The sequence below is a fragment of the Aristolochia californica genome, unplaced genomic scaffold (genome assembly GCF_029961685.1).
Source record: "Aristolochia californica isolate CCGP_79_NKW_82.1479 unplaced genomic scaffold, dmAriCali1.0.hap1 SCAF_6, whole genome shotgun sequence".
Classification (NCBI taxonomy): Eukaryota; Viridiplantae; Streptophyta; class Magnoliopsida; order Piperales; family Aristolochiaceae; genus Aristolochia; species Aristolochia californica.
Window position 1 is genome coordinate 30,714,072 of NW_027182257.1, and position 72,089 is coordinate 30,786,160.

A 72,089-nucleotide genomic window follows, 5' to 3' on the forward strand; every position below is an offset into this window, starting at 1 on the left:
ACATTTATGATAATCTATGTTTGTTAGGTCCGCTTTTTGTAAATGTGCAAAAAGAGGGTTGTTTGGCTCTAGTAAATATCCCATTGCATGTTAACTTGAGAATTTAATTTTTTTCTTTTCGTTGAAATTTTGGGATCATTACATCATTTGCATCTTGAATATGTTTCAGGCATGCATATCCATATTTAAAACATGTTAGGATCAATTAGAAATCTCTTTCTAATAAAATTCCACCAAGCTATTAGGGGTTGTAATAATAGAATTTACCAAATATAGAGAACAAAAATTTGTTGTTCATTTTTAGTGCGTGAAATAATTCTCTTCACTAACATTCATTATAGTTTTCAATTTTTTGCATACATAAATTATAAAATTTTCATTTTGTTGTGATCTATTTGGCTTACCTTTTTGTTTACTAGAAAAATGGGATTGTGAAAATACATGTTTGGATTTGAAAAAAAATTGAACATCCAAAATGGAAATGCACAAATGTTGATAGAGATAATTCCAAAAAGTATCTGTGATTTTTTAAGATTGTAAAGTCTTTTACTTTTTTATATATTAGGTTTTACTATCACCGAAAAAGGGGACAAGCGGTAGGGGGGGGGGAGTGTTGACACCCTAACCATAAGTCATTTCTAACAAAAATTATAGCCGTTACACATCACTAATCGATCAAAACATTTACGTTTATCTATGATTGTTAGGTCTGCTTTTCTACTCCATGAAATTTTTGGATCATTAGGTCTTTTGCATCTTCAACATGTTTCAGGCATGCATATCCATTTTAAAAACATGTTAGGATCAATTAGAAATCTCTTTCTTATAAAATTCATCCAAGCTATTATGGGTTTTAATAGTGGAATTTCCCAAACATGGATAACAAAACTTTGGTGTTCATTTATAGTGCATGAAATAATTTTCAGGGGGGGGGGGGGGGAGGTATTTTTGACTAAGTGTTGACACCCTAACCATAAGTCATTTCTAACAAAAATTATAGCCGTTATACATCACTAGTCGATCAAAATATTTATGTTTATCTATGATTGTTAGGTTTGCTTTTTGTAAATAGGAAAATAGTGGGTTGTTCGGCTCTGGTAAATATCCCACCGCTCGATAACTTGAGAATTTAATTTTTTCTACTCCTTGAAATTTTTGCATCTTCAAATTGTTTCAGGCATGCATATCCATATTAAAAACATGTTAGGATCAATTAGAAATCTCTTTCATATAAAATTCATCCAAGCTATTATGGGTTTTAATAGTGGAATTTCCCAAACATGGATAACAAAACTTTGGTGTTCATTTTTAGTGCGTGAAATAATTTTCCTCACTTAAATTTATTATAGTTTTTAATTTTTTTCACACATAAACTCTAAAATTTTCATTTTTTTGTGATCTATTTGCCTTATCTTTTAGTTTACGAGAAAAATTGGAGAGTAAAAACATAAAAAAAGGAAATGCACAAATGCTTAGAGAGATAATTCCGAAAAGTATCAGTGATTTTTAAGGATTTTAAACTCTTTTAGTTTTTTATATATTGGGTTTAGCAATCATTGGAAAAAGGGGGGGGGGGGGGGGGGGGGAAGCATTTTTAACTGATTGTCGACTCCCAAACCTTAAGTCATTTCAATCAAAAATCATATCCATTACACATCATTAATCGATCAAAACATTTACGATGATCTATGATTGTTGGGTCTGCTTTTTGTAAATGTGCAAAAAGAGGGTTGTTTGGCTCTAGTAAATAACCCACCGCACATTAACTTGAGAATTTAATTTTTTCTACTCCTTGAAATTTTGGGATCATTACGTCATTTGTATCTTCGACTTGTTTCATGCACGCATATCCATATTTAAAATATGTTACGATCAATTAGAAATATCTTTCTTATAAAATTCTACCAAGCTACGAGGGGTTGTAATAGTAGAATTTCCAAAACATGGATAACAAAACTTTGCAGTTCATTTTTAATGCGTGAAATAATTTTCTTCACTTACATTTATTTTAGTTTTCAATTTTTTTCATACATAAATTCTTAAATTTTCATTTTTTTGTGATCTATTTGCCTTATCTTTTTGTTTACTAGAAGAAAAGGGAGTGTGAAAACTAATGTTTGGATTTGAAAAAAAATTGAACATCCAAAATGGAAATGCACAAATGCTGAGAGAGATAATTTCATAAAGTATATGTGATTTTTAAGGATTGTAAACTCTTTTAGTTTTTTATATATTATGTTTTGCAATCATCTGAAATGCGGGGAGAGGCATTTTTAACTCATTGTTGACTCCCAAACCATAAGTCATTTCTATAAAAAATTATATCCATTACACATCATTAATCGATCAAAACATTTACGATGATCTATCATTGTTGGGTCCACTTTTTGTAAATGTGCAAAAAGAGGGTTGTTTGGCTCTAGTAAATAACCCACCGCAAGTTAACTTGAGAATTTAATTTTTTCTCTCCTTGAAATTTTAGGATCATTACGTCATTTGTATCTTCGACATGTTTCATTCATGCATATCCATATTTAAAATATGTTACGATCAATTAGAAATCTCTTTCTTATAAAATTCTACCAGGCTATGAGGGGTTGTAGTAATAGAATTTCCAAAACATGGATAACAAAACTTTGCAGCTCATTTTTAATGCGTGAAATAATTTTCTTCACTTCCATTTATTTTAGTTTTCAATTTTTTGCATACATGAATTCTAAAATTTTCTTTTTGTTGTGATCTATTTGCCTTATCTTTTTGTTTACTAGAAGAAAAGTGATTGTGAAAACTAATGTTTGGATTTGAAAAAAAATTGAACATCCAAAATGGAAATGCAAAAATGGTGAGAGAGATAATTCCAAAAACTATCTGTGATTTTCAAGGGTTTTAAACTCTTTTATTTTTTTATATATTTGGTTTTGCAATCATCGGAAAAGGGGGGGGGGGGGGGGGGGGGGGGGGGGGGTGCGAGGCATTTTTAACTAGGTGTTGTCTCCCAAACCATAAGTCATTTCTAACAAAAGTTATAGACCATACACAATTTAATCGATCAAAACATTTACGATGATCTATGAATGATAGGTCCACTTTTTGTGAATAGGTAAAAAGTGGGTTGTTTGGCTCTGGTAAATATCCTACATCACGTTAACTTGAGAATTTAATTTTTTTCTTCTCCTTGAAATTTTTGGATCTTTTGTTCATTTGCATCTTCAACATGTTCCAGACATGCATATCCATATTTAAAATATGTTAGGATCAATTAGAAATCTCTTTCTTAGAAATTTCCACCAAGCTATGAGGGGTTGCACTAGTGGCATTTCCCAAACATGTATAACAAAACTTTTGTGTTCATTTTTAGTACATGGAATAATTTTCTTCACTTACATTTATTATAGTTTTCAATTTTTTGGATACTTAAATACTAAAATTTTCATTTTGTTGTGATCTATTTGCTTTATCTTTTTGTTTATGAGAAAAATGGGAGTGTGAAAACTCAAGTTTGGATTTGAAAAAAAATTGAACTTCCTAAATGGACATGCACAAATGTAGAGAGATAATTCCAAAAAGTATCTGAGATTTGTAAGGATAGTAAAGTCTTTCATTTTTTAATATTTTAGGTTTTGCATTCATCGAAAAAGGGGGGTGAGGCATTTTTAACTGAGTGTTGACTCCCAAACCATAAGTCATTCCTAACGCTGTTACACATCATTAATCTATCAAGACATTTACGATGATCTATGATTATTAGGTCCGCATTTGTTAAAATATGCAAAAAGTGGGTTTTTTGGCTCTGGTAAATATCCCACCACACATTAACTTGAGAATTTAATTTTTTCTATTCAAAATATTTGGATCATTAGGCCTTTTGCATCTTCAACATATTCTAGGCATGCATATCCATATTTAAAACAAGTTAGGATCAATTAGAAATATCTTTCTTATAAAATTCCTCCAAGCTATTAAGGTTTGTTCTAGTGGAATTTCCAAAACATGGATAAGAAAACTTTGGTGCTCATTTTTAGTGCGTGAAATAATTTTCTTCATTTACATTTATTATAGTTTTGAATTTTTTGCATATATAAACTCTAAAATTTTCATTTTTTTGTGATCTATTTGCCTTATCTTTTTGTTTTCGAGAAAAATGGGTGAGAGAAAACTCATGTTTTGATTAAAAAAAAAAATTTGAACATCCAAAATGGAAATGCACAAATGCTGAGAGAGATAATTCCAAAAAGTATCAGTGTCTTTTCAGGATTGTAAACTCTTTTTGTTTTTTATATATTAGGTTATGCAATCATCGGAAAAGAAGGGGCGAGGCATTTTGAACTGCGTGTTGAATCTCAGACCATAAGTCATTTCTAATGCCGTTACACATTATTGATCGACCAAAACATTTACAATGATCTATGATTGTTAGGTCTGCTTTTTGTAAAATAGGCAAAATGTGGGTTGTTTGGCTCTAGTAAATATCCAACGAATGTTAACTTGAGAATTTAATTTTTTCTAGTCCTTAGAAAGTTTTGGATCATTAGGTCATTTGCTTCTTCAACATGTTTCAGGCAAGCATATCAATATTTAAAACATGTTAAGATCAATTACAAATCTCTTTCTTATAAAATTCCACAAAGCTATTAGGGGTTGTACTAATGGAATTTTGCAATCATGGATAACTTTGGTGTTCTCTTTTCATGCGTAAAATGATTTTCTTCACTTACATTTATTAAAGTTTTCTATTTTTTTCATACATAAACTCTAAAATTTTCATTTTATTGTGATCTATTTGCCTTGTCTTTTTATTTTTATGAGAAAAATGGGAGAGTGAAAACTCAAGTTTGGATTTGAAAATAAAATTGAACATCCAAAATGGAAATGCACAAATGCTGAGACAGATATTTCCAAAAAGTATATGTGATTTTTAAGGATTATAAAATCTTTTATTTTTTTATATATTATGTTTTGCAATCATCAAAAAAGAGAGGCAAGGCATTTTTAACTGACCATTGACTTCCAACCCATAAGCCATTTCTAACGCCATTACACATCATTAATCGACCAAAACATTTACAATGATCAATGATTGTTAGATCCATAAAATAGGCAAAATGTGGGTCGTTTGGCTCTGGTAAATATCCCACTGCACATTAACTTGAGAATTTACTTTTTTCTATTCCTAGAAATTTTTGGATCATAGGTCATTTGCATCTTCAACATGTTCCAGGCATGCATATCCACATTTAAAACATGTTAGGATCAATTAGAAATCTCTTTCTTATAAAATTCCTCCAAGCTACTAAGGGTTGTACTAGTGCAATTTCCAAAACATGGATAAAAAAACATTCTTGTTCATTTTTAGTGCATGAAATAATTTTCTTCACTTACATTTATTTTAGTTTTGAATTTTGTGCATACATAAACTCTAAAATTTTCTTTTTGTTGTGATCTATTTGCCTTATCTTTTTGTTTACAAGAAAAATAGGAGAGTGAAAACACAAGTTTGGATTTTATAAAAAATTGAAAATCCAAAATGGAAATGCCAAAATTCTAACAGATTTTTAAGGATTGTAAACTCTTTCAGATTTTTATATATTAGGTTTTGCTATAATCAGAAAAGGAGGGACGAGGCATTTTTAAATAAGTGTTGACTCCCAAACCATAAGTCATTTCTAATGCCGTTACACATCATTAATCGATCAAAACATTTACGATGATCTATGATTGTTAGGTTCGCTTTTTGACAAATAGGCAAAACGTGGGTTGTTTGGCTCTGATAAATATCCCACCGCACGTTGACTAGATAATTTAATTTTTTCAACACATTGAAATTTTTGGATCATTAGGTTATTTCCATCTTCAACATGCTCTAGGCATGCATATCCATATTTAAAACATGTTAGGATCAATTACAAATCTCTTTTTTATATAATTCCACCAAGCTATTAGGGGTTGTACTAGTGGAATTTATCAATAATGGATAACAAAACTTTGGTGTTCATTTTTAGTGTGTGAAATAATTTTCTTCATTTACATTTATTATAGTGTTCAATTTTTAGCGTACATAAACTCTAAAATTTTCATTTTGTTGTGGTCTATTTGCCTTATCTTTTTGTTTACGAGAAAATGGGAGAGTGAAAACTCTAGTTTGGAGTTTAAAAAAAATTAAACATCCAAAATAGAAATGCACAAATGCTGAGAGAGATAATTCCAAAAAGTATCTATGATTTTTAAGGTATGTAAACTCTTTTAGTTTTTTATATATTAGGATTTGCAATCATCGAAAAAAGGGGGGATGAGGCCTTTTTAATTGAGTGTTGATTCCCAAACCATAAGTCAATTCTAATAAAAATTATAGTCATTACACATTATTAATCGATCAAAACATTTACGAAGATCTATGATTGTTACGTCCGCTTTTTGTAAAATAGGCAAAAAGTGGGTTGTTAGGCTCCGGTAAATGCCCCACAACACCTTAACTTGTGAGTTTAATACTTTCAACTCGAAATTTTTGGACCATTAGGTCATTTCCATCGTCAATATGTTCCAGGCATGCATATCCATATTTAAAACATGTTAGGATCAATAAGAAATCTCTTTCTTATAAAATTCCACCAGGCTTTTAGGGGTTGTACTAGTCGAATTTCCCAAACATGGATAACAAAACTTTGGTGGTCATTTTTATTGCGTGAAATAATTTTCTTCACTTACATTTATTATAATTTTTGATTTTTTGCATACATAAACTCTAAAAGTTTCCTTTTTTTGTGATCTATTTGCCTTATCTTTATGTTTACGAGAAAAATGGAAGAGTGAAAACTCAAGTTTGGATTTGAAAAAAAATTGAACATCCAAAATGGAAATGCACAAAAGCTGAGAGGGATAATTCCAAAAACTTATTTGTGATTTTTATGGATTGTAAACTCTTTTAGATTTTTATATATTAGGTTTTCCAATCATCGAAAAAGGAGGGGTGAGGTATTTTTAATTGAATGTTGACTCCCAAACCATAACTTATTTCTGATGATGTTACACATCATTAATCAATCAAAACATTTATGATGATCTATGATTGTTAGGTCTGCTTGTTGTAAAATAGGCAAAAAGTGGGTTGTTTGGTTCTGGTAAATATCCCACCGCACGTTAACTTGAGAATTTAATTTTTTTTTCTCCTTCAATTTTTTTTTATCATTAGCTCATTTGCATCTTCAATATGTTTCAGGCATGCATATCCATATTTAGAACATGTTACAATAATTTGGAAATCTGTTTCTTATGAAATTTAACCAAGCTATTAGGGGTTGTACTAATGGAATTTCCCAAACATGGATAAAAAACTTTGGTGTTCATTTTTAGTGCGTGAAATAATTTTCTTCACTCACATTTATTATAGTTTTCAATTTTTTGCATACATAAACTCTAAAATTTTCATTTTGATATGATCTATTTGCCTTATCGTTTTCTTTAAAAAAAAATGGGAGAGTGAAAACTCAAGTTTGGAATTGAAAAAAAATTGAACATCCAAACTGGAAATGCACAAATGTTGAGAGAGATAACTCCAAGAAGTATCTGTGATTTTGAAGGATTGTAAACTCTTTTAGTTTTTTATATATATTATGTTTTGTAAACATCGGAAAAGGGGGGGTGTGGCATTTTTAATTGAGTGTTGACTCCCAAACCATAAGTCATTTCTAACGCCATTACAAAACATTAATTGAATAAAATATTTATGATGATCTATGATTGTTAGGTCAACTTTTTGTAAAATAGGCAAAAAGTGGGTAGTCTGGCTTTGGTAAATATCCCACCGCTAACTTGAGAATTTAATTTTTTCTACTCCTTGAAATTTTTGGATCATTAGATCATTTGCATCGTCAACATGTTTCAGGCATGCATATGCATATTTAAAACATGTTAGGATCAATTACAAATCTCTCTCTTATAAAATTCCACCAAGCTATTAGGGGTTGTACTAGTGGAATTTATCAATCATGGATAATAAAACTTTGGTGTGCATTTTTAGTGTGTGAAATAATTTTCTTCACTTACATTTATTATAGTTTTCAATTTTTTACGTACATAAACTGTAAAATTTTCATTTGATTGTGGTCTATTTGCCTTATCTTTTCGTTTACGAGAAAATGGGAGAGTCAAAACTCAAGTTTGGAGTTTAAAAAAAATTGAACATCCAAAATGGAAATGCACAAATGCTGAGAGAGATAATTCAAAAAAGTATCTTTTATTTTTTAGGTAAGTAAACTCTTTTAGTTTTTAAAATATTAGGTTTTGCAATCATCGAAAAATGGGGGGCGAGGCATTTTTAACTGAGTGTTGATTCCCAAACCAAAAGTCAATTCTAACAAAAATTAAAGCCATTACACATCATTAATTGATCAAAAAAATTAAGACGATTTGTGATTATTACGTCTCCTTTTTTTAAAATAGGCAAAAAGTGGGTTGTTAGGCTTTGGTAAATATCCCACCGCACGTTAACTTGAGAATTTAATAATTTCAACTCAAAAATTTTGGATCATTAGGTCATTTGCATCTTCAACATGTTCCAGTCATGCATATCCATAGTTAAAACATGTTAGGATCAATTACAAATCTCTTTCATATAAAATTTCACCAAGCTATTAGGGGTTGTACTAGTGGAATTTCCCAAACATGAATAACAAAACTTTGGTGTACATTTTTAGTGGGTGAAATAATTTTCTTCACTTACATTTATTATAGTTTTCAACTTTTTACATACATAAACTCTAAAATTTTCATTTTGATATGCTCTATTTGCCTTACCTTTTTCTTTACAAAAAAATCGGAGAGTGAAAAATCAAGTTTGGATTTGAAAAATAAATGAACATCCAAACTAGAATTGCACAAATACTGAGAGAGATAATTCCAAAAAGTATCTGTGATTTTTAAGGATTGGAAACTCTTTTAGTTGTTTATATATTAGGTTTTGCAATCATCGAAAAACGAGTAGTGAGGTATTCTTAACTGAGTGTTGACTCCCAAACCATAAGTCATTTCTAACGATGATACGCATCATTAATTGATCAAAACATTTACGATGATCTATGATTGTTAGGTCCGCTTTTTGTAAAATAGGCAAAAGGTGGGTTGTTTGGCTCTAATAGATATCCCACCGCAAATTAACTTGAGAATTTAATTTCTTCTACTCCTTGAAATTTTTTTATCAGTAGCTCATTTGCATCTTAAATATGTTTCGGGCATGAATATCCATATTTAAAACATGTTACGGTAATTTTGAAATCTCTTTCTTTTAAAATTCCAACAAGCTATTAGTCATTGTAATAATGGAATTTCCCAAACATGGATAACAAAGCTTTGGTGTTCATTTTTGGTTCGTGAAATAATTTTCTTCACTTACATTTATTAAAGTTTTCAATTTTTTGCATACTTAAACTCTAAAATTTTCATTTTGATATGAACTATTTGCCTTATCATTTTCTTTACAAAAAAAATGGGACAGAGAAAACTCAAGTTTGGATTTGAAAAAAAATTGAACATCCAACTTGGAAATGCACAAATGTGAGAGAGATAATTCCAAAAAGTATATGTGATTTTTAAGGATTGTAAACTCTTTTAGTTTTTTATATATAAGGTTTTGCAATCATCGAAAAAGGGGGGGCTAGGCATTTTTACCTAAGTGTTGTCTCCCAAACTATATGTCATTTCTAACAAAAATTATATCCGTTACACATCATTAATTGATCAAAATATTTACGATGATCAATTTTTGTTAGGTCCGCTTGTTGTAAATAGGCAAAAAGTGGGTTGTTTGGCTCTAGTAAAAATCCCATCGGACGTTAACTTGAGAATATAATGTTTTCTACTCCTTGCAATTTTTTTATCATTAGGTCATTTGCTTCATCAACAAGTTTGAGGCATGCCTATCTATATTTAAAACATGTTAGGATCAATTAGAAATCTCTTTCTTAACAAATTCCTCCAAGCTATTAGGGGTTGTACTAGTGTAATTTCCCAAACATGGATAACAAAACTTTAGTGTTCATTTTTAGTGCGTGAAATAATTTTCTTCACTTAAATTTATTATAGGCTTCAAATTTATTCATAAATAAACTCGAAAATTTTCATTTTGTAGTAATGTATTTGTCGTGTCTTTTTGTTTACGAGAAAAATGAAAAAGTGAAAACTCAAGTTTTGATTTGAAAAATAATTGAACATCCAAAATGGAAATGCACAAATGCTGAGAGAGATAATTCAAAAAAGTATCTATGATTTATAAGGATTGTAAACTCTTTTAGTTTTTAATATATTAGGTTTTGCAATCATCACAAAAGGGGGAGTGAGGCATTTTTAACTGAGTATTGACTCCCAAACCATAAGTCAATTCTAACCAAAATAATAGCCATTACATATCATTAATCGATCAAAACATTTACAATAATCTATGATAGTTAGGTCTAATTTTTTTAAAATGGTAAAAAGTGGGTTGTTTGGCTCTGGTAAATATCCCATCGCATGTTAACTTGAGAATTTAATATTTTCTACTCCTTGAAGTTTTTGGATCTTTAGGTCATTTGCATCGCCAACATGTTTCAGGCATGCATAACCATATTTAAAACATGTTAGGATCAATTAGAAATATCTTTCTTATAAAATTCTGACAAGCTATTAGAGGTTATACTAGTGGAAATTCCTATACTTGGACAACAAAACTTTGGTGTTCATTTTTAGTGCATGAAATAATTTTCCTCACTTACATTTATTATAATTTTCACCTACATTTATTATGATTTTAGATTTTTTGCACACATAAACTCTAAAATTTTAATGTTGTAGTGATCTACTTGCCTTATCTTTTTGTTTACGATAAAAATGGCAGAGTGAAAACTCAAGTTTGAATTTGAAAAAAATTTGAACATCCAAAATGGAAATGAAAAAATGTTGAGGGAGATAGTTTCAAAAAGTATCTGTGATTTTTAAGCATTGTAAACTCTTTTAGTATTTTATATATTGGGTTTTGCGATCATCAGAAAAGGAGGGGCGAGGCATTTTTAATAGAGCGTTGACTCCCAAACCATAAGTCATTTCTAATGCCGTTACACATCATTAATCGATCAAAACATTTATGATGATCTATGGTTGTTAGGACCGCTTTTCGTAAAATAGGCAAAAAGTGCGTTGTTTGGCTTTGGTAAATATCCCACCGCACGTTAACTTGAAATTAAAATTTTTCTACTCAAAATTTTTGGATCATTAGGCCATTTGCATCTTCAACATGTTCCAGGCATGCATATCCATATTTAAAACAAGTTTGGATGAATTAGAAATCTCTTTCTTATAAAATTCCACCAAGATATTAAGGGTTGTACTAGTGGAAATTCCAAAACTTCCACGACAAAACTTTGGTGTTCATTTTTAGTGCTTGAAATAATTTTCTTCACTTACTTTTCTTATAATTTTCACTTACATTTATTATAAGTTTCAATTTTTTGCACACATAAACTCTTAACTTTTAATTTTGTTGTGATCTACTTGCCTTATCTTTTTGTTTACAATAAAAATGGCAAAGTCAAAACTCAAGTTTGGATTTGAAAAAAAATTGAACATCCAAAATCGAAATGCACAAATGCTGAGAGAGATAATTCCAAAAAATATATGTAATTTTTAAGGATTGTAAACTCTTTTAGGTTTTTATATATTAGATTTTGCAATCATCGGAAAAGGAGGGGTGAGGCATTTTTAACTGAGCGTTGATATGCAAACCATAGGTCATTTCTAACACCATTACACATCATTAATCGATCAAAATATTTACGATGATCTATGATTGTTAGGTCCAATTTTTGCGAAATAGGCAAAAAGTGGGTTGTTTGGCTCTGGTAAATATCCCACCACACGTGAACTTGAGAATTTATTTTTTTCTACTCCTTGAAAATTTCTGATCATTAGGCCATTAGCATCTTCAACATGTTCCGGGCATGCATATCCATATTTAAAACAAGTTAGGATCAATTAGAAATCTCTTTCTTATAAAATTCCTCCAAGCTATTAAGGGATGTTCAAGTGGAATTTCCAAAAAAAGGATAAGAAAACTTTGGTGCACATTTTTAGTCCATGAAATAATTTTCATCACTTAAATTTATTTTAGTTTTCATTATTTTTCATAAATAAACTCTAAATTTTTTATTTTGTTGTGATCTATTTTCCTTATCTTTTTGTTTAACAGAAAAATGGGAGAGTGAAAGCTAAAGTTTGGATTTGAAAAAAAATTGAACATCCAAAATGGAAATGCACAAATGCTGAGAGAGATAATTTCAAAAAGTACCTGTGATTTTTAAGGATTGTAAACGCTTTTAGATTTTTATATATTAGGTTTTCCAATCATCGGAAAAGGGAGGGCAAGATATTTTTAACTGAGTGTTGACTCCCAAACCATAAGTCATTTCTAACTCTGTTACATATCATTAATCGATCGAAAAATTAACAATGATCTATGATTGTTAGGTCCGCTTTTTCTATAATAGGCAAAAAATGGGTTGTTTGCCTCTGGTAAATATCCCACCGCACTTTAACTAAAGAATTTAATTTTTTCTACTTCTTGAAATATTTGGATCATTTGGTCATTTATACCTTCAACATGTTTCGAGCACGCATATCCATTTTTAAAACCTGTTAGGATCAATTAGAAATCTCTTTCTTATAATATTCCACCAAGTTATTAGGGGTTGTACTAGTGCCATTTCCCAAACATGGATAAAAAAACTTTGGTGTTCATTTTTAGTGACTGAAATAATTTTCTTCACTTACGTTTATTATAGTCTTCAATTTTTTCCTTACATAAACTCCAAAATTTTCATTTCGTTGTGATCTATTTGCCTTTCTTTTTGTTTACAAGAAAAATGGGAGAGAGAAAACTGAAGTTTGGATTTGAAAATAAAATTGATCATCTAAAATGGAAATGTACAAATTCTGAGAGAGATAATTCCAAATAGTACCTCTTATTTTTAAGGATTGTAAACTCTTTTAGATTTTTATATATTAGGTTTTGCAATCATCGAAAAAGGGGGGGCTAGGCATTTTTAACTAAGTGTTGATTCCCAAACCATAAGTCAATTCTAACAAAAATTATAGCCATTGCACATCATTAATCGATCAAAACATTTACAACGATCTATGATTGTTACGTCTACTTTTTGTAAAATAGGCAAAAAGAGAGTTGTTAGGCTCTGGAAAATATCTCACTGCACGTTAACTTGAGAATTTAATATTTTCTACTCCTTCAAATTTCTGGATCATTAGGTCATTTGCATAGTCAACATGTTCGAGGCATGCATATCCATATTTAAAACATGTTAGGATCAATAAGAATCTCTTTCTTATAAAATTCTACCATGCTTTTAGGGGTTGTAATTGTGGAATTTCTCAAACATGGATAACAAAACTTTGGTGTTAATTTTTAGTGCGTGAAATATTTTTCTTTACTTACGTTTATTATAGTTTCAATTTTTTGCATACATAAACTCTAAATGTTTCATTTTGTTGTGATCTATTTGCCTTATCTTTTTGTTTATGAGAAAAAAGGGAGAGTGAAAACTCAAGTTTGGATTTGAAAAAAAATCGAACATTCAAATGGTAATGCACAAATGCTGAGAGAGATAATTCCAAAAGGTATCTGTGATTTTTAATGATTGTAAACTCTTTTATTTTTTTATATATTAGGTTTTGTAATCATCGAAAAAGGAGGGGTGAGGTATTTATTAACCGAGCGTTGACTCCCAACCATAAGTCATTTCTAACGATGTTACACATCATTAATCTATCAAAACATTTAGAATGATCTTTAATTGTTAGGTCCGCTTTCTGTAAAATAGGCAAAAAGTGGGTTGTTTGGCTGTGGTAAATGTCCCACCGCACGTTAACTTGAGAATTTAATTTTTTTTCTACTTCAATTTTTTTTATCATTAGCTCATTTGCATCTTCAATATGTTTAAGGCATGCATATCTATATTTAAACCATGTTACGATAATTTACAAATCTCTTTCTTATAAAATTCCACCAAGCTATTAGTGGTTGTACTAATGGAATTTCCCAAACAAGGATAACAAAACTTTGGTGTTCATTTTTAGTGCATGAAATAATTTTCTTCACTTACATTTATTATAGTTTTCAATTTTTTGCATATATAAACTCTAAAATTTTCATTTTGATATGATCTATTTGCCTTATCTTTTTCTTTACAAAAAAATGGGAGAGTGAAAACTCAAGTTTGGATTTGAAAAAAAATTGAACATCGAAACTAGAAATGCACAAATGCTAAGAGAGATAATTCCAAAAAGTATCTGTGATTTTATAGAATTTTAAACTCTTTTAATTTTTTGTATATTAGGTTTTGCAATCATCATAAAATGGGCGGCTAGGCATTTTTACTTGAGTGTTGTCTCCCAAACCATAATTTATTTCTAACAAAAATTATAGCTATTACGCATTATTAATCGATCAAAATATTTACGATGATCAATTAATGTTAGGTCCGCTTTTTGTAAATAGGCAAAAAGTGGGTTGTTTGGCTCTATTAAATATCTCATCGCACGTTAACTTGAGAATATAATTTTTTCTACTCCTTGAAAATTTTTGATCATTAGGTCATTTGCTTCATCAACATGTTTCACGCATGTATATCTATATTTAAAACATGATAGGATAAATAAGAAATCATTTTCTTATCAAATTCCACCATGCTATTAGGGGTTGTACTAGTGGAATTTCCCAAACATGGATAACAAAACTTTAGAGTTCATTTTTAGTGCGAGAAATAATTTTCTTCACTTTAATTTATTATTGTTTTCAAATTTTTTCATAAATAAACTCTAAAATATTCATTTTGTTGTAATGTATTTGTTGTATCTTTTTTTTTACGAGAAAAATAGAAATGAAAACTCAAGTTTTGATTTGAAAAAATATTGAACATCCAAAATGGAAATGCACAAATGCTGAGAGAGATAATTCGAAAAAGTATCTGTGATTTTTAAGGATTATAAACTCTTTCAGTTTTTAATATATTAGGTTTTGCAATCATTAAAAAAAAGGGGGTGCAGCATTTTTAACTGAATGTTGACTCCCAAACTATAAGTCAATTCTAACAAAAATAATAGCCATTGCACATCATTAATCGATCAAAACATTTATGATGATCTATGATTGTTATGTCCGCTTTTTGAAAAATAGGCAAAACTTGGGTTGTTTGGCTTTAGAAAATATCTTACCGCATGTTAACTTAAAAATTTAATATTTTCTACACGAAATTTTTTTATCTTTAGGTCATTTGCATCATCAACATATTTCAAGCATGCATAACCATATTTAAAACATGTTAGGATCAATTAGAAATATCTTTCTTATAAAATTCCAACAAGCTATTACGGGTTGTACTAGTGGAAATTCCTAAACTTGGATAACAAAACTTTGGTGTTCATTTTTTGGAGCGTGAAATAATTTTCATCACTTACATTTATTATAATTTTAACTTACATTTATTATAATTTTCAATTTTTTGCACACATAAACTCTAAAATTTTAATGTTGTTGTGATCTACTTGCCTTATCTTTTTGTTTACAATAAAAATTGCAAAGTGAAAACTCAAGTTTGGATTTGAAAAAAAATTGAACATCCAAAATGGAAATGCACAAATGTTGAGAGAGATAATTCCAAAAATTACCTATGATAAACTCTTTTAGTTTTTTATATATTAGGTTTTGCAATCATCGAAAAAGGAGGGGCGAGGCATTTTTAACTGAGTGTTGACTCCCACACCATAAGTCTTTTCTAAAATTGTGATACATCATTAATCGATTTAAACATTTATGATGATCTATGATATTTAGATCCACTTTTTGTAAAATAGGCAAAAAGTGGGTTGTTTGGCTCTGGTAAATATCCCACCGCACGTTAACTTGAGAATTTAATTTTTTCAACTCCTTGAAATTTTTGGATCATTAGGCCATTTGCATCTTCAACATGTTCCAGGCATGCATATCCATATTTAAAACAAGTTAGGATCAATTAAAAATTTCTTTCTTATAAAATTCCACCAAGCTATTAGGGGTTGTACTATTGGAATTTATCAATCATGGATAACAAAACTTTAGTGTTCATTTTTAGTGCGTGAAATAATTTTCTTCACTTACATTTATTATAGTTTACAATTTTTTGCATACATAAACTCTAAAAGTTTCATTTTGTTGTGATCTATTTGCCTTATCTTTTTGTTTACAAGAAAAATAGTAGAGTGAAAACTCAAGTTTGGATTTGAAAAAAAATCGAACATCCAAAATTGAAATATACAAATGCTGAGAAAGATAATTCCCAAAAGTATCTATGATTTTTAAGGATTGTAAACTCTTTTAGTATTTTATATATTAGGTTTTGCAATCATAGGAAAAGGAGGGGTGAGGTATTTTTAACTGTGTTGACTCCCAAACCATTAGTCATTTCTAACGATGTTAGACATCATTAATCGATCAAAACATTCACAATGATCTATAATTGTTAGGTCTGCTTTCTGTAAAATTGGCAATAAGTGGATTGTTTGGCTCTGGTAAATATCCCACCACCCGTTAACTTGAGAATATAATTTTTTCTACTCGAATTTTTTTTATCATTAGTTATCTGCTTCATCAACATTTTTCAAGCATGCATATCTATATTTAAAATAAGTGAGGATCAATTATAAATCTCTTTCTTATCAAATTCCACCAAACTATTTGGGGTTGTACTAGTAGAATTTTCCAAATATGGATAACAAACTTTAGTGTTCATTTTTAGTGCGTGAAATATTTTTCTCCACTTAAATTTATTAGAGTTTTCAAATTTTTTCATAAATAAACTCTAAAATTTTCATTTTTTTGTAATGTATTTACCGTACCTATTTGGTTACGAGCAAAAAAGAAGAGTGAAAACTCAAGTTTACATTTGAAAAAATATTGAACATCCAAAATTGAAATGCACAAATGCTGACAGAGATAATTCGAAAAAGTATCTGTGATTTTTAAGGATTGTAAACTCTTTTTTTTCTATAATATATTAGGTTTTGCAATCATCACAAAAGGACGGGGGGGGGGGGGGTGAAGCAATTTTAACTGAGTGTTGACTCCCATACCGTAAGTCAATTCTAACAAAAATAATAGCCATTACACGTCATTAATTGATCAAAAAATTTACAACGATCTATGATTGTTACGTCCTCTTTTTGTAAAATAGGCAAAAAGTGGGTTTTTTGGCTCTGATAAATATCCCACCACATGTTAACTTGAGAATTTAATATTTTCTACTCGAAATTTTTGGATCTTAAGGTCATTTGCATCATCAACATGTTTCAGGCATGCATAACCATATTTGAAACATGTTAGGATCAATTAGAAATATCTTTCTTATAAAATTCCAACCAGCTATTAGGGTTGTACTAGTGGAAATTCCTAAACTTGGATAACAAAACTTTGGTATTCATTTTTAGAGCATAAAATAATTTTCTTCACTTACATTTATTATAATTTTCAATTTTTTGCACACTTAAACTCTAAAATTTTAATGTTGTTGTAATCTTCTTGCCTTATCTTTTTGTTTACGATAAAAATGGCAGAGTGAAAACTCAAGTTTGGATTTGAAAAAAATTGAACATCCAAAATGGAAATGCACAAATGCTGAGAGAGATAATTCCAAAAAGTATCTGTGATTTTTAAGGATTGTAAATTCTTTTAGTTTTTTATATACTTGGTTTTGCAATCATCGAAAAAGGAGGGGCGAGGCATTTTTAACTGAGTGTTGACTCCCAAACCATAACTCATTTCTAATGCCGTTACACATCATTAATCGATCAAAACATTTATGATGATCTATGATTGTTAGGTCTGCTTTTTGTAAAATAGGCAAAAATTGGGTTGTTTGGCTCTGGTAAATATCACACCGCACATTAACTTGAGAATTTAATTTTTTCAACTCCTTGAAATTTTTGGATCATTAGGCCATTTGCATCTTCAAAATGTTCCAGACATGCATATCCATATTTAAAACAACTTAGGATCAATTCGAAATCTCTTTCTTATAAAACTGCACCAAGCTATTACGGGTTGTTCTAGTGGAATTTCCCAAACATTGATAAGAAAACTTAGGTCTACATTTTTAGTCCATCAAATATTTTTCTTCACTTACATTTATTTTATTTTTCAATTTTTTGCATACAGAAACTCTAAAATTTTCATTTAGTTGTGATCTATTTTCGTTATTTTTTTTTGACGAGAAAAATGGGAGAGTGAAATTCCCTAACATGCATAACAAAACTTTGGTGTTCATTTTTTGTGCATGAAATAATTTTCTTCACTTACATTTATTATAGTTTTCAATTTTTTCCTTGCATAAACTCTAAAATTTATTGTTGTTGTGGCCTACTTGCCTTATCTTAAAAAATGGGATACTTAAAAATCAAGTTTGGACTTGAAAAAAAATTGAACACCCAAAAAGAAAATGAAAAAATGGTGAGAGAGAAAATTCCAAAAAGTATCTGTGATTTTTAAGGATTGTAAACTCTTTTAGTTTTTGTATATTAGGTTTTACGATCATCGGAAAAGGAGGGGCGAGGATTTTTTAACTGAGTGTAGACTCCCAAACCATAAGTCATTTCTAACGCCATTACACATCATTAATCGATCAAAACATTTACGGATGATCTATGATTGTTTGGTCCGATTTTTGAAAATATGCAAAAAGTGTGTTGTTTGGCACTTGTATATCCCACCGCACGTTAGCTTGAGAATTTAATTTTTTCTTCACCTTGAAATTTTTGGATCATTTGGTCATTTGTATCTTCAACATGTTTTAGGCACGCATATCCATATTTAAAACATGTTAAGATCAATTAGAAATCTCTTTTTTATAAAATTCCACCAAGCTATTAGGGGTTGTTCTAGTGGAATTTCCCAAACATGGATAACAAAACTTTTGTGTTCATTTTTAGTTCATCAAATAATTTTCTTCACTTATATTTATTATAGTTTTCAATTTTTTGGATACATAAATTCTAAAATTTTCATTTTTTTGTGATATATTTGCTTTATCTTTTTATTTACGAGAAGATGAGAGTTTGCAAACTCAAGTTTGGATGTGAAAAAAAATTGAACTTGCAAAATGGAAAATGCACAAATGCTGAGAGAGATAATTCAAAAAACTTATCTGAGATTTGTAAGGATAGTGAAGTCTTTCAATTTTTTATATTTTAGGTTTTGCATTCATCGGAAAAGAGGGTGAGGCATTTTTAACTGAGTGTTGACTCCTAAACCATAAGTAATTTATAACACTGTTACACATCATTAACCGATCAAGACATTTACGATGATCTACGATTATTAGGTCCGCGTTTTTTAAAATACGCAAAAATTTGGTTGTTGGGCTCTGGTAAATATCCCACCGCACGTTAACTTGAGAATTTAATTTTTTCTACTTCTTGAAAATTTTTGATCATTAGGTCATTTGCATCTTCAACATGTTTGAAGCTTACATATCCACATGTAAAACATGTTACGACCAATTTGAAATCTCTTTCTTATAAAACTCCACCAAGCTATTAGGGGTTGTACCACTGGAATTTCCCCAACATGGATGACAAAACTTTGGTGCTCATTTTTAGTGCGTGAAATAATTTTTTTCACTTAAATTTGTTAAAGTTTTCAATTTTTTTGTTACATAAACTCTAAAATTTTCATTTTTTTGTGATCTATTTGCCTTATCGTTTTTTTACGAGAAAAATGGGAGAGTGAAAACTCAAGTTTTGATTTAAAAAAAAATTGCACATCCAAAATGGAAATGCACAAATGCTGATAGAGATAATTCCAAAAAGTATCAGTGACTTTTTCAGGATTGTAAACACTTTTTTTTTATATATATATTAGGTTTTGCAATCATCGAAAAACAAGGGGTGAGGCATTTTTAACTGCGTGTTGACTCCCAAACCATAAGTCATTTCTAACGCCGTTACACATTACTAATCGATCAAAACATTTATGATGATCGATGATTGTTAGGTCCGCTTTTTGTAAAATAGGCAAAAAGTGGGTTGTTTGGCTCTGGTAAATATTCAACGCATGTTAACTTGAGAATTTAATTTTTTCTTGTCCTTATAAATTTTTGGATCATTAGGTCATTTGCATCTTCAACTTGTTTCAGGCATGCATATCAATATTTAAAACACGTTAGGATCAATTACAAATCTCATTCTTATAAAATTCCTCCAAGCTATTAAGGGTTGTACTAGTGGAATTTCCCAAACATGGATAACAAAACTTTGGTGTTCTTTTTTAGTGCGTGAAATGATTTTCTTCACTTAAATTTATTATAGTTTTCTATTTTTTGCGAGTTTCATTTTGTTGTTATCTATTTGCCGTGTCTTTTTGTTTACGAGAAAAATGGGGAGTGAAAACTTAAGTTTGGATTTGAAAATAAAATTGAACATCCCAAATGGACATGCACAAATGCTGAGAGAGATATTTCAAAAAAGTATCTGTGATGTATAAGGATTGTAAACTCTTTTAGTTTTTTATATATTAGGTTTTGCAATTGATGGAAAAGGTGGGGGGGGGGGGGGGGGGGGGGGGGGGTGCTAGGAATTTTTAACTGAATGTTGACTCCCAAACATTAAGTCATTTCTAACGCTCTTACACATCATTAATCGGTCAAAACATTTATGATGATCTTAGATTTTTAGGTAACGCTTATAGTAAAATAGGCCAAAACCGGGTTGTTTAGCTCAGGTAAATATCCCACCACACGTTAACTTAAGAATTTAGTTTTTTATACTCCTTGAAATTTTTGGATCATTAGGTCATTTGCATCGTCAACATGTTTTTGGCATGCATGTCCATATTTAAAACATGTTAGGATCAATTAGAAATCCCTTTCATATAAAATTCCCCCAAGCCATTAGGGTTGTAATAGTGGAATTTCTTAATCATGATATAACAAAATTTTGATGTTCATTTTTAGTGCGTGAAATAATTTTCTTCACTTACATTTATTATAGTTTTCAATTTTTTGCATATTTAAAGTCTAAAATTTTCTTTTTGTTGTGATCTATTTGCCTTATCTTTTTGTGAACGAGAAAAATGGGAGAGTGAAAAATCAAGTTTGGATTTGTAAAAAAATTGAACATCCAAAATAGAAATGCAGAAATGCTGAGAAAGATAATTCCAAAAAGTATCTGTGATTTTAAGGATTGTAAACTCTTTTAGATTTTTATATATTAGGTTTCGCAATCATCGAAAAAGGAGGCACGAGGCATTTTTAACTGAGTGTTGACTCCCAAACCATAAGTTATTTCTAACATTGTTACACGTCATTAATCGATCAAAACATTTACGATGATCTATGATTGTTAGGTCCTTTTTTTGTCAAAAGGAAAAAAGTAGGTTGTTTGGCTCTGATAAATATCCCACTGCACATTAACCTTAGAATTTAATTTTTTCTACTCCTTGAAAATTTTGGTATATTTGGTCATTTGCATCTTCAACATGTTTCAGGCATGCATTTCCATATTTAAAACAAGTTAAGATCAATTAGAAATCTCTTTCTTGTAAAATTCCACCAAGTTATTAGGGGTTGTACTAGTTGAATTTCCAATAAATGGATAACAAAACTTTGGTGTTCATATTTAGTGTGTGAAATAATTTTCTTCGCTTACATTTATTATAGTTTTCAATTTTTTGCATACATAAACTCCTTATTTTTCATTTTATTGTGATGTACCGTATCTTTTTGTTTACGAGAAAAATGGGAGAATGAAAACTCAAGTTTGGTTTTTAAAAAAAATTGAACATCCAAAATGGAAATGCACAAATGCTCAGAGAGATAATTCCAAAAAGTATCTGTCATTTTTAAGGAATGTAAACTCTTTTAGTTTTTTATATAATAAGTTTTGCAATTATCGAAAAAGGGGGGGCGAGGCATTTTAACTGAGTGATGACTCGCATACCATAAGTCAATTCTAACAAAAATTATAGCCATTACACATCATTAACCGATCAAAACTTTTACAATGATCTACGATTGTTACGTTGGCAATTTGTAAAATAGGCAAAAAGTTGGTTGTTTGGCTCTGGTAAATATCCCACTGCACGTTAATTTGAGAATTTAATATTTTCTACTCAAAATTTTTTGACCATTAGGTCATTTGCATCGTCAACAAGTTTTAGGCATGCAAAACATATTTAAAACATCTTACGATCAATTTTAAATCTCTTTCTTATAAAATTCCACCAAGCTAATAGGGTTTGTACTAGTGGAATTTCCCAAACATGAATAACAAAACGTGAAATAATTTTCTTTCTTTACATTTGTTATAGTTTTAAATTTTAATGTTGTTGTAGTCTACTTGCCTTACCTTTTTTTTACGATAAAAATGGGAGAGTGAAAACTCAAGTTTACATTTGTAAAAAAAATTGAACATTCAAAATGGAAATGCACAAATTTTGAGAGAGATATTTCCAAAAAGTATCTGTGATTTTTAAGGATTGTAAACTCTTTTAGTTGTTTATATATTAGGTTTTGCGATCATCGAAAAGGAGGGGTGAGGCTTTTTTAACTGAGTGTTGACTCCCAAACCTTAAGTTATTTCTAACGCCGTTACACATCATTAATCGATCAAAAAAATTACGATGATCTATGATTGTTAGGTCCGCTGTTTGTAAAATATGCAAAAAGTGGGTTGTTTGGCTCTGGAAGATATCCCACCGCACGTTAACTTGAGAATTTAATTTTTTTCTACTCCTTGAAATTTTTGTATCATTATGTCATTTGCATCTTCGACATGTTCCTTGCATGCATATCCATATTTAAAACATGTTAGGATCAATTAGAAATCTGTTTCTTATAAAATTCCACCAAGCTATTAGGGGTTGTACTAGTGGAATTTCCCAAACATGGACAACAAAACTTTTGTGTTCATTTTTAATGCGTGAAATAATTTTCTTCACTTACATTTATTATTGTTTTCAATTTTTTGTAGACATAAACTCTTAAATTTTCATTTTTTGTGATCTATTTCCATTATCTTTTTGTTTACGAGAAAAATGGGAGTGTGAAAACTCAAGTTTGGATTTGAAAAAAAATTGAACATCCAAAATGGAAATGTACAAATGCTGAGAGAGATAATTCCAAAAGGTATCTGTGATTTTTAAGGACTGTGAACTCTTTTAGCTTTTTATATATTAGGTTTTGAAATCATCGAAAAAGGGGGGTCGAGGCATTTTTAACTGATTATTGAATCCCAAACCATAAGCCATTTCTAACGCTGTCACCCATCATTAATCAATCAAAACATTTATGATGATCTATGATTGTTTGGTCTCCTTTTTGTAAAATAGGAAAAAAGTGGGTTGTTTGGCTATGGTAAACATCCCACCGCACGGTACCTTTAGAATTTAATTTTTTCTACTCCTTGAAATTTTTGGATCATTTGGTCATTTGCATCTTCAACACGTTCCAGGCATGGATATCCATATTTAAATCATGTTAGGATCAATTAGAAATCTCTTTCTTATAAAATTCCACCATGCTATTAGGGTTGTACTAGTGGAATTTCCCAAACATGGATAACAAAACATTGGTGTTCATTTTTAGTGAGTGAAATAATTTTCTTCACTAACACTGATTATAGTTTTCAATTTTTTTGCATACATAAACTCTAAAATTTTCATTTTATTCTGATCTATTTGCCTTATCTTTTTGTTTACGAGAAAAATGGGAGTCTGAAAACTCAAGTTTGGATTTGAAATAAATTGAACATGCATAATGGAAATGGACAAATGCTGAAAGAGATAATTCCAAATATTATCTATGATTTTAAAGGATTGTAAACTCTTTTAGTTTTTTATATATTAGGTTTTGCAATCATCGGAAAAGGGGTGGGCGAGGCAGTTTTAACTGAATGTTCACTCCCAAACCATAAGTCATTTCTAATGCCGTTACACATCATCAATCAATCAAAACATTTACGATGATCTATGATTGCTATTCCCACTTTTAGTAAAATAAGCAAAAATTTGGCTATGGTAAATATCCCACCACACGTTAACTTGGGAATTTAATTTTTTCTTTTCATTGAAATTTTTGGATCATTAGGTCATTTGCATTGTCAACATATGTCAGGCATTCATATCCATATTTAAAACATGTTATGATCAATTAAAAATCTCTTTCTTATTAAATTCCACCAAGCTATTAGGGGTTGTATTAGTGGAATTTCCAAAACATGTATAACAAAACTCTGGTGTTCATTTTTTGTGCGTGAAATAATTTTCTTCACTTACATTTATTATAAGTTTTCAATTTTTTTGCATACTTAAACTCTAAAATTTTCATTTAGTTGTGATCTATTTGCCTTATCTTTTTTTTATCCAAATCAAGTTTGGATTTGAAACAAAAATTGAACATCCAAAATGGAATTGCACAAATGCTGAGAGAGATAATTCCAAAAAGAATATGTGATTTTTAAAGATTCTAAACTCTTTTAGTTTTTTATATATCAGGTTTTGCAATCATCGGAAAAGGGGGGGCGTGGCATTTTTAACTGTGTGTTGACTCCCAAACCATAAGTCATTTCTAACAATGTTACACATCATTAATTGACCAAAACATTTGTGATGATCTATGATTGTTATTTCCGCTTTTTGTAAAATAGGCAAAATGTGGTTGTTTGGCTCTAGTCAATATCCCCCGCACATTAACTTGATAATTTAATTTTTTCCACTCGTTGAAATTTTTGAATCATTAGCTCATTTGCATATTCAATATGTTTCAGGCATGCATATCCATATTTAAAACATGTTAGGATCAATTAGAAATCTTTATTATAAATTTCCACCAAGCTATTAGGTGTACTAGTGGAATTTCCCAAACAAATATTACCAAACTTTGGTGTTCATTTTTAGTACGTGAAGTAATTTTCTTCACTTTCATTTATTATAGTTTTGAATTTTTTTGCATAGGTTTAAAATTTTTTAAAAACTCAAACTCATTAAAACATGTTTTATCTGGTTTATTTAGGCTTTTCAACCTTGTAAACTCAAACGGGGTAACCAATTTTGTCTTGAATGTTTTCTCATTACTAGACAAGTCTGTTTCCATCAGGGATGGATCCGTTAAGACTTCCTTTTCAGCTCGAGATTGACAGGTAGAAGTCCCTGATTCCGATTTCATCGAAATCGTTAAGGTTTCCTTTCCAGCTCTAGACTGGCAGGTAGAAATCCCTGATTCCCCTATCTTCAAAGAAGACTGGGTTGTGACTTCCTTCGACCGGTAGAAATCCTAGGTCGACATGTGTTTATCAAAACACTAAAGTCATCCGTCTGCTGATTAGCTGACGTTGTGGCTTCCTTTTCTCGCAATGGAGATCCGGTAGAAGTCCCGAAGGAGCTTGGCATATCATGCTGTTTGGTGAGTTCTTTTAACTCTTCAGTTAATTTCTTAACCTTGAGTTGTAAGAGTTCTCCACTTAAACCGTATCGGGCACAATTCTCATGTATGTCTCCTCTTTTTGAGAGAACTAAAAGACTGTTGAATAGTGACTGTATGGTTGAGAGCAATACCGTGAGAGTGGCAATTGCTGCTATTAGGTCCATCAGTGTGTTGTTGAGTGGATCCATTTTACCTGTCTGTAATACAAGAAAATTCTTCGAGTGGTAAGAGTGTCAGGTTATTTATCAAGTTCTCTATAAATGCATGATGCAGTAGCAGAGAAATCTTTCTATGACAATAGTGGGATATAAATCACCACACTTGCTGCCATGTTATATATCGGGAAGGCTAAAGCATAACCAAATATAAGAAATCGATTAGGCAAAGGTTGTGCCTGAAGAGTCACTCATATTTTCTGAGTTTTTGGCTAAAGAAGACTCAGTTTCGAGATGAAGTTCATATATTTCAACATCTGACTGGATATCATCATAATGGATGATGTCCAATCCATTTTCTTCGGCGAGTAGCATGTAGGTTTTGTACTGCCGTGTTTTCTCAGTGTTTGGACAATTTTTTGCAAAATGTCCTTCTTTCTGGCTTATCCAGCATTTGCATTTGCTTGGGGGTTTCCCCTTTGGGCAATATGCATTTGACCCATTACTGAATGTGGTAGGGCCAAAATTTGTTCTTTTTCTAAAGTATCTCTTGTTGGGAGTATACCTAGTTTTAGAAAAATTTTTTATCCTAAATTTTTTCTGTTGAAATTTCTTAGGATATTTTCATTGCTTATGGGAGTTGGTTTCACAACCATATGCTCCTACATTTTTGTTCTGGTTTGAACAACATAATGTTTGTTTATTTTTCTTACTACTTTTCTTTTGTAGTTTTTGGGCTTCACAAAGATTTGCCAACATGTCTTGTACAAATCTGTGTCTTCTTCCTGAAGTGTCAAAGTTTAGGAAATTATCCATGGTTAGAGTACCAAGTTCTGGATTATTTTGCCAATATTTTGTAATGTAGTCTTTTTTAGCTACATGTGCAAAAGATTCTGGAAATTTTGCATAAAAGATAGATAGATAAGGTTTCTGATCTTCTTTTTATAGTTTATAGAAGTAACTTGCCAATTCTCAATAATACTTCTCATAGAAACAAATGTTAAAGATTTGTAACTTGTTTAATTTCTGAAGGGTTTCTAAACGTTTTCTTTTTTTAGTACTCTCAGTGTAAACTTCTAGGGATGGATGTTTTCCTAGAAATTCTTTTGATATCTTAGCTACCAATCCCTTCAAGATATTGGCTATAGATATTAAGATATTAGCTTGTTTTTGGTCTTCAGGACGATTGTCCCACCAATGAGCTACATTACCCTGTAAAGCATGGGTAAAGAAATTAAATGCTGAATCTTTGTCCCAAGATTCATGCATATTTGCAGCATTGCTTATGCTTCTTTCCCATTCTTTAAGGACTTTTTCTCAATCCTTGGGGCAATCCAAGTTGAGATAAAATCCATAAGGGTTTATGCTATCTATGGATGTGTGTCCCTTAGTAGCATTTGAAGGATCGACATTTGTGTATTTTTTCAAATACCTTTGTCCTCCGAGGGATATTTTGGAGTGGGAGAAACTTTATCGTTCTTGCGGGTGAACCACAGTACGGTTTCAAAAGGTATTTTGAAAGCTATCTTCCATGTGGGTATCTCGTACCCTTGATGTTTCTGCTTCAAAATGGTCGCTACCATGAAGCATTCTAAATCTTTTACCAAGATCATCTGCCTTTTTGTCTTTAGCAGAATAGTCTATTTTCTTGGTATTTTCTTCTGCAACTTCATCAGATTCCCAGGCTTCTAGTTCACTGTCGTGTTGCTTTTGTTGTTTTCTAGAGGAAAGTTTTTTCCTCTTGAACATAATAATTCAGTTGGCGACCGAAAGTATTATATTCTGCGTAAACTTCATCATCGGTGGAGGATGGTGCTTTGGAAGCGATCCTAAAAGCAGGTGGTGTTGGATCCTTTTTTCTAGGTGTTATGCAAGGTGTTGCAAAGTACACTAGGTTTTTAAGCCATCTGGTGATGTCAGGAAGGCCTAATGGGAATGGAGTTTTCATATCCATTAAATAGAAAAAATCTGTCATAGAGCTATTTCTTGAAGTTTCCTTTGAAGTCTTCTGATCATATATCGTAGTAGAATTTCTCTATGGGTTAATCTCCACCATTCAATCAGATATGCTCGATCAGCTATATCGGTTTCATTCATTGGTTTGAAATTTTCTCTGGCTTGCCAATTTTTGTCTTTCATTGAGCGTACCAGACGAATTTGATCTAGTAGTCTTTTTCTACAGATCATTTTACAAAGCTAAAAGGTTTAGCTTTATTTTGATTTTCTTGATCTTGCATCTAAGGTTGTAGATGCGATCAGTATATCTTTCCCAAAAATAGTAATATCATACCATTGCTGGGATTGTATTATCTTCTGGTTGAAGAGTATTTCTTTGGAGTAAAGCAAGGTCCAGGCTTTCTCGTTTTAATTTTAAACGATCTAAAAGTTTCTTTTTATAGATCATTCTGGTGTCCAAGGTGTAAAAGGTGTTTTATACCTTGATGGACCTGAAGAACCTAGACGTTCTTTTGAACCTAGATGTTCTTTTAATGCTAAGACTTCCGTTAAAAGTTCTTGCATTTTATCTTTGTTTAGATTATTTAAACTTTGTTTTAGTTCTATTAAATCTTTGAAGAAAACGAGACTATTTCCATGGTCAATCTTTTCTAGAATATTTTCTAGGATGTTTTGACACTTTATTATTTCTCTATGTTTATGTTCATCATAGAGGAAATCTATTTTCTGTTGGAGATTCTCAACAATTTTTTCTAACCTATTAAAGCTCTTACTATAAGACTCTAAGGTTTGATTGGAATTGGTGACGATGTCACTATTTCCTATTGGTGGGCCTAACGCTTTATATGGGTTATGTGCCATCATCGATGTGAAGAGGAACATAATCATTGGGCCTTGGATTTCCTATTCCTTCGAAATGGGGACCGTTTGAGGTTCTACTTGTTAAGGTAGAGGGCCTATCCTGTTCAATGGAAAAGCCGGATCTAGTGTTTGTGATCACTATTTTTCCTTCTATCTCCTTTATGGTTTTTCGGGAGAGGGGAAGGTGTCTGGGTGCCAAAGGTTGGACTACCCATTTTGTTGGCCATGTTAACTCTCTGGGGTCGAGTTCTTCTATGGTCAAGTTCTCAGAATAACCAATGTTTTTGGCTAATTTTGTGAGTTTCTTAAAATCTTTAATTGGAACCTTTCCATTGTTGATTCCTCGGGCTACTATGCATACAAGTATGCGCATAACTCTTCTTCCTGGTTGAAATCCTTTTTTCGACTAGTTGTCTATATAGATTTTTAGGGACAAGGTATCTTGGATGTGCATGTCTTCTAAATCTATTTGTAGATTGGGCCATGTTGTAAAGGATACTGGGCCTAATCCTAAGTTAGCTCTAACCCCTCCGAGTAGGGCTTTTTCAAAATTATTCTTCACAGAGTTATCTACTATAGCTGCTATGAAGGGTAAATTCTGATTGATTCGTATTAAGGGCTCTAATCCTATACGAACTAGTCCATAATGGACATATTTGAATCTTTTTAGCTTAGCTAAGTCAGATTCACTTAATAATCTGTAGCAAAAGGTACCTAAGTTGGTATCCTGTATTTCTAAAGATAGTTCCTTCTGAAAGACGAAATATTTCTTTTGGAACTCAATCCAATCTTTGTTGTAGACTTCAGTTCTCCTAGGGATACTTATTATCTACTTTTGTCCATCCTGCATAAGATTAGGATGTTCATCATATCCTCCCTATGTTTCATGATGTACATGACCACTGTTTTGGAGATAAGTACATTCTATTCCTATTTTTTCAGACATTTAGGAATTTTAGAAGAGTTGAGGTCTCTTCTAATTTTTGGAACAAGATTTCAATCAGTGGTTCCAATTGATACAAAGTGATGAAAGGAGAGATGTGTTGTATAACTAGTTCTCTCAATTCCCCATTTTGAGCTAAGCCACAAATGTCTCGTATAAGATGATCTCTATTTGTTCCTTGATGAGATTTTATAGAAGCTATTTTTCAAATAACTTCTTGTAATTCTTTTCTACATGGTTTGTTGTTAACCATTTTAGTTTTCACTTCTCGGATTGGTTCTAAGATCCTAAAGTGATTTATTTCTTGATCTACATAGCTTTGTAGATCTGTAAGGAAACGTACTATTTCTTCTGTATTTCCTATTTTAAGTACCTCAAGATGGACATTAATTCTTCTCTTTAGTTTATGTACTTGTTCATTGATGTCACTTTCTATTGCTACGCATAGGAAAGCAACATTTTCTGCAGTGTATTTTTCCCAGCATCTTTTCATAAAGAAGTTGTGATGTATATCACCAACTAAATCCATTATATTATTTAATATTGGATTATTCTTATCATGCCATCCATGTGGATAGCCTATTATGGGACAAATATTTGTGTGTCTAGTTTTTAACATGGTGTCATAAGAACCGTTGAGTTCTTTTTGACCCGCCAGTTGGGGTCTTTGGTACATTAGTAAATTTTTAGAATACCAATGGTACATCGGATGTGACCGATTTGGGTCGTAACTATTTTGGAGTATGTATACCTAAACAAAAAGAATTAAAGTTAAGCTTTGAATTCTTTAACACATATTGGCTCAAGTCTAATACTTGGCTCTATAGGACGTTTACAACTACACTTTGATACCATTTTAAAAACAACAAGTCTCTACTAGACTTTAAGATAGAATACTGATACCAAAAGCACTATTGCTCTTATACCAATTAAAAACAAACAGACACACAGCGGATATTAGGGTGAACCTAGGGATCACAATTACACATTGACTATAGGCAGCGGAAAATAACAATGACTCACACAATACTATTCTGGTAGTCACTCTTTATACATCTTATCATTTCACCATTATATTACTCCTGCTTCCTACCACATGTCACTGCTATGTACTCGTTTGTGTCTATTTTCATAGCTATCTAATAGGCCCAACATGACTTCTGCTGCTACTTACAACTTCTTCGGGGTTTGACCCTATTCCTGCCAACTTACCACCACATGGGCAATCCGTCAATGCGGTCCTCACGGTCTCTAGAGGGCCCCAAGCCATTCCTATTAACCGTTGCGGCTCCATGCCTACTTCAGTAGGGTAGAGCACAACTTTGTTTCATTTTCTACCTCATAGCGTAGCCGAATAATTTCAAGTCTCTAGCTTCTATCCTATTTGGCACTATTTCGATGCTATTTCTTTTTTACGAGTGAACAATAAACATGAATAGTAACATGAATAGTAAAATGAACGGTACTTTTGAATAGTAACTTTGGAATAGTAAAAAACAAAAACTGTGGAGATCATAGATAAAGATGTGGAACATGAATAGTGATAACAACAATTGTACGAATCACAATATTACAAACATGCGGAATATATAAAAACATTGTTCAAACAAAATAAAACAACTAAATACATACCCTTAAAAAAGGGAAAGAAAAACTATTTATCTACATAACTCCTGAAGTTACCGACTGTGCCACCGGTCGGTTCCCTCTTTTCTACTCAGCCATTACGGATACAAAAACTCTAAAATTTTCATTTTGATGTGATCTATTTGCCTTACCTTTTTCATTATGAAAAAAATGGGAGAGTGAAAACATAGGTTTGGATTTGAAAAAAAATTGAACTTTCAAAATGGAAATGCACAAATGCTGAGAAAGATAATTCCAAAAACTATTTGTGATTTTGAAGGATTGTAAACTCTTTTAGTTTTTTATATATTAGGTTTTGCAATCATTGAAAAAAAGGGGGCAAGGCATTTTTAACTGATTGTAAACTCCCAAACCATAAGTCATTTCTAACAAAAATTATAGCTGTTACACATCATTAATCGATCAAAACATTTATGATGATCAATGATTGTTAGGTCTGCTTTTTATAAATAGACAAAAAATGGGTTGTTTGGCTCTAGTAAATATCCCATCGCTTGTTAACTTGAGAATTTAATTTTTTCAACTTCAAATTTTTGGATCATTAGGTCATTTGCTTCATCAACATGTTTCAGGCATGCATATCCATATTTAAAACATGTTAGGATCAATTAGAAATATCTATCTTACAAAATTCCACCAAGTTAATAGGGGTTGTACTAGTGGAATTTCCTAAACATGGATAACAAAACTTTGGTGTTCATTTTTAGTATGTGAAATAATTTTCTTCACTTACATTTATTATAGTTTTCAATTTTTTCCATACATAAACTCTAAAATTTTCATTTTGTTGTGATGTATTTTACGTTTCTTTTTGTTTACGAGAAAAATGGGAGAGTGAAAACTCAAGTTTGGATTTGAAATAAAATTGAACATCCAAAATGGCAATGCACAAATGCTGAGAGATAATTCCAAGAAGAATCTGTGATTTTTAAGGATTGTAAACACTATTAGTTTTTTATATATTAGGTTTTGCAATCATCAAAAAAGGGGGGGCGAGGCATTTTTAACTGAGTGTTGACTCCCAAACCATAAGTCATTTCTAACGCTGTTATACATCATTAATCGATCAAAACATTTACGATGATCTATGATTGTTAGGTTCGGTTTTTGTCAAATAGGCAAAAAGTGGGTTGTTTGGCTATGGTAAATATCCCACCGCACGTTAACCTGAGAATTTAATTATTTCTACTCCTTAGAAATTTTTGGATCATTTGGTCATTTGCATCTTCAACATGTTTCAGGCATGCATATCCATATTTAAACATGTTAGGATCAACTGGAAATCTCTTTCTTATAAAATTTCACCAAGCTATTAAGGGTTGTACTAGTTGAATTTCCCAAACATGGATAACAAAACTTTGGTGTTCATTTTTAGTGCATGACATAATTTTCTTCACTTACTTTTATTATAGTTTTCAATTTTTTGTATACATAAACTTTTTATTTTTCATTATGTTGTGATGTATTTGTCGTATCTTTTTTGTTTACGAGAAAAATGGGAGAGTGAAAACTCAAGTTTGGGTTTTTAAAAAAATTGAACGTCCAAAATGAAAATGTAAAAATGGTCAGAGAGTTAATTCCAAAAATTATATGTGATTTTTAAGGAATGTAAAATCTTTTAGTTTTGTTATATATTAGGTTTTACAATCATCAAAAAAGGGGGGGTGAGGCATTTTTAACTGAGTGTTGACTCGCAAACCATAAGTCAGTTCTAACAAAAATTATTGCCATTACACATCCTTAACCGATCAAAACATTTACAATGATCTATGATCGTTACGTTTGATTTTTTTAAAATATGCAAAAGTGGGTTGTATGGCTCTAGTAAATATCCCACTGCACGTTAACTTGAGAATTTAATATTTTCTACTCGAAATTTTTTGACCATTAGGTCATTTGCATCATCAACATATTTCAGGCATACAAAACATATTTAAAACATGTTACGATCAATTTTAAATCTCTTTCTTATAAAATTCCACCAAGCTATTAGGGGTTTTACTAGTGGAACTATCCAAATGTGGATAACAAAAATTTGGTGTTCTTTTTTAGTGCGTGAATTAATTTTCTTCATATACATTTGTTATAGTTTTCAATTTTTTGAATACATAAACTCTAAAATTTTAATGTTGTTGAGGTCTACTTGCCTTATCTTTTTTTTTTTTTATGATAAAAATGGGAGAGTGAAAACTCAAGTTTGGATTTGTAAAAAAATACAACATCCAAAATGTAAATGCACAAATGCTGAGAGAGATAATTCCAAAAAGTATCTGTGATTTTTAAGGATTGTAAACTCTTTTAGTTTTTTATATATTAGGTTTTGCGATCATCGGAAAAGGAGGGGCGAGGCTTTTTTAACTGAGTGTTGACTCCCAAACCTTAAGTCATTTCTAACGCCGTTACACATCATTAATCGGTCAAAATAATTACAATGATCTATGATTTTTAGGTCCGCTTTTTGTAAAATAGGCAAAAAGCGGGTTGTTTGGCTCTGGTAAATATCCCTCCGCACGATAACTTGGGAATTGAATTTTTTTAATCATTGAAATTTTTGTATCATTATGTCATTTGCATCTTCAACATGTTCCAGGCATGCATATCCATATTTAAAACATGGTAGGATCAATTAGAAATCTCTTTCTTATAAAATTTCACCAAGCTATAAGGGGTTGTACTAGTGGATTTTCCCAAACATGGATAACAAAACTTTTGTGCTCATTTTTAGAGCGTGAAATAATTTTCTTCACTTAAATTTTTACAGTTTTCAAAATTTACCATATATAAACTCTAAAATTTTCATTTTGAATTTTCATTTTGTTGTAATCTACTTGCCTTATCTTTTTCTTTACGAGAAAAATGGAAGAGTGAAAACTCAAGTTTGGATATTAAAAAAAATTGAATATCCATAATGGAAATGCACAAATATTGAGAGAGATAATTCCAAATAGTATCTATGATTTTAAAGGATTGTAAACTCTTTTAGTTTTTTATATATTAGGTTTTCCAATCACTAGAAAAGGTGGGGGCGAGGCATTTTTAACTGAGTGTTGACTCCCAAACCATAAGACATTTCTAACATCGTTGCACATCATCGATCGATCAAAACATTTACGATGATCAATGATTGTTAGTCCCACTTTTTGTAAAATAGGCAAAAAGTGGGTTGTCTGGCTCTGGTAAATATCCCACCGCACGTTAAATTGGGAATTTATTTTTTCTATTCATTGAAAATTTTGAATCATTAGGTCATTAGCATCGTCAACATGTTTCAGGCATGCATATCCATATTTAAAACATGTTAGAATCAATAAGAAATCGCTTTCTTATAAAATTCCACCAAGCTATTAGGGGTTGTAGTGGAATTTCCAAAGCATGATAACAAAACTTTGGTGTTCATTTTTTGTGCATGGAATAATTTTCTTCACTTACATTCATTATAGTTTTTAATTTTTTCATACTTAAACTCTAAAATTTTCATTTTGTTGTGATCTATTTGTTATCCAAATCAAGTTTGGATTTGAAAAAAAAATCAAACATCCAAAAAGGAAATGCACAAATGCTATGAGAGATAATTCCAAAAAGTATAAGTGATTTTTAAGGATCGTAAAATCTTTTAGGTTTTTATATATTAGGTTTTGCAATCATCAGAAAAAAGGGGGGGGGGATGCATTTTTAACTGATTGGTTACTCCCAAACCATAAGTCATTTCTAACACTGTTACATATCGTTAATCAATCACAACATTTATGATGATCTAGGATTGTTAGGTCCGCTTTTTGTAAAATAGGCAAAAAGTGGGTTGTTTGGCCCTAGTCAATATCCCCCGCACGTTAACTTGAGAATTTAATTTTTTCTAGCCCTAGAAATTTTTGAATCATTAGCTGATTTGCATATTCAACATATTTCTGGCATGTATATCCATATTTAAAACATGTTACGATCAATTAGAAATCTCTTTCTTATAAAATTCCACCAAGCTATTAGGTGTACTAGTGGAATTTCCCAAACAAGTATTACAAAACTTTGGTGTTCATTTTTAGTGCGTGAAATAATTTTCTTCACTTTCATTTATTATAGTTTTGAATTTTTTGCATAGAGAAACTCTAAAATTTTCATTTTGATGTGATCTATTTTTCTTATCTTTTTCTTTACGAGAAAAATGGGAGAGTGAAAACTCAAGTTTGGATTTGGAAAAAAATTGGACATCCAAAATGGAAATGCACAAATGCTGAGAGAGATAATTCCAGAAACTATTTGTGATTTTGAAGGATTGTAAACTATTTTAGCTTTCTATATATTAGGTTTTGCAATCAATGGAAAAGAGGGGGTGAGGCATTTTTAATTGACTGACTCCAAAACCATAAGTCATTTCTAACAAAAATTATAGCCAGGACACATCATTAATCGATCAAAACATTTACGATGATCAATAATTGTTAGGTCCACTTTTTATAAATAGGCAAAAAGTGGGTTGTTTGGCTCTGGTAAATATCCCATCGCTTGTTAACTTGAGAATTTAATTTTTTCAACTCCAAATTTTTGGATCATTAGGTCATTTTCTTGATCAACATGTTTCAGGCATACATATCCATATGTAAAACATGTTAGGATCAATTAGAAATCTCTTTCTTAGATTATTCCACCGAGCTATTTGGGGTTGTACTAGTGGAATTTCCCAAACATGGAAAAAAAAACATTGGTGTTCATTTTTAGTGTGTGAAATAATTTTCTTCACTTACATTTACTATAGTTTTCAATTTTTTTCATACATAAACTCTAAAATTTTAATGTTGTTTTGATCTACTTGCCTTATCTTTTTGTTTACGAGAAAAATGGGAGAGTGAAAACTCAAGTTTGGATTTGAAAAAAAAATTGAACATCCAAAATGGAAATGCACAAATGCTGAAAGAGATAATTCCAAAAAGTATCAGTGATTTTTAAGGATTGTAAACTCTTTTATTTTTTATATATTAGGTTTTGCGATCATTGGAAAAGGAGGGGCGAGGCATTTTTAACTGCGTGTTGACTCCCAAACCGTAAGTCATTTCTAACGCCGTTACACATCATTAATCGAACAAAACATTTACGATGATCTAGGATTGTTAGGCCACCTTTTTGTAAAATAGGCAAAAAGTGGGTTGTTCGGCTTTGGTAAATATCCCCCCGCACGTTAACTTGAGAATTTAATTTGTTCTACTCCTTGATATTTTTGGATCATTTGGTCATTTGCATCTTCAACATTATTTCAGTCATGCATATCCATATTTAAAAGACGTTAGGATCAATTAGAAATCGCGTTGTTATAAAATTCCACCAAGCAATTAGGGGTTGTACTAGTGGACTTTCCCAAACATGGATAACAAAACTTTGGTGTTCATTTTTAATTCATGAAATAATTTTCTTCACTTACATTTATTATATTTTTCAATTTTTTTTCATACATAAGCTCTAAAATTTTCATTTTGTTGTGATCTATTTGCCTTATCTTTTTGTTTACGATAAAAATGGGAGAGTTAAAACTCTAGTTTGGTATTGAAAAAAATTTGAACATCCATGATGGAAATGCACAAATGCTGATAGAGATAATTCCATAAAGTATCTGTGATTGTTAAGGATTGTAATATTTTTTATTTATTTATTAGGTTTTGCAATCATCGAAAAGGGGGGGGGGGGGGGGAGGGGAGGCATTTTTAACTGAGTGTTTACTCCCAAACCATAAGTCAATTCTAACAAAAATTATAGCAGTTACACACATAAATTGATCAAAACATTTACAATGATCTATGATTGTTAGGTCCACTGTTTCGTCATATAGGCAAAAAGTGGGTTGTTTGGCTCTGGTAAAAATCCTACCGCTCGTTAACTTGAGAATTTAATTTTTCTACTCCGTAAAATTTTTGGATCATTACGTCATTTGCAACTTCAACATGTTTCAGGCATGCATATCCATATTTAAAACATGTTAGGATCAAATAATAATCTCTTTCTTATAAAATTCCACCAAGCTATTAGTTGTTGTACTAGTGGAATTTTCCAAACATGGATAACAAAACTTTGGTGTTTATTTTTAGTGTGAGAAATAATTTTCTTCACTTTCATTTAATTTAATTTTCTATTTTTTGCATACATAAACTCTAAAATTTTTATTTTGTTGTGATCTATTTTCCTTATCTTTTTGTTTACGAGAAAAAAGGAAGAGTGTAAACTCATGTTTGGATTTGAAAAAAAAAATGAACATCCAAAATGGAAATGCAAAAATCCTGAGAGAGATAATTCAAAAAAGTATTTGTGATTTTTAAAGATTGTGAACTCTTTCGGTTTTAAATATATTAGGTTTTTCGATCATCGGAAAACAGGGGGCGAGGTATTTTTAACTGAGTGTCAACTCCAAAACCATAAGTCATTTCTAATGGTGTTACACATCATTAATCGATAAAAAAATTTACGATGATCTATAATTGTTAGGTCCCCTTTTTGTAAAATAGGCAAAAAGTGCGTTGTTTAGTAAATATCCCACCACACGTTAACTTGAGAATTTAATTTTTTCTACTCCTTGAAATTTTTGGATCATTAGGTCATTTGCATCATCAACTTGAAATTTCAGGCATGCATTTCGATATTTAAAACATGTAAGTATCAACTAGAAATATTTTTCTCATAAAATTCCACCAAGCTATTAGTGGTTGTACTAGTGGAATTTCCCAAACATGGATAACAAAACTTTGGTGTTCATTTTTAGTGAGTGAAAAAAAAATACTTCACTTACTTTTATTATAGTTTTCAATTTTTTGCAAACATAAACTCTAAAATTTTCATTTTGTTGTGATCTATTTGCCTTATCTTTTTGTTTACGAGAAAAATGGGAGAGAGAAAACTAAAGTTTGGATTTGAAAAAAAATTGAACATACAAAATGGAAATGCACAAATGTTGTGAGAGATAATTCCAAAAAGTATCCATGATTTTTAAGGATTGTAAACTCTTTTAGTTTTTTATATATTGGCTTTTACAATCATTGGAAAAGGGTGGCAAGGCATTTTTAACTGAGTGTTGACTCCCAAACCATAAGTGATTTATAACGCTGTAACACATCATTAATCGATCAATACATTTTTGATGATCAATGATTATTAGGTCTGCTTTTTGTAAAATAGGCAAAATATTGGTTGTTTGGCTCTGGTAAATATCCAACGCATGTTAACTTGAGATTTTAATTTTTTCTAGTCCTTGAAATTTTTGGATCATTAGGTCCTTTGCATCTTCAACATGTTTCTGACATGCATATCCATATTTAAAACATGTTAGGATCAATTAGAAATCTCTTTCTTATAAAATTCCTCCAAGCTATTAGGGGTTGTACTAGTGGAATTTCCCACATTTCTAGTGCGTGAAATAATTTTCTTCATTTAAATTTATTATAGTTTTATTTTTTTGCATACATAAACTCTAAAATTTTCATTTTGTTGTTATCTATTTGCCTTATCTTTTTGTTTACGAGAAAAATGGGAGAGTGAAAACTCAAGTTTGGATTTGAAAACAAAATTGAACATCCAAAACGGAAAAGCACAAATGCTGAGAGAGATAATTCCAAAAAGTATCTGTGATTTTTAAGGATTGTAAACTCTTTTAGTTTTTTAAATATTAGGTTTTGCAATCAACGGAAAAGGGGGGGGGGGGGGGGGGGGGGGGGGGGGGGGGGCGAGGCTTTTTTAACTGAGTGTTGACTACGCAAACATAAGTCATTTCTAACGTCGTTACACATCATTAATCGATCAAAACATTTACGATGATCTATGATTGTTAGGTAACACTTTTTGTAAATATAGGCAAAAAGTGGGTGGTTTGGCTCGGGTAAATATCCGACCACACTTTAACCTGAGAATTTAATATTTTAAACTTCTTCAAATTTTTGGATAATTAGGTCATTTGCATCTTCAACATGTTTAAGGCCTGAATATCCATAATTAAAACATGTTAGGATCAATTAGAAATCTCTTTCTTATAAAATTCCATCAAGCTATTAGGGGTTGTACTAGTGGAATTTCCCAAACATGGATAACGAAACTTTGGTGTTCATTTTTAGTACATGAAATAATTTTCTTCACTTACATTTATTATTGTTTACAATTTTTTGGATACTTAAACTCTAAAATTTTCATTTTTTTGTGAACTATTTACCCTATCTTTTTGTTTATGAGAAAAATGGGAGAGTGAAAACTCATGTTCGGATTTGAAAAAAAATTGAACTTCCAAAATTGAAATGCACAAATCCTAAGAGAAATAATTCCAAAAAGTATTTGTGATTTGTAAGGATTGTAAACTCTTTTAGTTTTTTATATATTAGGTTTTACTATTATCAGAAAAGGGAGGATGAGGAATTTTTAACTGAGTGTTGACTCCCAAACCATAAGTCATTTCTAATGCTGTTACACATCATTAATCAATCAAGACATTTATGATGATCTATGATTGTTAGGTTCACGTTATTTAAAATAGGAGAAAAGTGGGTTGTTTGGCTTTGGTAAATATCCCACCGCACGTTAGCTTGAGAATTTAATTTTTTCTACTCCTTGAAATTTTTTGATCATTAGGTCATTTGCATCTTCAACATGTTTCAGGCACGCATATCCATATTTAAAACATGTTATGATCAATTAGAAATCTCTTTCTTATAAAATTCCTCCAAGCTATTAGGGGTTGTACTAGTGGTATTTCTTAAACATGGATAACAAAACTTTGGTGTTCATTTTTAGTGCGTGAAATAATTTTCTTCACTTACATTTATTATAGTTTTCTATTTTTTGGATACATAAACTCTAAAATTTTCATTTTGTTGTGATCTATTTGCTTTATCTTTTTGTTTACGAGAAAAATGGAAGAGTGAAAACTCAAGTTTGGATTTGAAAATAAAATTCAACATCCAAAATGGAAATGCACAAATGCTAAGAGAGATAATTCCAAAAAGTATCTTTTATTTTTATGGATTGTAAACTCTTTTAGTTTTTTATATCTTAGGTTTTAAAATCAACGGAATAGGGGAGCGAGGCATTTTTAACTTAGTGTTAACTCCCAAACCATAAGTCATTTCTAACGCCATTACACATAATTAATCGATCAAAACATTTACGATGATCTATGATTGTTAGGTAAATAGGGGGTTGTTTGGCTCTAGTAAATATCCCACCACACATTAACTTGAGAATATAGTTTTCTACACTCGAAATTTTCAAATTATTAGGTCATTTACATCTTCAACATGTTTTAGGCATGCATATCCATATTTAAAACATGTTAGGATCAATTAGAAATCCCTTTCTTAAAAAATTCCACCAAGCTATTAGGGGTTGTACTAGTGGAATTTCCCAAACATGGATAAAAAAGCTTTGGTGTTCATTTTTAGTACATGAAATAATTTTCTTCACTTACATTTATTATTGTTTTCAAATTTTGGGATACATAAACTCTAAAATTTTCACTTTGTTGTGATCTATTTGCCTTATCTTTTTGTTTACGAGAAAAATGAGAGAGTAAAAACTCAAGTTTGGATTTGAAAAAAAATTGAACTTCCAAAATGGAAAGCAAAAATGTTGAGAGTGATAATTCCAAAAAGTATCTGTGATTTGTATGGATTCTAAACTCTTTTAGTTTTTAATATATTAGGTTTTGCAATCAACGGAAAAGGGGGGCCGATGCATTTTTAACTGAGTGTTGACTCCCAAACCTTAAGTCTTTTTTGGCACCGTTACACATCATTAATCGATCAAGAGATTTACGATGATCTATGATTCTTAGGTCCGCATTTTTTAAAATAGGCAAAAAGTGGGTTGTTTGGCTCTAGTAAATATCCCGCCGCACATTAACTTGAGATTTTAATTTTTTCTACTCCTTTAACTTTTTGGATCATTAGGTCATTACATCTTCAACATGTTTCAGGCATGCATATCCATATTTAAAACATGTTAGGATCAATTAGAATTCTCTTTCTTATAAAATTCCAAGAAGCTATTATGTGTTTTACTAATGGAATTTCCCAAACATGGATAACAAAACTTTGGTGTTCATTTTAAGTGCGTGAAATAATTTTCTTCACTAACATTTGTTATAGTTTTAAATTTTTTGCATACATAAACTCTAAAATTTTCATTTTGTTGTGATCTATTTTCCTTATCTTTTTTTTTTTACGAGAAAACTGGGAGATAGAAAACAAAGTATCTATGATTTTTAAGGATTTTAAACTCATTTAGAGTGTTATATGTTGGCTTTTGCAATCATCGGAAAAGGGGGGGGCGAGGCATTTTTAACTGAGTGTTGACTCCCATACCATAAGCCATTTATAATGCTGTTACACATCATTAATCGATCATAACATTTATGATGATCTATGATTGTTAGGTACACTTTTTGTAAATTACGCAAAAAGTAGGTTGTTTAGCTCTGGTAAATTTCCAACGCATGTTTACTTGAGAATTTATTTTTTTCTCGTCCTTGAAATTTTTTGATCATTTGGTCATTTTCATCTTCAACTTGTTTCTTGCTTGCATATCCATATTTAAAACATGTGAGGATCAATTAGAAATCTCTTTTTTATAAAATTCCTCCAAGCTATTAGGGGTTGTACTAGTGGAATTTGCCAAACATGGATAACAAAACTTTGGTGTTCATTTTTAGTGCGTGAAATAATTTTTTTCACTTACATTTATTATAGTTTCCTATTTTTTTCATACGAAAACTCTAAAATTTTCATTTTATTGTGATCTATTTGTCTTATCTTTTTGCTTACGAGAAAAATGGGACAGCGAAAACTCTAAGTTTGGATTTGAAAAAAAAATTGAAGATCCAAAATGGAAAAGCACTAATGGTGAGAGAGAAAAATCCAAAATGTATCTGTGATTTTTAAGGATTGTAAACTCTTTTAGTTTTTTATATATTAGGTTTTGCAATCAAAGGAAAAGGGGGGGTGAGGCATTTTTAACTGAGTGTTGATTCCCAAACCATATGTGATTTCTGAAAAAAATTAAATTTTTTACACATCATTAATTAATCAAAAAATTTACGATGATGTATGAGTTTTAAGTTCACTTTTTGTAAAATAGGAAAAAAGTGGGCTGTTTGGCTCGGGTAAATATCCCACCGCGCGTTAACTTGAGAATTTTATTTTTACTGCTCCTTGAAATTTTTGGATCATTAGGTCATTAGCATCTTCAACATTTTTCAGGCATGAATATCCATATTTAAAATAGTTAGGATCAATTAAAAATTTCTTTCTTATAAAATTCCACCAAGCTATTAGTGGTTGTACTAGTGGAATTTCCCAAACATGGATAACAAAAGTTTGGTGTTCATTTTTAGCGCGTGAAATAATTTTCTACACTTACATTTCTTATATTTTTAATTTTATGCATACATAAACTCTAAAATTTTCATTTTTTTGTGATCTATTTGCCTTATCTCACTGTTTATGAGAAAAATGGGAGAGTGAAAACTCAAGTTTGGATTTAAAAAAAAATAAAACATCCAAGATGGAAATGCATAGATCCTGAGAGAGAGAATTCCAAAAGTATCTCTGATTTTTAAGGATTATAAACTCTTTTAGTTTTTTATATATTAGGTTTTGAAATCATCGGAAAAGGAGGGGTGAGTCATTTTCAACTGAGTGTTGACTCCCAAACCATAAGTCATTTCTAACGCTGTTACACATCATTAATCGATCAAAACATTTACGATGTTATAAGATTGTTAGGTCTGCTATTTGTAAAATAGACACAAACAGGGTTGTTTGGCTCTGGTTAATATCCCACCGCACGTTAACTTGGGAATTTAATTTTTTCTACACCTTCAAATTTTTGGATCATTTGGTTATTTGCATCTTCAACATGTTTCAGGCATGCATATCCATATTTAAAACATGTTAGGATCAATTAGAAATCTCTTTTCTAATAAAATTCCACCAAGCTAATAGGGGTTGTACTAGTGGCATTACCAAACAAGGAGAAAAAAACTTTGGTGTTAGTTTTTAGTGCGAGAAATAATTTTCTTCACTTAAATTTATTACAGTTTTCAATTTTTTGCAAACATAAACTCTAAAATTTTCATTTTGATGTGATCTATTTGCCTTATCTTTTTCTTTACAAGAAAAAAGGGAGAGTGAAAACTCAAGTTTGGATTTGAAAAAAAATTGAACATCCAAAATGGAAATGCACAAATGCTGAGAGAGATAATTCCAAAAAGTATATGTGATTTTTATGGATTGTAAACTCTTTTATTTTTTCATATATTAGGTTTTGCAATCATCGGAAAAAGGGGGGTGAGGCATTTTTAACTAGGTGTTGACGCCCAAACCATAAGTCAATTCTAATGTTGTTACACATTATTAATTGATCAAAACATTTACCCTAATCTATCATTGTTAGGTCCGATTTTTGTAAAATAGGCAAAAAGTAGGTTGTTTGGCTCTGGTAAATATCCCCCACACGTTAAGTTGAGAATTTAATTTTTTAAACTCCTTGAAATTTTTGGATCATTAGCTCATTTGCATCTTCAACTTGTTTCAGGCATGCATAATCATATTTAAAACATGTTAGGATAATTTAGAAATCTCTTTCTTATAAAGTTCTACCAAGCTATTAAGGGATGTACTAGTTGAATTTTCAAAACATAGATAACAAAACTTTGGTGTTCATTTTTAGTGCCTGAAATAATTTTCTTCACTTAAATTTTTTATAGTTTAAAATTTTTTGCATACATGAACTCTAAAATTTTCATTTTGATGTGATCTATTTGCCTTACCTTTTTCTTTACGAGAAAAATGGGAGAGTGAAAATTAAAGTTTGGATTTAAAAAAAAAATTGATGATACAAAAAGGAAATGCACAAACACTGAGAAAGATAATTTCAAAAAGTATCTGTGATTTTTAAGGATTGTAAGCTCTTTTAGTTTTTTATATATTTGGTTTTTCAAACATCGAAAAAGGGAGGGGAAGGCCTTTTTAATTGAGTGTTGACTGCAAAACCATAAGTCATTTCTAACGCTGTTACACATCATTAATCAATCAAAGCAATTACGATGATCTATGATTGTTAGGTCCGCTTTTTTTAAAATAGGCAAAAAGTGGGTTGTTTGGCTTTCATATATATTCCCCCCATTTTAACTTGAGAATTGAATTTTTTATACTCGAAATTTTTGAATCATTAGGTCATTTGCCTCTTCAACATGTTTAAGGAATGCATATCCATATTTAAAACATGTTAGGATAATTTAGAAATCTCTTTCTTATAAAATTCCTCCAAGCTATTAGGGGTTGTTCTTGTGGAATTTCCCAAACATGGATTATAAAACTTTGGTGTTCATTTTTAGTGCGTGAAATAATTTTCTTCACTTACATTTATTATAGTTTTCAATTTTTTACATACATAAAATCTAAAATTTTCATTTTGTTGTGATCGATTTTACTTATGTTTTTGATTATGAGAAAAATTGGAGAGTGAAAACTCATGTTTGGATTTGAAAAAAATTGAACATCCAAAATGGAAATGCACAAATGCTAAGAGGGATAATTCCAAAAAGTATATCTGATTTTGAAGGATTTTAAACCCTTTTTCTTTTTTATATATTGGCTTTTGCAATCATCGGAAAAGAGGGGGGAGGGGGGGTGGGCATGGCACTTTTTACTGTGTGATAACTCCCAAACAATAAGTCATTTCTAATGCTGTTATGCATCATTAATTGATAAAAGCATTTATGATTATCTTTGATTGTTTGGTCCATTTATTTTAAAATTGGAAAAAAGTGGGTTGTTTGGCTCTGATAAATATCCCACTGCTAGTTAACAAGAGATTTTGGGAGGAGGAGCAGGGGGGGCGGGGGACGAGGCATTTTTTACTGTGTGATAACTCCCAAAAAATAAGTCATTTCTAACGCTGTTATGCATCATTAATTGATAAAAACATTTATGATGATCTTTGATTGTTAGGTCAATTTTTTGTAAAATTGGCTAAAAGTGGGTTTTTGGCTCTGGTAAATATCCCATCGCAAGTTAACTAGAGAATTTAATTTTTTCTACACCTAAAAATTTTGGGATCATTAGGTCGTTTGCATCTTCAACATGTTGTAGGCATGCATCTCCATATTTAAAACATGTTAGGATCAATTAGAAATCTCTTTCTAATAAAATTCCACTAAGCTATTAGGGGTTGTACTAGTGGAATTTGCCAAACATGGATAAGAAAATTTTGGTGTTCTTTTTTAGTGCGTGAAATAATTTTCTTCACTTAAAATTATTATAGTTTTCAATATTTTGCACATTTAAACTCTAAAATTTATATTTTGTTGTGATCTATTTGCCTTATCTTTTTGTTTATGAGAAAAATGGGAGAGTGAAAAATCAAGTATGGATTTGAAAAAAAATTGAATAGATGCTGAGAGAGATAATTCATAAAAGTATCTGTGATTTTTAAGGATTGTAAACTCTTTTCGTTTTTTTGTATATCAGGGTTTGCAATCATTGGAATAGGGGAGAGAGCAGGAGGGGGGGGGGGGGGGGGGGGGGGGGGGAAGGTATTTATTACTGAGTGTTGACCACCAAACCATAAGTTTTTTCTAGCAAAAATTATATCCGTTACACATCATTAATCGATCAAAACATTTATGATGATCTATGATTGTTACGTTCACTTTTTGTAAAATAGGCAAAAAGTGGGTTGTTTAGCTCTGGTAAATATCCCACCGCAAGTTAACAAGAGAATTTAATTTTTTCGACTCCTTTAAATTTTTGGATCATTAGGTTGTTTGCATCTTCAACATGTTGTAGGCATGAATATCCAAATTTAAAACATGTTAGGATCAATTAGAAATCTCTTTCGAATGAAATTCTACCAAGCTATTAGGGGTTTACTAGTGAAATTTGCCAAACATGGATAACAAAACTTTGGTGTTTATTTTTAGTGCGTAAAATAATTTTCTTCACTTACATTTATTATAGTATTCTATTTTTTTCATACATAAACTCTAAAAATTTCACTTTGATGTGATCTATTTGCCTTATCTTTTTGGTTACGAGAAAAATGGGAAAGTGAAAAATCAAGTTTGGATTTTAAAAAAAAATTGAACATCCAAAATGGAAATGCACAAATGCAGAGAGAGATAATTCCAACATGTATATGTGATTTTTAAGGACTGTAAACTCTTTCAGTTTTTTATATAATAGCTTTTGCAATCAACGGAAAGGGGAGGGGGGGCGGGGGCGGCTTGTGAGGCATTTTTAACCGAGTGTTGACTCCCAAACCAATAGTCATTTCTAACATTGTTACACATCATTAATCGAACAAAAAATTTACGATGATCTATGATTGTTAGCTCCGCTTTTTGTAAAATATGCAAAAAGTGGTTGTTAGGATCGGGTAAATATCCTATCGCACGTTAACTTGTGATTTTTTTTGTTTTTTTACTCTTTTGAAATTTTTGAATCATTAGATCATTTGCATCGTCAACATGTTTCAGGCATGTATATCCATATTTAATATATGAGGATGAATTAGAAATCTCTTTCGTATAAAATTCCAACAAGCTATTAGGGGTTTTACTTGTGGAATTTCCCAAACATGGATAACAAAACTTTGGAGTTCATTTTTAGTGCGTTAAATGATTTTCATCAGTTACATTCGCTTAGTTTTCAATTTTTGGCATACATAAACTCTAAAATTTTCACTTTGTTGTGATCTATTTGTCTTATCATTTTTTTACGAGAAAAATGGGAGAGAGAAAACAAAAGTTTTGTTTTGAAAAAAAATTGAACATCCAAAATAGAAATGCACAAATGCTGAGAAAGATAATTTCAAAAAGTATCTCTATTTTTTAAAAATTTTAAACTCTTTTAGTTTTTTATATATTATCTTTCGCAATCATCGAAAAGGGGGGGGGAGGTGGGCGAGGCATTTTTAACTGTGTGTTAACTCCCAAACAATAAGTCATTTCTAACGCTGTTACACAGCATTGATTGATAAAAAAAATTATGATGATCTTTGATTGTTTGGTCTGCTTTTTGTAAAATAGGCAAAAAGTGGGTGGTTTGGCTCTAGAAAATATCTCACCGCACGTTAACTTATGAATTTTATTTTTTCTACTCTTTGAAATTTTTGAATCATTAGATCATTTGCATCGTCAACATGTTTCAGGCATGTATATCCATATTTAATACATGTTAGGATGAATTAGAAATCTCTTTCGTATAAAATTCCAACAAGCTATTAGGGTTGTACTAGTGGAATTTCCCAAACATGAATAACAAAACTTTGGAGTTCATTTTTAGTGCATTAAATAATTTTCTTCAGTTACATTCATTTAGTTTTCAATTTTTGGCTTACATAAACTCTAAAATATTCATTTTGTTGTGATCTATTTGCCTTATCGTTTTTTTACGAGAAAAATGGGAGAGAGAAAACAAAAGTTTTGTTTTGAAAAAAAATTGAACATCCAAAATAGAAATGCACAAAAGCTGAGAGAGATAATTCCAAAAAGTATATGTGTTTTTTAAGGATTTTAAACTCTTTTAGTTTTTTATATATTGGCTTTCGCAATCATCGAAAAAGGGGGGGGGGGGGGGGGGGGGGAGGTGCGGGTGAGGCATTTTTAACTGTGTGTTAACTCCCAAACAATAAGTCATTTCTAACGTTGTTACACATCATTAATCAATAAAAAAATTTATGACGATCTTTGAATGTTAGGTCTGCTTTTTGTACAATAGGTAAAAAGTGGGTGGTTTGGCTCTCGTAAATATCCCACCGCACGTTAACTTGAGAATTTAATTTTTTTCTACTCCTTGCAATTTTTGGATCATTTGGTTATTTGCATCTTCAACATGTTTCAGGCATACATATCCATATTTAAAACATGTTAGGATCAATTATAAATATCTTTCTTATAAAATTCCACCAAGCTATTAGGCGGTGTTCTATTGGAATTTCCCAAACAAGGATAACAAAACTTTGGTGATCATTTTTAGTGCGTGAAATAATTTTATTCACTTACATTTATTCTAGTTTTCAATTTTTTGCATACATAAACTATGTATTTTTATTTTTGTTGTGATGTATTTGCCGTATCTTTTTGTTTACGAGAAAAATGGGAGAGTAAAAACTCAAGTTTGGTTTTGAAAAAAAATTGAACATCCAATATGGAAATGCACAAATGCTGAGAGAGATAACTCAGAAAAGTATCGGTGATTTTTAAGGAATGTAAACTCTTTTATTTTTTTATATATTAGGTTTTGCAATCATTAGAAAATGGGGGGCGAGGCATTTTTAACTGAGTGATGACTCCCAAACCATAAGTCAATTGAAACAAAAATTATTTCCATTACACATTATTAACCGATCAAAACATTTACGATGATTTATGATTGTTACGTCCGCTTTTTTTGAAATAGGCAAAAGTTGGTTGTTTGGCTCAGGTAAATATCCCATCACACGTTAATATGAGAATTTAATATTTTCTTTTCCTTGAAAATTTTGGGTCTTTAGGTCATTTGCATCATCAACTTGTTTCAGGCATGCTTAACCCTTATTTAAAACATGCTAGGATCAATTAGAAATCTCTTTCTTATAAAATTCCACCAAGCTATTAGGGGTTGTACTAGTGGAGTTTTCCAAACAAGGATAACAAAACTTGGTGTTCATTTTTAGTGCGTGAAATAATTTTCTTCACTTACATTCATTATAGTTTTCAATTTTTTTCATACATGAACTCTAAAATTTTCATTTTGTTGTGATCTATTTGCGTTATCTTTTTGTTTACGAAAAAAATGGGAGAGTGAAAACTCAAGTTTGGATTTGAAAAAAAATTGAACATCCACAATGGAAATGCACAAATGCTGAGAGAGATAATTCCAAAAATTATTAGTGATTTTTAAGGACTGCAAACTCTTTTAGTTTCTTATATATAAGGTTTTGCAATAATCGGAAAAGGGGGGGCGAGGCATTTTTAACTGAGTTTTGACGCCCAAACCATAAGTCATTTCTAACGTTGTTACACATCATTAATCGATCAAAACATTTATGATGATCGATGATTGTTAGGTACGCTTTTTGTTAAATAAGCAAAAAGTGGGTTGTTTGGCCATGGTAATTATCCGACCGCACGTTAACTTGAGAATTAAAATTTTTCTACTCCTTGAAAGTTTTGGATCATTTGGTCATTTGCATCTTCAACACGTTTAAGGTATGGATATCCATATTTAAAACATGTTAGGATCAATTAGAAATCTCTTCCTTTTAAAATTCCACCAAGCTATTAGGGGTTGTACTAGTGCAATTTGCCAAACATAGATAACAAAACTTTGGTGTTCATTATTAGAGCATGAAATAATTTTCTTCACTTACATTTATTATAGTTTTAAATTTTTTGCATACATAAACTCTAAAATTTTCATTTTGAAGTGATCTATTTGCCTTAACTTTTTCTTTACGAGACAAATGGGAGAATGAAAACTCGAGTTTGGATTTGAAAAAAATTGAACATCCAAAATGGAAATGCACAAATGCTGAAAGAGATAATTCCCCAAAGTATCTATGATTTTTAAGGATTGTAAACTCTTTTAGTTTTTTATATATTAGGTTTTCCAATCATTGGAAAAGGAGGGGGGGGGGGGGGGGAGAGAGTGGAGAGGCATTTTTTACTAAGTGTTAACTCCCAAACCAAGAGTCAATTCTAACACTGTTACATATCATTAATCGATCAAAACATTTATGATAATCTATGATTGTTAGGTCCGCTTTTTTTTAAAATAGGCAAAAAGTGGGTTGTTTGCTTCTGGTAAATATCCCCTACACGTTAAGTTGAGAATTTAATTTTTTCTATCGTTGAAATTTTTGGATCATTCACTCATTTGCATCTTCAACATGTTTCAGGCATGCATAATCATAGTTAAAATATGTTAGGATAATTTAAAAATCTCTTTCTTATAAAATTCCACCAAGCTATTAGGGGTTGTACTAGTGGAATTTTCCAAACATGGATAACAAAACTTTGGTGTTTATTTTTAGTGTGTGAAATTATTTTCTTTACTTACATTTATTATAGTTTTCAATTTTTTGCATACATAAACTCTAACATTTTCATTTTGATGTGATCTATTTGCCTTATCTTTTTCTTTACGAGAAAAATGGGAGAGTGAAAGTGAAGTTTGGATTTGAAAAAAAATTGAATATCCAAAATAGAAATGCACAAACGCTAAGAGAGATAATTCCAAAAAGTATCAGTAATTTTTAAGGATTGTAAACTCTATTAGTTTTTTAAATCTTGAGAAAAGGGGGGGCTAGGCATTTGTAACTATGTGTTGACTCCCAAATCATATGTCATTTCTAACGTTGTTACACATCATTAATTGATCAAAACATTTATGATGATTTATGATTGTTAGACCCGCTTTTGTAAAATAGGTAAAAAGTGGGTTGTTTGGATCTCGTACATATCCCCAGAATGTCAACTTGAGAATTTAATTTTTTCTACTCGAAATTTTTGGATCATTAGGTCATTTACATCTTCAACATGTTTCAGGAATGCATATCAATATTTAAAACATGTTAGGGTAATTTAGAAATCTCTTTCTTATAAAATTCCACCAACTTATTAGGGGTTGTACTAGTGGAATTTCCCAAACATGGATAACAAAACTTTGGTGTTCATTTTTAGTGCGTGAAGTAATTTACTTCACTTACATTTATTACAGTTTTCAATTTTTGTGCATAAATAAACTCTATAATTTTCATTTTTTGTAGTCTCTTTTCCTTATCATTTTGTTTTTGAGAAAAATGGGACAGTGAAAACTCATATTTGGATTTTAAAAACAATTGAACATCCAAAATGGAAATGCACAAACGTTGAGAGAGATAATTCTAAAAAGTATCTGTGACTTTTAAGGATTGTAAACTCTTTTAGTTTTTTGTATATGAGGTTTGGAAATCATCAGAAAAGGGAGGGGGGGGGGGGGTTGGCATTTTTAACTGAGTGTTGACTCCCAAACCATAAATCATTTCTAACACTATTACACATCATTAATCGATCAAAATATTTATGATGATCTATGATTGTCAAGTCTGCTTTTTGTAAAATAGGCAAAAAGTGGGTTGTTTGGCTCTAGTAAATATCCCCCGCATGTTAACTTGAGAATTTAATTTTTTTCTACTCCAAATTTTTGGATCATTAGGACATTTGCATCTTCAATATGTTTCAGGCATGCATATCCATATTTAAAACAAGTTGTGATAATTTAGAAATCTATTTCTTATAAAATTCCACCAAGCTATTAAGGGTTGTACTAGTGGAAATTCCCAAAAATGGATAACAAAACTTTGGTGTTCATTTTTAGTGCGTGAAATAATTTTCTTCACTTACATTTATTATGGTTTTCAATTTTTTGCATACATAATCTCTAAAATTTTCATTTTTTGTGATCTCTTTGCCTTATCTTTTAGTTTACGAGAAAAATGGGTGAGTGAAAACTCAAGTTTGGATTAGAAAAAAAATTAAACATCCAAAATGGAAATGCACAAATGCTGAGAGAGATAATTCCAAAAAGTATATGTGATTATCAAGGATTGTAAACTCTTTTAGGTTTTTATATATTAGGTTTTGCAATCATCGAAAAAGGGGGGCGAGGCATTTTTAATTGAGTGCTGACTCCAAAACCAGAAGTCATTTCTAATGCCGTTACACATCATTAATGATGATCAATGATTTTTAGGTCCCCTTTTTGTAAAATAGGCAAAAGGTGGGTTGTTTGGCTCTGGTAAATTTCCCACCGCAAGTTAACTTGAGAATTTAATTTTTTCTACTCGATATTTTTGGATCATTTGGTCATTTGCATCTTCAACATTGTTTCAATCATGCATATCCATATTTAAAACATGTTAGGATCAATTAGAAATTTCATTCTTAAAAAATTCCACCAAGCTATTAGGGGTTTTACTAGTGGAATTTCCCGAACAAAGATAACAAAACTTTGGTGTTCAATTTTAGTGCATGAAATAATTTTCTTCTCTTACATTTACTATAGTTTTCAATTTTTTGCATACATAAACTCTAAAAGATAGGAGAGTGAAATTCATCTTAGGATTTGAAAAAAAATTGAACATCCAAAATGGAAATGCACAAATGCTGAGAGAGATAATTCTAAAAAGAATCTGTGATTTTAAGGATTGTAAACTCTTTTAGTTTTTTATATATTAGGTTTGGCAATCATCGGAAAAGGGAGGGCGAGGCTTTTTTAACTGTGTGTTGAGTCCCGAACCATAAGTTATTTCTAACGCTGTTACACATCATTAATCTATCAAAACATTTACGATGATCTATGATTGTTTGGTCTGCATTTTGTGAAATAGGCAAAAAGTGGATTGTTTGGCTCTAGTAACTATCCCACGCATGTTAACTTGTCAATTTAATTTTTTCTTCTCGAAATTTTTGGATCATTAGGTCATTTGCATCTTCAACATGTTTCAAGCATGCATATCCATATTTAAAACATGTTAGGATAATTTGGAAATATTTTTCTTATAAAATTCCACCAACCTATTAGTGGTAGTACTAGTGGAATTTCCCAAACATGGATAAAAAAACTTTGGTGTTCATTTTTAGTGCGTGAAATAATTTTCTTCACTTACATTTATTATGGTTTTCAATTTGTTTCATACATAAACTCTAAAATTTTCATTTTGTTGTGATCTATTTGCCTTATATTTTTGTTTACAAGAAAAATGGGAGAGTGAAAACTCCAGTTTGGATTTGAAAAAAAATTGAACATCTAAATTAGAAATGCACAAAGGCAGAGAGAAATAATTCTAAAAAGTATATGTGATTTTTAAGGATTGTAAACTTTTTTAGTTTTTTATATATGAGGTTTGGCAATCATCGGAAAAGGGGGGCGAGGCTTTTTTAACTGAGTGTTGACTCCCGAATCATAAATTATTTCTAACACTGTTACACATCATTAATCGATCAAAACATTTACGATGATCTATCATTGTTAGGTCTGCTTTTTGTAAAATAGGCAAAAAGTGGGTTGTTTGGCTCTGGTAAATAAACCCCGGATGTTAACTTGAGAATTTAATTTTTTCTACTCAAAAGTTTTGGATCATTAGGTCATTTGCATCTTCAACATGTTTCAGGTATGCATATCCATATTTAAAACATGTTAGGATAATTTAGAAATATCTTTCTTATAAAAATCCACCAACCTATTAGGGGTAGTACTAGTTGAATTTCCCAAAAAAGGATAACAAAACTTTTGTATTCATTTTTTGTGTGTGCAATAATTTTCTTTACTTACATTTATTATGGTTTACAATTTTTTGCATACCTAAACTCTAAAATTTTCATTTTTTTTGTGATCTATTTGCCTTATCTTTTTGTTTACGAGAAAAATGGGAGAGTGAAAACTCAAGTTTGGAATTGAAAAAAATTGAACATCCAAAATGGAAATGCACAAATTCTGAGAGAGATAATTCTAAAAAGCATCTGTAATTTTTAAGGATTGTAAATTCTTTTAGTTTTTTATATATTAGATTTTTGAATCATCGGAAAAGGGGAGGTTAGGCGTTTTTAATTGAGTGTTGACTCCCAAGTCATAAGTCATTTCTAACGCTGTTACACATCATTAATTAATCAAAATATTTACGATGATCTGTGATTGTTAGGTCTGCGTTTTGTAAAATAAGAAAAAAGTGGGTTGTTTGGCTCAAGTAAATATCACGCGAATGTTCACTTGAGAATTTAATTTTTTCTACTCAAAACTTTTGGATCATTAGGTCATTTGCATCATCATTATGTTCCAGGCATGCATATCCATATTTAAAACATGTTAGGATAATTTAGAAATCTATTTAATATAAAATTCCACCAAGCTATTAAGGGTTGTACTAGTGGAATTTCCCAAACATGGATAACAAAACTTTGGTGTTCATTTTTAGTGCGTGATATAATTTTCTTCACTTACATTTATTATGTTTTTCAATTTTTTGCATACATAAACTCTAAAATTTTCATTTTTTTATGATCTATTTGCCTTATATTTTAGTTGAACGTCCAAAATGGAAATGCCAAATTCCGAGAGAGATAATTCCAAAAAGTATATGTGATTATTATGGATTTTAAACTCTTTTAGGTTTTAATATATTAGGTTTTGCAATCATCGGAAAAAGGGGGGGAGGGCAATGCTTTTTTAACTGAGTGCTGACTCCCAAACCATAAGTCATTTCTAATGCCATCACACATCATTAATCAATCAAAACATTTATGATGATCTATGATTTTTAGTTCCCCTTTTTGTAAAATAGGCAAAAAAGTGGGTTGTTTGTCTCTGGTAAATATCCTACCGCAAGTTAACTTGAGAATTTAATCTTTTCTACTCCTTGATATTTTTGGATCATTTGGTCATTTGCATCTTCAACTTTGTTTTAGTCATGCATATCCAGATTTAAAACATGTTTGATCAATTAGAAATTTCATTCTTATAAAATTTCACTAAGCTATTAGGAGTTGTACTAGTGGAGTTTACGAAACATGGATAACAAAACTTTGGTGTTCATTTTTAGTGCATGAAATAATTTTCTTCAATTACATTTACTATAGTTTTCAATTTTTTGCATATATAAACTCTAAAATTTTCATTTAGTTGTGATCTATTTTCCTTATCTTTTTTTTTATCAGAAAAAAGGGAGAGTGAAAACTCAAGTTTGAATTTGAAAAAAAATTGAACTTCCAAAATGGAAATGCACAAATGCTGAGAGAGATAATTCTTAAAACTATATGTGATTTTTAAGGATTGTAAACTCTTTTAGTTTTTTTATATATTAGGTTAGGCAATCATCGAAAAAGGGGGGCGAGGCATTTTTAACTGAGTGTTGACTCCCAAACCATAAGTCATTTCTAACATTTACGATGATCTATGATTGTTTGGTCTGCTTTTTGTAAAATAGGAAAAAGGTGGATTGTTTGGCTCTAGTAACTATCCCCCGCATGCTTGTGAATTTAATTTTTTTTACTCGAAATTTTTGGATCATTAGGTCATTTGCATCGTCAACATGTTTCAGGCATGCATATCCATATTTAAAACATGTTAGGATAATTTAGAAATATATTTCTTAAAAAATTCCACCAACCTATTAGCGGAAGTACTAGTGGAATTTCCCCAACATGGATAACAAAATTTTGGTGTTCCTTTTTAGTGCTTGAAATTATTTTCATCTCTTACATTTATTATGGTTTTCAATTTTTTGTAGACATAAACTCAAAATTTTTCATTTTGTGGTGATTTATTTGCCTTATCTTTTTGTTTACGAGAAAAATGGGAGATTGAAAACTCAAGTTTGGACTTGAAAAAAAATTGAACATCCAAAATGGAAATTCATAAATACTGAGAGCGATAATTCCAAAATAGTATCTGTGTTTTTTAAGGATTGTAAACACTTTTAGGTTATTATGTATATGGTTTTGAAATCATTAGAAAAGGGGGGCAGTGGGGGGCGAGGCATTTTTAGCTGAGTGTTGACTCCCAAACCATAAGTCATTTCTGACACCGTTACACATCATTAGTCGATCAAAACATTTACGATGATCTATGATTCTTAGGTCCCCTTTTTTTAAAATAGGCAAAAAGTTTGATATTTGGCTCTAGTAAACTTGAGAATTTAATGCTTTCTACTTGATATTTTTGGATCATTTTGTCAATTGCATCTTCAACATTGTTTCAGTCATGCATATCCATATTTAAAATTTGTTAGGATCAATAAGAAATCTCATTCTTATAAAATTCCACCAAGCTATTAAGGGTAGTACATCAAATAATTTTCTTCACATACATTTATTATAGTTTTCAAGTTTTTGCATACATAAGGTCTCAAATTTTTATTTTGTAGTGATCTATTTGCCTTATGTTTTTTTTTTTTTTACGATAAAAATGGGAGAGTGAAAACTTTACTTTGGAATTGAAAAAAAATTGAACATCCAAGATGGAAATCCACAAATGCTAATAGAGATAATTCCAAAAAGTATCTGTGATTTTTAAGGGTTGTAAACTTCTTTTGTATTTTATATATTAGGTTTTGCAATCATCGAAAAAGGTGGGGTGAGGCATTTTTAATAGAGTGTTGACTCCCAAACAAAAAGTCAATTCTAAAAAAATTATTGCCATTACACATCATTAATCGATCAAAACATTTACAATGATCTATGATTTTTAGGTCCACTTTTTTGTAGTATAATCAAAAAGTGGGTTGTTTGGCTCTGGTAAATATCCTACTGCTCGTTAACTTGAGAATTTAATTTTTTCTACTCCTTGAAATTTTTGGATCATTAGGTCATTTGCATCTTCAACATGTTTTAGGCAAGAATATTCATATTTAAAACAAGTTTTGATCAATTAGAAATCTCTTTCTTATAAAATTCCACCAAGCTATTTGTGGTTGTACTAATGGAATTTCCCAAATGTGGATAACAAAACTTTGGTGTTCATTTTTAGTGCGTGAAATAATTTTCTTCACCAACATTTATTATAGTTTTCTATATTTTACATACATAAACTCTAAAATTTTTGTTTTTTTGTGATTTATTTTCCATATCTTTTTGTTTATGAGAAAAAAGGGGGAGTGAAAACTCATGTTTGGATTTGAAAAAAAATTGAACATCCAAAATGGAAATGCATAAATGCTGAGAGAGATAATTCAAAAAAGTATCTTTGATTTTTAAAGATTGTAAACTCTTTCTATTTTATATATATTAGGTTTTTCAATCATCGGAAAAGGGGGGACAAGGCATTTTTAATTGAGTGTCAACTCCCAAACCATAAGTCATTTCTAATGCCATTACACCTCATTAATCAATCAAAATATTTACGATGATCTATGATTGTTAGGTCAGCTTTTTGTAAAATAGGCAAAAATTGCGTTGTTTGGCTCTAGTAAATAAGCCACCACACGTTAACTAGAGAATTTAATTTTTTCTACTCCTTGAAATTTTTGGATCAATAGGTTGTTTGCATCTTCAACATGTTGCAGACATGCATATCCATATTTAAAACATTTTAGGATCAATTAGAAATTTCTTTCTTACAAAATTCCACCAAGCTATTAGGGATTGACTTGTGGAATTTGCCAATCATGGATAACAAAACTTTGGTGCTTATTTTTAGTGCGTGGAATAATTTTCTTCACTTAAATTTATTATTGTTTTCTATCTTTTGCATACATAAACTGTAAAATTTTCATTTTTTGTCCTCAATTTGCCTTATCTTTTTTTTTACGAGAAAAATGGGAGAGAGAAAAGTAAAGTTTGGATTTGAAAACAAAATAAAACATCCAAAATGGAAATGCACAAATGCTGAGAGAGATAATTCCAAAAAGTATTTGTGATTTGAAAGGATTGTAAAATCGTTTATTTTTTCATATATTAGGTTTTACAATCATCAGAAAAGGGGGGGGGGGGGGGGGGGGTGCGAGGCATTTTTAACTAAGTGTTGAGTCCCAAACCATAAGTCATCTCTAACGCTGTTACACTTCATTAATCGATCAAGACATTTACGATGATCTAAGATTGTTAGGTTCGCATTTTTTTTAAAATGGGCAAAAAATGGGTTGTTTGGCTTTGGTAAATATCCCATACACGTTCACTTGAGAATTTAATTTTTTCTACTCCATGAAATTTTGGATCATTAGGTCATTTGTATCTTTAACATGTTTCAGGCATGCGTATGCATATGTAAAACATGTTAGGACCAATTGGAAATCTCTTTCTTATAAAATTCCACAAAGATATTTGGGGTTTTACTAGTAGAATTTCCAAAACGTGGATAACAAAACTTTGGTACCCATTTTTAGTCCGTGAAATAATTTTTTTCACTAAAATTTATTATAGTTTTCAATTTTTTGCACATATAAACTCTAAAATTTTAATTTTCTTATGATCTATTTGCCTGATCTTTTTTTTTACGAGAAAAATGGGAGAGTAAAACTCAAGTTTGGATTTAAGAAAAAAGTAAAACATCTAGAATGGAAATGCACAAATGCTAAGAGAGATAATTTCAAAAAGAATCAGTGACTTTTTCAGGATTGTAAACACTTTTAGTTTTTTATATATTTTGTTTTGCAATCATTGGAAAAGAAGGGGCGAGGCATTTTTAACTGAGAGTTGATTCCCAAACCATAAGTCATTTCTAGCACCGTTACACATCATTATCGATCAAAACATTTACGATGATCTATGATTTTTAGATCCGCTTTTTGTAAAATAGGCAAAAAGATGGTTGTTTGGCTTTGGTAAATATCAAATCCATGTTAACTTGAGAATTTAATTTTTTTCTAGTCCTTGAAATATTTGGATCATTAGGTCATTTGCATCTTCAACATGTTTCAGGCATGCATATCCATATTTAAAACATGTTAGGATCAATTAGAAATCTCTTTCTTACAAAATTCCACCAAGTTATTAGGGGTAGTACTAGCAGAATTTCCCAAACCTGGATAACTAAACTTTGGTGTTCATTTTTAGTGCATGAAATAATTTTCTTACATTTATTATATTTTTCTATTTTTTGCATACACAAACTCTAAAATTTTCATTTTGTTGTAATCTATTTACCTTATCTTTTTGTTTACAATAAAAATAGGAGAATGAATACTCAAGTTTGGATTTGAAAAAAAATTGTACATCGAAAATGGAAATGCACAAATGCAGAGAGAGACAAATTCCAAAAAGTATATGTGATTTTTAAGGATTTTAAACTCATTTAGTTTTTTATATATTTGGTTTTGCAAACATTTGAAACGGGGGAAAGGGGGGGGGGGGGGGGGGGGGGCATGGCATTTTTAACTGAGTGTTGACTCCCAAACCATAAGTTATTTCTAATGCCTTTACACATCAGTAAATGATCAAAACATTTATGATGATCTATGATTGCTAGGTCCACATTTCTAAAATATGCAAAAACAGAGTTATTTGGCTCGGACAAATATCCCACGCACGTTAAGTAGAGAATTTTATTTTTTCTACTCCTTGAAAAAAAATTTAATATCCAAAATGGAAATGCATAAATTCTGTGAGAGATAATTTCAAAAAGTATCTGTGATTTTTAAGGATATTAAAATCTTTTAGTTTTTTATATATTAAGTTTTGCAATTGTCGGATGACGCATTTCTAAATGAATGTTGATTCCCAAACCATAAGTCATTTACGATGATCTATGATTGTTAGGTCCGCTTTTTGTAAAATAGGCAAAAAGTGGGTTGTTTGCCTCTGGTAAATATCCCACCGCACGTTAACTTGAGAATTTAACTTTTTCTACTCCTTGAAATTTTTGGATCATTAGGTCATTTGCGTCGTCAACTTGTTTCAGGCATGCAAATCCATATTTAAAACATGCTAGGATCAATTAGAAATCTCTTTCTTATAAAATTCCACCAAGCTATTAGGAGTTGTACTAGTGGAATTTCCCAAACATAGATAACAAAACTTTGGTGTTCCTTTTTAGTACGTGAAATAATTTTCCCCACTTAAATTTATTATAGTTTTCAATATTTTGCAAAGATTAACTCAAAGTTTGGACTTGAAAAAAAATTGAACATCCAAAATGGCAACGTACAAATGCTCAGAGAGATAATTCCAAAAAGTATCTGTGATTTTAAGGTTTGTAAGCTCTTTTAGTTTTTTTATATATTAGGTTTTCCGGTTATCTGAAAAGGGGGGGGGGCGAGTCATTTTCAACTGAGTGTTCACCCCCAAACCATAAGTCATTTGTAACAAAAATTATAGTCGTTACACATCATTAATCAATCAAAACATTTAAAAACTTTTTTTAAAATAGGAAAAAAGTGGGTTGTTTGGCTCGGGTAAATATCCCACCACATGTTAACTTGAGAATTTTATTTTTTCTACTCCTTGAAATTTTTGCATCATGAGGTCATTTGCGTCTTCAACATGTTTCAGGCATGCATATCAATATTTAAAACATGTTAGAGTTAATTAGAAATATCTTTCTTATAAATTCCACTAAGCAATTAGGGGTTGTACTAGTGGAATTTCCTAAACATGGATAACAAAACTTTGGTGTTCATTTTTAGTGCGTAAAATAATTTTCTTCTCATATTTTTATTACAGTTTTCAATATTTTGCATATATGAACTCCAAAATTTTCAGTTTGTTGTGATCCATTTGCCTTATCTTTCTGTTTACAAGAAAAATGGGAGAGTGAAAACTCAAGTTTGGATTGGAAAAAAAATTGAATATCCAAAATGGAAAAGCAAAAATGCTGAGAGAGATAATTCATAAAAGTATATGTGATTTTTAAGGATTGTAAACTCTTCTTGTTTTATTGTATATTAGGTTTTGCAATCATCGGAAAATGGGGGGCGAGGCATTTTTAACTGAGTGTTGACATCCACACCGTAAGTCATTTCTAACAAAAATTATAGCCGTTACCCATCATTAATCGATCAAAACATTTACGATGATCTATGATTGTTAGGTCCGCTTTTTGTAAAATGGGCAAAAAGTGGGTTGTTTGGCTCTTGTAAATGTGTCATCGCATGTTAATTTGAGAATTGAATTTTTTCTACTCCTTGCAATTTTTGGATCATTTGTTCATTTGCATCTTCAAAATGTTTCAGGCATGCATATCCATATTTAAAACATGTTAGGATAAACTAGAAATCACTTTCTTATAAAATTCCACCAAGCTATTAGGGGTTGTACTAGTGAAATTTTCCAAACATGGATAATAAAACTTTGGTGTTCATTTTTAGTGCATGAAATAATTTTCATCACTTACATTTATTATATTTTCAATTTTCTACATACATAAACTCTAAAAATTTTATTTTGTTGTGATATATTTACCTTATCTTTTTGTTTACGAGAAAATGGGAGAGTGAAAACTCAAGTTTGGATTTGAAAAAAAATTAAACATCCAAAATAAAATTTCAAAAATACTGAGAGGGATAATTCCAAAAAGTATCTGTGATTTTTATGGAAATTAAACTCTTTTAGTGTTTCATATATTTGATTTTGCAATCATCGGAAAAGGGGGGGTGAGGCGTTTGGAACTGAGTGTACACTCCCAAACCATAAGTCATTTATAATGTTGTTACACTTCATTAATCGATCAAAACATTTATGATGATCTATGATTGATAGGTCCACTTTTTGTAAAATAGGCAAAAAGATGGTTGTTAGGTACTCGTAAATATCCCACTGCAAGTTAACTTGAGAATTTAATTTTTTCTACTCCTTGAAATTTTTGGATCACTAAGGTGATTCGCATCTTCATAATGTTTCAGGTTTGCATATCCATATTTAAAACATGTTAGGATCAATTAGAAATCTCTTTCTTATAAAACTCCACCAAGTTATTAGTGATTGTACAAGTGGAATTTCCAAAATATGGATAACAAAATTTTGGTGTTCATTTTTAGTGCGTGAAATAATTTTCTTCATTTACATTTATTATAGTTATCAATTTTTAACATACATAAACTCAAAAATTTTCATTTTCTTGTGATAAATTTTCCTTATCTTTTTCTTTACGAGAAAAAAGGGAGAGTGAAAACTGAAGTTTGGATTTGAAAACAAATTGAACATCCAAAATGGAAATGCACATATGGTGAGAGAGATAATTCGAAAAAATATCTATGATTTTTAAAGATTGTAAACTCTTTGAGTTTTCTATATATTTGGTTTTGAAATCATCGGAAAAGGGGGGGAGAGGCATTTTTAACTGAGTCTCGACTCCCAAACCATAACTCATTTCTAACGCCCTTACACAACATTAATCGATCAAAACATTTACGATGATCTATGATTGTTAGGTCCAGTTTTTGTAAAATAAGAAAAAAGTAGGTTGTTTGCCTCTTGTAAGTATCCCACTGCAAGTTAAGTTGAGAATTTAATTTCTTCTACTCCTTGAAATTTTTGGATCGTTAGTTTATTTGCATCTTCAACATGTTTCAGGCATGCATTTTCATATTTAAACCATGTTAGGATCATTTAGAAATCTCTTTCTTCTAAAATTCCACCAAGCTATTTCGGGTGGTACTAATGGAATTTCCGACACAAGGATAACAAATCTTTTGTGTTCATTTTTAGTGTGTGAAATAATTTTCTTCACTTACATTTATTATAGTTTTCAATTTTTTGCATACATAAACTCTAAAATTTTCATTTTGTTGTGATCTATTTGCCTTATCTCATTGTTTACGAGAAAAATGGGAGAGTGAAAACTCAAGTTTGGATTTGAAAAAAAATTAAACATCATAAACGGAAATGCACAAATACTAAGAGAGATAATTCCAAAAAGTACCTGTGACTATTAAGGATTCTAAACTCTTTTAGTTGTTTGTATATTAGTTTTGCAATCCTCTTAAAAGAGGGGGTGAGGCATTTTTAACTGAATGTTGACTCGCAAGCCATAAGTCATTTCTAACAAAAATTTTAGCTGTTACATATCATTAATTGATCAAAAAATTTATGGTGATCTATGATTGCTATGTTCACTTTTTGTAAAATAGGCAAAAAGTTGGTTGTTTGGCTCTGGTAAACATCCCACTGCACGTTAACTTGAGAATTTAATTTTTTTAACTCCTTGAAATTTTTGGATCATTAGGTCATTTGCATCTTCAACATATTTCAGGCATGCATATCCATATTTAAAACATGGTAGGATCAATTAGAAATCCCTTTCTTATAAAATTCCCCCAAGCTATTAGGGTTTGTACGAGTGGAATTTCCCAAACATGGATAACAAAACATTTTTGTTCATTTTAAGTGCGTGAAATAATTTTCTTCACTTATATTTATTATAGTTTTCAATTTTTTGCATACATAAACTCTAAAATTTTCATTTTTTTGTTATCTATTTGCCTTATCATTTTGTTTACAAGAAAAATGGGAGAGTGAAAACAGAAGTTTGGATTTGAAAGAAAATTGAACATACAAAAAGGAAATGCACAAATGCTGAGAGAGATAATTCCAAAAAGTATCTGTGATTTTTAAGGATTGTAAACTCTTTTAGTTTTTATATATTTGGTTTTTCAATCATCTGAAAAGGGGGGGGGGGGGGAGGAGGAGGTATTTTTTACTGAGTGTTGACTCCCAAACCAAAAGTCATTTCTAATGCTGTTACACATCAATAATCGATCAAAACATGTACAATGATCTATGATTGTTTGGCCCGGGCAAATATCCCACCGCACGTGGGGCCCACAAGATCTCACGAGCTGGCACAATTATCAAGGTGCACTGGAGAATCATGAGGATCCCGCTAGGATAAGGCCACGAGCTGGCTTATTCCTTATGTTCACATGGATAATAAAGAACTCTTAGTTCTACTCCAATTAGTCTTCAAGGAGTTCTACTTATATTGAGACTTACTTATATTGAAGAGTTAGTGTTAGAATGTAATTAGGATTGAATAACAACTTCTATGAGGACTCTACCTCCTCCTCTCCTATAAATAGAGAGGTTGTAATGAGGAATTATTCAAGATACACATTCAATCCTGAGTTTGTTCTCTCTCTTCCTCTCCTTGCTTGGCACAGCTCATCCTTGCCCTTTTAATTTTCTCTGCGCTACCCGAGAGCTTTTCTCCCCTTTTCTCACTTTTTCTTTCTTCTTTATTTTGCTCATGAATATGGAAAAGGGGTCCTAAATTCAACAACAATCATTAGAAAAGGGGGGCGAGGCATTTTTAATTGAGTGTTGACTCCCAAACCATAATTCATTTCTAACGCGGTACACATCATTAATCGATAAAAAAAATACGATGATCTATGATTGTTAGGTCCGCTTTTTCTAAAATGGGCAAAAAGTGGGTTGTTTAGATCTAGTAAATATCCCACTACACGTTAACTTGAGAATTTAATTTTTTCTTATCATTGAAATTTTTGGATCATTAGATCATTTGCATCTTCAACAAGTTTCAGGCATGCATATCCATAGTTAAAACATGTAAGGATCAATTAGAAATCTCTTTCTTATAAAATTACACCAAGATATTAGGGGTTGTACAAGTAGTATTTCCCAAACAAGGATAACAAAACTTTGGTGTTCATTTTTAGTGTGTGAAATAATTTTCTTCACTTACATTTATTATTTTTTTCAATTTTTTGCATACATAAACTCTAAAATTTTCATTTTGTTGTGACCTTTTTGCCTTATCTTTTTTTTTACAAGAAAAATGGGAGAGTAAAAAATCAAATTTGGATTTGAAACAAAAATTGAACATCCAAAATGGAAATGCACAAATGCTGAGAGAGATAATTCTAAAAAGTATCTGTGACTTTTAAGGATTGTAAACTCTTTTAGTTTTTTATATATTAGGTTTTGCAATCATCTGAAAATGGGGGGGGGGGGGGGGGGGGGGGGGGGGGGGGGTGAGGAATTTTTAACTTATTGTTGATTCCCAAACCATATGTCACTTCTTACAAAAATTATTAGCGTTACACATCATTAATCAATCAAAACAATTACGATGATCTATGATTGTTAGGTCCTCTATTTGAAAAATAGGCAAAAAGTGGGTTGTTTGCCTCTGGTAAATACCCCTGCACACGTTAACTTGAGAATTTAATTTTTCTACTCCTTGAAAGTTTTTGATCATTTGGTCATTTGCATCTTCAACATGTTTCAGGGACGGATATCCATATTTAAAACTAGTTAGGATCAATTGGAAATCTCTTTCTTATAAAATTCCACCAAGCTATTATGGGTTGTACTAGTGGAATTTCACAAACAAGGATAACAAAACTTTGGTGTTCATTTTTAGTGCGTGAAATAATTTTCTTCACTTACATTTATTATAGTTTTCAATTTTTTACATACATAAACTCTAAAATTTTTATTTTGTTGTGATCTACTTGCCTTATGTTTTTGTTTACAAGAAAAAAGGGTTAGTGAAAACTCAAGTTTGGATTTGAAAAAAAAATAACTTCCAAAAGGGAAATGCACAAATGATGAGAGAGATAATTCCAAAAAGTATCTGTGATTTTAAAGGATTGTGAACTCTTTTAGTTTTTTATATATTAGGTTTTGCTATCATCTGAAAAGGGGGGGGGTGAGGCATTTTTAACTGAGTGTTGACTCCCAAACCATAAGTCATTTCTAACGCTGTTACACATCATTAATCAATAAAAACATTTACAATGATCTATGATTGTTGGGTCCGCTTTTTGTCAAAAGGCAAAATTTGGGTTTGGCTAATGTAAATATCCCACCGCACGTTAACTTGAGAATTTAATTTTTTCTACTCCTTGAAATTTTTTGATGATTAGGTCATTTGCATCTTCAAAATGTTTCAGGCATGCATATCCATATTTAAAACATGCTACGATCAATTAGAAATCTCATTCTTACAAAATTCCACCCAGCTATTAGGGGTTGTGCTAGTGGAATTTCCCAAACATGGATAACAAAACTTTGGTGTTCTTTTTTAGTGGTTGAAATAATTTTCTTCACTTACATTTATTATAGTTTTCAATTTATTGCATACATAAACTCTAAAATTTTCATTTTGTTGTGATCTATTTACCTTATCTTTTTGTTTACGAGAAAAATGGGAGAATGTAATTTGAAATTTGGATTTGAAAAAACATTGAACATCCAAAATGGAAATACACAAATGCTGAGAGAGATAATTCCAAAAAGAATCTGTGATTTTTAAGGATTTTAAACTCTTTTAGTTTATTATATATTAGGTTTTACAATCATTTGAAAATAGGGGGGAGGGTGTGTGTGTGTGTGTGTGTGTGGGGGGGGGGGGGGGGGGGGGGGGGGGGGGGGGGGGATGCATTTTTATCTGAGTGTTGACTCCCAAACCATAAGTCATTTGTAATAGAAATTATAGCCGTTACACATCATTAATCAATCAAAACATTTAGAATGATCTATGATTGTTGGGTCCGCTTTTTGTCAAATGGAAAAAAGTAGGTTGTTTGGCTATTGTAAATATCCCACCACACGTTAACTTGAGAATTTAATTTTTTCTACTCGAAATTTTTCAATCATTAGGTCATTTGCATCTTCAACATGTTTCAGGCATGAATATCCATATTTGAAACATGTTAGGATCAAATAGAAATCTCTTTCTTATTAAATTCCACCAAGCTATTAGGGGTTGTACTAGTGGAATATCCCAAACAAGGATAAAAAAAGTTTGTGAAATAATTTTCTTCACTTACATTTATTATAGCTTTCTATTTTTTTCATACTTAAACTCAAAAATATTTATTTTGTTGTGATCTATTTGCCTTTTCTTTTTGTTTATGAGAAAAATGGGAGAGAGAAAACTCAAGTTTGCATATGAAAAAAAATGAACATCAAAATGGCTTTGCATAAATGCTAAGAGAGATAATTCCAAAAAGAATCTGTGATTTTTAAGGATTGTAAAATCTTTTTTTTTATATATATATGGTTTTACAATCATTTGAAAAGGGAGGGCGAGGCATTTTTAACTGAGTGTAGACTCCCAAACCATATGTCATTTCTTACAGAAATTATAGCCGTTACACATCATTAATCGATCAAAAAATTTATGATGATCTATGATTGTTAGGTCCGGTTTTTGTAAACTAGTCAAAAATTAGGTTGCGTGGCTCTAGTAAATATCCCACCGCACGTTAACTTGAGAAATAAATTTTTTCTACTCCTTGAAATTTTTGGATCATTAGGTCATTTGCATCTTCAACATGTTTCAAGCATGCATATCCATATTTAAAACATGTTAGGATCAATTAGAAATCTCTTTCATATAAAATTCCACCAAGCCATTAGGGGTTGTACTAGAGGAATTTCCCAAACATGGATACCAAAACTTTGGTGTTCATTTTTAGTGCATGAAATAATTTTCTTCACTTAAATTTATTATAGTTTTCAATTTTTAGCATTTTCATTTGTTTTGATCAATTTGCCTTATCTTTTCGTTTATAAGAAAAATGGTAGAGAAAAAATTCAAGTTTGGACTTGAAAAAAATTGACCATCCAAAATTGAAATGCACAAATGCTGAGAGAGATAATTCCAAAAAGTATATGTGATTTTTAAGGATTGTAAACTCTTTTGGTTTTATATATATTAGATTTTGTAATCATCGTAAAAGAAAGGGAGAGGCATTTTTGTTGACTCCCAAACCATAAGTTATTTCTAATGTCGTTCCACATCATTAATCAACCAATACATTTACGATTATCTATGATTGTTAGGTCCTCTTTTTTTTAATAGGTAAAATGTTGGTTGTTTGGCTATTGTAAATATCGCACGTTACTTGAGAATTTAATCTTTTCTTCTCTTTGAAATTTTTGGATCATTAGGTCATTTGCATCTTCAACATGTTTCAGCCATGCATATCCATATTTAAAACATGATAGGATCAATTAGAAATCTCTTTCTTATAAAATTCCATGTTGCAATTTGGTGTTGAACTACTGGAATTTCCCAACCATGGATAACAAAACTTTGGTGTTCATTTTTAGTGCGTCAAATAATTTTTTTAACTCAAATTTGTTATAGTTTTCAATTTTTTGTATATATAAACTCTAAAATTTTCATTTTGTTGTGATCTATTTGCCGTATCTTTTTGTTTACTTGAAAAAAGGGAGAGTGAAAACTCAAGTTTGGACTTGAAAAAAAAATGAACATCCAAAATGGAAATGCACAAATGCTGAGAGAGATAATTCCAAAAGGTATATGTGACTTTTAAGGATTCTAACTCTTTTAGTTTTTAAAATATTAGTTTATGCAATCATCTGAAAAGGGGGGGGGGGGGGGGGGGGGGGGGGGGGGGGGGGGCGGCGGCAAGGCATTTTAAATGAGCGTTGACTCCTATACCAATAGTCATTTCTAACAAAAATTATAGCCGTTACACATCATTAATCGATCAAAACATTTATGATGATCTATGATTGTTTGGTCCGGTTTTTGTAAAATCGGAAAAAAGTGAGTTGTTTGGCTGAGGTAAATATCCCACCGCACATAAACTTGAGAATTTAATTTTTTCATGTGTGGTGGGTTATTTACCTCAGCCAAACAACCCACTTTTTGCCTATTTTAGTTATGTCATTTGCATCTTCAACATGTTTCAAGCATGCAAATCCATATTTAAAACATGTTAGGATCAATTAGAATTCACTTTCTTATAAAATTCCACCAAGCTTTTATGTATTGTACTAGAGGAATTTCCCAAACATGGATAACAAAACTTAGGTGTTTATTTTTAGTGCGTGAAATAATTTTATTCACTTAAATTTATTATTGTTTTCAATTTTTTGCATACATAAACTCTAGAATTTTCATTTTGTAGTGATGAATTTCATTTTTTAGTGATCTATTTTCCATATCTTTTTGGTTATGAGAAAAATGGGAGAGTGAAAACTCAAGTTTGGACTTGAAAAAAAATTGAACATCCAAAATGGAAACAGACAAATGCTGAGAGAGAATTCCAAAAAGTATATGTGATTTTAAGGATTGTAAACTCTTTTCATGTTTTATATATTAGGTTTTGTAATCATCGTAAAAGGGGGCACGAGGCATTTTCAACAGTGCTGACTCACAAACCATAAGTCATTTCTAATGCCGTTCCACATAATTAATCGATCAAAACATTTATGATGATCTATGATTGTTAGGTCTGCTTTTTGTCAATAGGCAAAAAGTGGGTTATTTGGCTAATGTAAATATCCCAACGCACATTAACTTGAGAATTCCATTTTTTCTACTCCTTGAAATTTTTGGATCATTAGGTCATTTGCATCTTCAACATATTTCAGGCATGCACATCTATATTTAAAACATGTTAGGATAAATTAGAAATCTCTTTCTTATAAAATTCCACCAAGCAATTAGGTGTTGTACTAGTGGAATTTCCCAAACATGGATAACAAAACTTTGGTGTTCATTTTTAGTGCTTGAAATAATTTTCTTCACTTAAATTTATGATAGTTTTCAACTTTTTGCATACAAAAACTCTAGAATTTTCATTTTGTAGTGATCTATTTGCCTTTTCTTTTTTTTTACGAGAAAAATGGGAGAGAGAAAACTCAAATTTGGACTTGAAAAAAAAATTGAACATCCATAATCGAAATGCACAAATGCTGAGAGAGATAATTCCAAAAAGTATATGTGATTTTTAAGGATTGTAAACTCTTTTCATGTTTTATATATTTGGTTTTGTAATCATCGTAAAAGGGGGTGCGAGGCATTTTTAACTGAGTGTTGATTTGCAAACCATAAGTCATTTCTAATGTCGTTCCACATCATTAATCGATCAAAACATTTACGATGATCTATGATTGTTTGGCCCGCTTTTTGTCAATAGGCAAAAAATGGGTTATTTGGCTATTGTAAACATCCCACCGCACATTAACTTGAGAATTCATTTTTTTCTACTCCATGAAATTTTTGGATCATTGGGTCATTTGCATCTTCAACATGTTTCAGGCATGCACGTCCATATTTAAAACATGTTAGGATCAATTTGAAATCTCTTTCTTATAAAATTCCACAAAGATATTAGGGGTTGTACTAGTGGAATTTCCCAATCATGGATAAGAAAAGTTTGGTGTTCATTTTTAGTGCTTGAAATAATTTTCTTCACTTAAATTTATTATAGTTTTAAATTTATTTCATACATAAACTCTAAAATTTTCATTTTGTTGTGATCTATTTGCCTTATCTTTTTGTTTACGAGAAAAATGGCAGATATAAAACTCAAGTTTGGATTTTAAAAATAATTGAAAATCCAAAATAGAAATGTAAAAATGCTGAGAGAGATAATTCTAAAAAGTATCTGTGATTTTTAAGGATTGTAAACTCTTTAGTTTTTTCAATATTAGGTTTTCCAATCATTTGAAAACGGGGCGTGGCATTTTTAACTAAGTGTTGATTCTCCAACCATAAGTCATTCCTAACACCGTTACACATCATTAATCGATCAAAACATTTACATTGATCTATGATTGTTAGGTCTGCTTTTTGTCAATAGGCAAAAAGTGGGTTGTTTGGCTATTTTAAATATCCCACTGCACGTTAACTTGAGAATTTAATTTTTTCTACTCATTGAAATTTTTGAATCAATAGGTCATTTGCATCTTCAGCTTGTTTTAGGCATGCATATCCATATTTACAACATGGTAGGATCAATTAGAAATCTCTTTCTTATAAAAATCCACGAAGCTATTAGGGATTGTACTAGTGGAATTTCCCAAACATGGATAACAAAAGTTCGGTGTTCATTTTGAGTATGTGAAATAACTTTCTTCACCTAAATATATTATGGTTTTCAATATTTTTCTTAGGTAAACTCATAAATATTTTTTTTTTTGTGATCTATTTGCCTTTTCTTTTTGTTTGCGACAAAAAAGGGAGAGAGAAAACTCAAGTTTGGATTTGAAACAAAATTGAACATCCAAAATGGCAATGCACAAATGCTGAGAGAGATAATTCCAAAAAGTATCTGTGAATTTTAAGGATTTTAAAATCATTTAGTTTTTTATATATTAGGTTTTGCAATCATCTGAAAAGGGGGGGCGAGCATTTTTAACTGAGTTTTGACTCCCAAACCATAAGTCATTTCTCACAGAAATGGTAGCCATTACACATCATTAATCGATCAAAATATTTACGATGATCAATGATTGTTAGGTCCGCTTTTGTAAAATAGGCAAAAAGTGGGTTGTTTGGCTCTAGTAAATATCCCACCGCATGTTAACTTAATAATTTAATGTTTTCTTCTCCTTAAAATTTTTGGATCATTAGGTCATTTGCATCTTAGACATGTTTCTGGCATGCATATTCATATTTAAAACATGTTAGGATCAATTAGAAATCTCTTTCTTCTAAAATTCCACCAAGCTATTAGGGGTTGTACTAGTGGAATTTCCCAAACAAGGATAACAAAACATTGGTGTTCAGTTTTAGTGCGTGAAATAATTTTCTTCACTTACTTTTATTATAGTTTTCAAATTTTTGCATGCATAAACTCTAAAATTTCCATTTAGTTGTGACCTATTGGCTATATCTTTTTGCTTACGAGAAAAATGGGATTGTCAAAACTCAAGTTTGGATTTGAAAAAAAATTGAGCATCCAAAATGGAGATGCACAAATGCTAAGAGTGATAATTCCAAAAAGTATCTGTTATTTTTAAGGAGTGTAAACTCTTTTACTTTTTTATATATTAGGTTTAGCAATCATCGAAAAAGGGGGGGGGGGGGGGGAGGCATTTTTAACTGAGTGGTTACTCCCAAACCATATGTCATTTCTAACAAAAATTATAGCCGTTGCACATTATTAATTCGATCAAACAATTTATGAGATCTTTGATTTTTAGGTCAGATTTTTGTAAATAGGAAAAAACAAGGTTGTTTGGCTTTGGTAAATATCCCACCGCATGTTAACTTGAGAATTTAATTTTTTTCTACTTCTTGAAACTTTTGGATCATTAGGTTATTTGCATCTTCAACATGTTTCAGGCTTGCTTATTCATATTTAAAACATGTTAGGATCAATTAGAAATCTCTTTCTTATAAAATTTCTCCCAGCTATTAGGGGTTGTACTAGTGGAATTTCCCAAACATGGATAACAAAACTTTGGTGTTCATTTTTAGTGCATGAAATAATTTTCTTCACTTACATTTCTTATAGTTTTCAATTTTTTGCATGCATAAACTCTAAAACTTTCATTTTGTTGTGATCTATTTGCCTTATCTTTTTGTTTACGAGAAAAATGGGAGAGGGAAAACTTAAGTTTGGTTTTGAAAAAAAATTGAACATCCAAAATGGAAATGCGCAAATGCTGTGAGAGCTAATTTCAAAAAGTAACTATGATTTTAAGGACTTCAGACTCTTTTAGTTTTTTATATATTAGGTTTCGCAATCATCGAACAAGGGGGGGCGAGGCATTTTTAACATAGTGTTAACTCCGAAACCATAAGTCATTTTTACTAAAATGTTGTAGCCATTACACATCATTAATCAATCAAAACATTTCCGATGATCTATGATTGTTAGGTCTACTTTTTGTGAAACAGGCAA